Source organism: Paramormyrops kingsleyae, chromosome 18, assembly GCF_048594095.1.
Source record: "Paramormyrops kingsleyae isolate MSU_618 chromosome 18, PKINGS_0.4, whole genome shotgun sequence".
NCBI lineage: Eukaryota > Metazoa > Chordata > Actinopteri > Osteoglossiformes > Mormyridae > Paramormyrops > Paramormyrops kingsleyae.
Window position 1 is genome coordinate 9,421,687 of NC_132814.1, and position 68,469 is coordinate 9,490,155.

Genomic DNA, 68,469 nt, shown 5'->3' on the forward strand with positions numbered 1-68,469 from the left:
CAATACATTTTTATTGCAACAGAACCACTTATAAATATACTAGCAATCCTACACAAAATATTGGAAAAGGAAAGAAGTTCTTGATTTTTCCAGCGGTGACAGTATACATTTTTGTAGTTTCAGTTAACATCAGACTGACACCAACTAAGAAGAAAAGCTGTGAAATACACACTTTTGAATTCTGGTCGGCCATTATTATAGAGGGCAGGGTCATCAAGGCGCTTTTCTTTATGGGCCACGCTCTGGTTATCCCAATCCTCGTGGTATGGGGCCCAGCGTCTCTTTTTCCCCCAGGAAGGCTGATCTAGAAATGCAGAGCAAGATAAAGGCACATTACAATATGACAAGCAAGATACCGTATACTTCATTTTTATTGCAACAGAGCCATTACTGATAGCGCTACACAAAATAGTATAACAGAAAAAAAGAGCTCTATTACTCTGGCAGTGACAGTTATTTACATTTTTGTAGTTTCAGTTAACATCAGACTGACTCCAACTAAGAAGAAAAGCTGTGAAATACACACTTTTGAATTCTGCTTACCCATTGTAATGTTGGGCAGGGTGATCAGTGCGTTATTTTTTGTGGGCCAAGCTCTGGTTATCCCAGTCCTTGTGGTATGGGGCCCAGCGCCTCTTGTTCCCCCAGGAAGGCTGATCTAGAAATGCAGAGTAAGATAAAGGCATATTATAATGTGACGAGCAAGATACCGTATAAAGTGGTACCTCAGTTCTCGAACTCATTGGAACTCGAATTTCTTAAAAGTCGAACCAACCAGTTAAAAAAAAAATTACCTAGAGCTCGATCTGAATCTCAGAAGTCATACCGTGAACGCTGACCTAAGATAACTTGTACGCGCGGGGAAATGAGTCACGCGGCACATCTCTCAGCGGAAACAAAGGGTAAAGCTTCAGTCTCAGCATTCGCTGTGATAGCACTGTGCATGCTTGTTTATACTAACTGAATACATATATTTAGACAGTAAAAATACATTTAGGAAATGATAGACAGTAACAGTAATTATTATTATATAATAAAATACATTTAAAAATAAAGATTTCTTATTCATTATTTGAATATTAATAATAAACCATTAATACGTTTAATTATAATAATATTGTTGTGGCAAGCGGGGACGGAACAGAAACAAAGGCGCAGACGTCAGGGTATCAGGGAATATGGGGTTTAATTACAGGTAAGGCAGGCAAAACGCAGACGGACAATACAATGACTGGACTGGGGGAACAAACTGAAACGGGGACGAAATACAGAGGACTAATGACAACAACTAGAAACAGCTGATCACACGGGGATCCCACATGAGGTTAAAGAGGGGGCGTGGCACACGGAAGGAGCGGACGATCGGGGCAGGACACATTTTTTGGATACATTTATTTTCTTACTTTACAAATTACTGTTTTGATAAATGTGATTAGACGTGTTTAGTACAGTATATGCTCTTCTTGTTTTATTCGGTTCATTTTGTGTTTAAATGCTAAAAAAAACACATTGAGATGTAATTTTTTTGGGGCCGGGAACCAATAAATTGGTTTTCCATTATTTCTTATGGGGAAAATTCGATCACAACTCTAACTTTTTAGGATTCAATCCGGAGTTCTGAACAGATTAAATTCAAGTTCTGAGGTACCACTGTACTTAATTTTTATTGCAACAGAACCATTACTGATAGCTCTACACATAATAGTATAACAGAAAAGAAGAGCTCTATTACTCTTATTTATCGACCGCGACGTCCCATTGGTTGATTTTCTTGAAGGACATTGTAGTGTCGTGTGAGTAGAGGAAAGGACCACGGACTGGTCAGGCGCAAGAGCCAATGCAACAACACACTCTTTTATATCACTGTCCAAAACCAGACAGAGAACGAGACGTACACCGCGTCACAGTCCACACACGTCACGTGTTACGCCGGTCACAGGCAACCAGGAGGAAATACATTATGAATGCATACAGTAGGCATCTACTCATGCTACATCCTCCTTCTTAGAACAGCATGTACTGCATAAACACTCCAGTACCATGGAGCAAGATCACACACAGAAACAAACACCAAGGGTGCCAATCCTAACCTTACTGGAACTCATACCATTAAACATGACAAAATGTCAAACATCTGTTCGGAACCATTACTAGCACTAGGAAAGCACATAGTCCTTCAGATGCCCTGGTAGCTGGACACACCGACCAGCCCGTGTGTGGGAGGCTTGTTGTGCCCTTTCAGATGTCTGCTCCTCTTCCAGGCCCACCACTGGATGAGGCTCCGCACAACTCTCAGCAGTGTCGCCTCCGTCGCCATCGTATAGGCTCGAATCATCCCGATGGTGATCAGGGGTGTGAGTTCTATTGTGGCGAAGATGTTTCCTGTTCCTGCGATAGCAAGCACCCGAGGATGTGATGACATCATAAGCCCGCGGTTCCCCTCTGACCCGCACCACTGTCGCTGGGATCCATTTGTCATTTGTCTTCATGAACACCCTCTACCCCACCTGAAGCGGGGATAGCGGTGTTGCCGATTTATCATACAGAACCTTTTGTTGCAGTTGTCGTCGGCGGAGGGCCGCACGCACACCCACAGGTGTGGATGGCATCAGTGCAGCATTGGTAACAGGCAGGGTGGAACGCAGAACGCGGTCCATGAGAAGCTGAGCCGGAGAATACGGTATACCCGTTAGAGGTGTGTTTCGCAGGTGGAGGAGGGCCAGGTGGGGATCAACACCTGATTTCGTAGCAGACTTCAGCAAGGACTTCACAGTGCGTATCGTGCGCTCTGCCATGCCATTTGACTGGGGAAAATGGGGGCTAGAGTGAACGATTCTGCTGCAAACTGGGCCATCTCACAGCATGCAAAGGGTACATGATCTGCAACCAGTGTGTCAGGAATGCCGTGTCGGGCAAACACAGCCTTGAATTTCTAAATGATAGACGTTGCTGTCATGTGTGTGTAATAGTCAACTATCAGAAGGAATGGTTTCCCCCTGAAATGGAAGACATCAGCAGCAATTTTTTCCCATGGCCGGTCTGGCACGGGGTGAGGGAGCAGAGGTTCTCTGTGGTTGGCCGGCAGCTGTTCTTTAAAGGGTATACAGGACTCAACCATTTTTCGCACAGCTTCTGACAGACCAGGCCAGTACATAATTGACCGTGCATGTGCCAGTGAGCGTTGTATGCCTTGGTGAGCAGTGTGCAGCCGCTTAAGTACTTCTGCTCTGAGTGAGCATGGTCACTCGGTCATCAACCAGGAGTAACCCTTCATTGACAGAAAGGCTGTGTCTCAAAGGCCAATATGGCTGCAGTTGCAGAGGGACAGACTTCTTGTGATCAGGCCACCCTGACCTGTGCATGATCATGAGGTGCTGCATTTCAGCATCACTGGCAGTGACTGTTCTCAGGAGCTGCATCATGTTGCCTTGAAGTGGTTTAACGTCTGTGGCATACTCAACTCTCTCATCACCTAGGTCATTTTCATCAGCTGTCTTTGAGCAGGGATATGCCCTGGATAGAGTGTCCGCGATCAACATGTCTTTTCCAGGTGTGTACACAAGGGAAATGTCGTATTTTTGAATCTGAAGAAGCATCCTCTGTAGCCTTGCTGGGGCCTTGCCTATGGGCTTCGACAGAATTGCCTCCAGTGGCTTGTGGTCTGACTGGATTTTTACTGGAATGCCGTAAACATACTGGTGGATTTTTTTGACAGCAAAGACAACAGCCAGTAATTCTTTTTCTATTTGAGCATAGTTTTGCTCAGCCTGTGACAGTGCTCTTGACGCATTTGCTATTGGTTGCTTGTCCTGCATGTCCTTGGAAGCATCAACCTGAATTTCCACAGGTAGGTTGGGGTAAAAAAAAACGTAGCAACGGTGCTGTTGAGACAGCTGTTTTCAGAGCTTTCAGTGCAGCCTCTTGTTCTGGGTGCCACTGCCATTCAATGTCCTTCCGAAGCAGCAGTCTTAGCGGTGCCGTGAGTGTGGCTTCGTTGGGGATGTACTGAGCCAGATATCTGGTCATGCCCAATAGGCGCTGCAAGCTCTTCCTATCCGAGGGCGGAGGCAGCTGTTGGATAGCTGTGACTTTGGAGTCATCTGGCTTGACCCCTTCTGCACTGATGATGTGGCCCAGATACTTCACTTCCCTAACCATGTACTGTACAGTACTTTGTCTTTGTTGAATTTAACATTCAGCTGTATAGCGATGTCCATCACTTTCTGAAGTATTTTGTCATGTTCGGCTTTGTTTTCTGCAGCAATGATCATATCATCTGCTACTATGGAGACACCCTCAATATCACCAAAACTCTCATAGTTGACTTGCTGAAAAACTTCGCTCGCCGACTTAATCCCAAAAGGCAGGCGATGAAAACGGTATCTACCCCAGGGTGTGTTAAAGGTACAGAGATCTGCTGACTCGTCATCTAATCTGATTTGCCAATACCCATCTCGCTCATCAAGAATGGTGAAAATCTTCTTACCAGCTAGTCTGCGCTGTATATCTTCAGTTGTGGGTATGGAGAAGTGTTGACGTAGTATAGCTCTGTTAAGGTCTCTAGGATCAAGGCAAACCCTGAGTGACCCATTTTTCTTTTCAGTGATACACAGGCTGCTGACCCATGCTGTAGGCTTCAAGACTTTGCTGATGACACCTTTGCTTTCTAGGCTGTCAAGTGTGTGTTTCAACCGGTCATGCACAGCATAAGGGATCTTCCTGCACCCATGGATTACCGGGGGTACTGATGGATCTGTGTAAATGTGGTGGTGGCCCGGGAATTCACCCAGACCTTCAAACACAGAGGCGTATTGGGTGAACAAATCTTCCGTTGATGCTGGGGCCTCCGGGATTAGGGCCTCCACTTTCCTGATCAGATCAAGTTGCACACATGCCTTACGGCCTAGCAGAGGTGTATCTGACGCTGTGGTGACAAAAAAGTCCAGGTATCTCTGTTTGTGCTGAGTCTGAACATAAAGCCTGACTTTCCCACTTGGCCTAATCCTGGCCCCGCCATTGGCTACTAGCACTGTGTCCGTCTGTTGCAGGTTGACAGGCACTGAGAGTGTGGGCAGGACGGACTTGGGCAGAATGTTGGCTTCAGCACCAGTGTCCAGCTTAAATGCCACCACCTGGTCACCTATGTGAAGGTTAGTGTGCCAGCCTGTGTTTGTTTTACGTGGCTTAGTGTGTGATATGGTTCCAATGAACAATGTGTCCACAGCTGCACCAGCTTCATCACTGTCCGAATCTGTGTCAGTGTCAACTGGTGCCACCACTTTGCTGGATTTACACATCGCAGAGAAGTGGTTTTTCTTTCCACATGCATTGCAGTGGGCATTGTATGCTGGACAGTTTCGTGGTTTATGTTGTCTCCCGCACCTGCCACATGACTGGAATTGGTCCCTCAAGCGTGTGCGGTTAGGTATACTTTCTGCTCGCATGGGTTGTTTGGGAGGTTCTCTGCTTCTCACTGCATCAACCTGCTCTGTAACACTGACAGGCGTAATGGCAAGTGCCTGTGCACGCACTACTTCCTTTGCACGACATAGATCTATCGCTTTAGTCAGAGTCAAATCGGGAACGGACAGCAGTTTCTCCCATAAGGAAGTGTCGTTTACACTAAACACTATTTTATCTCTTAGCATGAGATCCTCAGAGTCCCCGAACTCACAACTATGGGCTCTCGCTTTCAATTCGGTCACAAACTTTTCAATTCCCGCTTGTACATTGTATGTATGCACCCAGAACTGGTGCCGTTCATAAACGGTGTTTTTCCGAGGCTCATAGTATGTTCGAAAGGCAGCGAGTAGTTTTTTGTTGTCTGTGTCAGCATGCATAATACACATGGGTAAGTAAATGATTGTAAATTTAAACATTTCTTTAGCTACACTATATAAAATGAATTTCACTACAGTTCTTCATTGCACCAGCAGAGAGCAGCAGAGACCCACACTACCTTCACACTAGACACGGTAGTTAGCATGTAGCATTAGCAAGCTACAGTGGTTTAAGAGGGATGTCTGATCAACTCCGTTTTTGTTCATCACGTTGTGTGGAGAATGGGAGTGAAGCTTACCTGATAACATAAATACATCTTTATTTTACTAAAATAACCACAGCACACTTGTTTTAGTGGGAAATTCCTAATATTTTCCTGAATGCCATGGATAATGGGAAACAGATTAAGGGCCTGTTATCATCAACCACTGGTTCATTCCATAAGGTTAAGCACCACAGGGCTACACATCAGTTACTTGGATGCAATTGTACTTTATTTATATACGTGTATTACATAGTAATCCGATACTGTTTCGGGTTAGCGAATTGCACAATCCTGTCAAAATATACCAAATGCCCCCCCCTGCCCCAAAAAAAAAAAAATAATAATCTGAAGCTCATGATTAATATGGGAGCCCAGGAAATGTACAGGGTATGTACACAGGGCATACCGCAACACAGGACCACGCGGAAAATATCATGGAAGTTTTAGAAAAACCATCCCAAAGAAAAAATCTGCTCTGATGCCGTCTCTTAACCACAGAGCAAAGCAGGACTTTGGAAACTGATCGATGGGATTGTGGGTCATTTTGTATCATTCATCCTGTATTGTAGGACAAAACAGCCACTAGCCCACTGTTTTATTTACATACAATAGCAGATATTTGGCAAAAACATATTTAACGAAATATGACGGACATGTGTAGGAGCAGTGTGATGAATTTGGTGGCCGGAGCCCGGCGCTGGCTGACGGCGAGCCTACAGCCCCCTCCTACTTAACTGAGCAGCGGATCCATCACTGTCACTTCAGCCTGAGAGAATCAGCGCTGCCTGACTGGCGAAAGTCACACTTTTACGGAGGGAGAACTGATGGCGTAATTCACCTTATTCAATATACGCATGGTAGGCAAGAATCCGACCAGATATGAACAAAATCATCATTAACGTGCCAAACTGATACCCAGTCCTGGGTTATTACGGGATATCATCCGGACCCCCGCCACCCTGCAGAAGATCATTAATACAGTTTGCGAAACCCTCATGAAATCAGTTTATCAGGGTAGCGAAACATGTCACAGATACCAGCCTCTAAAATACCTGCGACAGGCGGAAATGGGAAGAAGCTTGTAAGGAGGATCGTCGGTCCAGAGCCTCTCCGGGGAGGTAATACTGAATACGATCATAATTAGGAAGCTCACATCAATATTAATGCACCGATGACGACGGGGTACCTGAAGTCGGCTACTTATTTGCCAGCTTCTTATTCGCAGGATCCGCGCCACATAAATGGGGGATGCTGTTTTCATTTATAATGTACTACAGAATGTGCAGTTAAAACAAAGAAAAAAATATCACTGACAATGCACCAAGACTGACAATGCACCAAGACTGGCAATGCACCAAGACTGGCAATGCACCAAGATGGCAGCATGAGGTCATTGCACAAAACTGTGAGGAAATGCAACCCAGGCTGATCAGAAGGATACTGCGGATGGTAGAAAGAGCCATGGAAAGCATTCAAAACCATTCAAACTGAGCTCCAAGATCAAGGTACGTCACTTACTGATCGCACCATCCGTCGCCTTTTGAACAATAATGGGTTCCATGGAAGAGAATCCAGGAGGACTCCACTATTAACAAAAAAAAAACATGAAAAAAGCTAGAGTGGTTTGCACAGGCAGGGCCGCGGGCAGGACGGGAGAGGCGGCCTCAGGCAGGGCCGCCATTACTTGGCCAACAGGGGGCGCCATGGGGGGCGCCCTCAGTCACTTGGCCAGCAGGGGGCGCCGTGGCGGGCGCCTCTGTCACGAGGTCAGCAGGGGGCGCCTCGGTGGGCGCCGTCATCACGTGACCCCCAGGGCGCCTCGGTGGGTGCCGCAGGCAGAGCGGTGTCCTCAGCTGCAGGCTGAGGTGAAGCCAGGACCTGGGGCAGGGCTGCAGCGTGCGCTACCACTTCCTGGCCAGTAGGGGGCGCCGCAGGGGCGCCGCCATCACACGGCCAGCAGGGGGCGCCACAGCGGGCACCACCACCATCATGCGGCCAGCAGCGGGCGTCGCCATCACACGGCCAGCAGGGGGAGCAACCGCGGCCACCTCGGGCAGTTCAGGCGCCGGCAGGACAGGCAGATCAGGCGCCGGCAGGACAGGTGAGACAGGCAGATCAGGCGCCGGCAGGACAGGCGAGACAGGCAGTTCAAGTGCCGGCAGGACAGGCGAGACAGGCGGTGCTGCTGGCAGCGTGGCAGCAGCAGCAGCAGGCGGTGCCGTGGGTAGAGCGGTGGCAGCAGCAGCAGGCGGTGCCGCGGGCAGAGCGGCGGCAGCAGCAGCAGTCGCTGCTGACAGGTCCGGAACATGCAGGTCCGGAACGGGCGCCAGGATGGGCGCCGGGCGAGAAGGCGCTGCCCCTTTAAGGGCTCTCGGCACCAGGGGAATAGCGTCCCTAATTGCGCATATCCCACCTTGCCCCAGAGCGGCGGCAGCAGCAGCAGGCGGTGCCGCGGGCAGAGTGGCGGCAGCAGCAGCAGGCGTAGGCACTTGTGTGCCCGCTCGAGCGGGTACTGCTGTCCGGGCGGGCGCTCCTCCGTGAGGTGGCCAGCTCCAGGGCGATGGGGTCCTCTAGTACCTCGGGCTGGGAGCGCCAGTACACAGCCTCCTGCAGCAGACCGAGCCGCTGGTGCTCGGTCTGCTCCGCTGTGTTTTCGTAGAGACTTGTCATTCTGTCAGGGTTGCGGGGCAAGCGAGCCGTAAAGCAAGCAAGCGGAGCCGTGAAGACGGACAAAGCAGGGTTTTTTGGCAGACGTAGGGTTAAACGAGCATGGACACCAAGACAATACAATGACAAGTCTGGGGAAGACTGACTCAGACGAGGACTAAATACAAAAGACGGGCTAGACATAACAGGACACAGATGATCACAATCAGGGCTGAACACGAGGTAACGAGGTGGGCGTGGTACACATCAGGAGCGGACGGAGCGGATCTTGACAATACAGTCTTATTTTAACCTATACTATCTTTTGTTTTATTTATTTAAACCTTTATTTTACCAGGCAAAGCATTAAGAACAAATTCTTATTTACAATGCCAGCCTGGCAAGTGCCCAAGAGCACTTGATGAACAACATTGAACAGAAACAACAAACAAGAGTTTATACAATAACACATTACATACATCTTACAATCATATTTTAAACTTATCTTAACCAATCCATCAGATTAGATAGGTAGCCCATCAGATAGGTAGCCCAGCTCCACAGCCATCTCCAGCACCCCGGGGATGGCACTCAGCTGGTCCAGCATATCACTGGGAAAGATCAGCTCATCTTCATCAGTGCTATGTCTTATAGGACCACCCTCATTATCGCCGTAGGAATAGGGAGCCTCTGAGCTTCTATTCCTCCATTGTTTGCAAATGGTAACTGCGCTCACAAATTCGTTCCACCACTGCTGACACCAGTAATAGGCAAAGCAATTGGCCTCATAGGTCATGTGGCAGTAGTTGTTTAGGTAGTCATTATATAACGTATTAAATCATTCCATTTTTTCTATGACGTCAGCAGGGGACATAAATGGGGGTGTCGGACCTGTGACCAGCTGAGATGAGGGGGCTGTAGCCTCCGCTGGAACGGGACGCAGGGGGGTGGGATGAACCGGGGCAGGAGCTGAAGATGGAGCTGGGCTTACAGGTGAGGCTACGAGAGGAGAGGAAGGAGGAGAGTCCATAAAAAGAGATAGAGATAGAGAGGGAGATGGAGATGATACAAAAGAGGATGGAACTGGTGATGGAAATAAAAAGGAAGTGGATGAAAGGGCTGGTGAGCAGGGCTCAGGCTGTGTCACTGACGGGGCTCCATGCAGGATAGCAGCAACCTCGTTGTCACACTGGCTGAGATCGTTGTCACCTACATGGGTGGAATCAAAGGGGTTACCTGACACTGTGCTACTGCAGCATAGCAGCTTCCGCAGGTTTTTCGTAAATGGCCCCTTCTGTCTTCTCCTCCGTCGTCCTGACAGGTCTCTCGACGTGGTCAGGGGCAGGGACGGATTATGGGTTGTGTGGGCCCCTGGGCAAAACGTACGCGAGGGCCCCCCCCCCTCAAAAAAAAAAAAAAAAAAACCGCCAGCATTGTCTGGGATGGCTAGTTGCTACGTCATCATGCCACTTGTGGGTCCAAACTAGTGCGGCGTACCATGTTGTAAAAGCAGAATGATGTTGACAAAACTATCTTTTGCCGCTTTTTACCTCGGAAAAAGTGAAAAGAAGGTGGCTTAAGTTGATACAGTAAGTTGGATCTCAAATTCTAATCAGTACAGCCTAATGCCATTACCTCACGTTAATGTTAGCACCAGGTTACCCATCTCTGTTTATAGAGACAGGTAGCAACGTAGCACAACCAGATCGTACCATAACAAACATTATTTGTTTGAATAATCCAGAATGTGCTAGTTCGAAATAGAAATGGAAATGTCTATGAAAGTGAACCAAAATGCCATGTACCAGTTATAATCTGCAATTGTTGCTTTGCAGCTTTCCCAAAGAAGACAATTACATCCTCGTAGCTAGGGGGCAGTCATATCATGCGCAGGGCCAGGAACCAATAAATTCAAGGACACCAACAGAATGAAATGGTAAAGTAAGCGAAATCACAAATACTACCCACCCGTGTCATATTTAATAAACCAATAACTTAGATAAACAGCAGGTTTACACGTGGGTTGTCAGAATGTTGTGGAGAAGTGTGCTCATGTAGTTGAGAGGTGGCCGGGCGTTAGCTTGCCAGATGCAAGTTGACGTATAAATCTGACGATGGTATAAGGTGCAACAAATAGACCCAACAAGAAATATGATGCGGTCAAAATAATATGTGCTGTGAATTTCTTGCCAACTAGAGCCACGGCGGGCAAATGATAAATGAAACCTATTGTCCTACCTTAAAACTTCGTAGCTACAGTTAATATTGTCGTTAGCTGTGTGATCCTTTTGTCTTCTTGCCGGCTCATGGAAGTCTTTAAAAGTTTAAATTTGCGATTGTAGATCTACTTTTATTACATTACTTTTCGTTCTTTTACTTTATGCCATATAGATTTAGGAGGGCAAGCATACTATAATACAGATTGAAACAAAAAAAAAAAACACGTTGCGCCACGACAAGAAAAACATATCCATGATTTCAACTTGGGAATGCCCACTAGAAACGTATACCGCACGCCCATATAATTCTTTTCTTTTCTTCATTTAAATTGCTTAATTTTCTGTCAAATCCGTGTGCATTTGCTATTACTGACCAATTGGGCTGAAATTAACTATACCCTTGTTTAAAAGCATGGCTTTTCTTCCCATAGCAACCGTTGGCATGGGTAAACAAAATCAACTAAGCAATATGATCTAGCTTATTTTGCTGATAAAATCGGCAATGTATTTGGTACAATAACGTGGATTAAAATAGCATTAAAACAATGTATTGTATGCAGAACTTCCTAGAGTAGAATAACACCCTAGAATCTTTGATCCGAATATTAGCAACATTCCATAACCTGTGCGAAGCAGCCATAGACTGTGTATTGGCAGCAGCCGGTGGGCTGGGCTCTACACTGGCAGCCAGCATGTGTCACGTTCTTAAGGGGGAGGGAGGGAGATTTTGATACATTTGGAAAATAATTCACCATGAACCAGTTGTGAAACTTTGGGGACTTTTTATGCAGCTAAAGGGAGAAATAACATTTAATTATACTGTTCCTACTCCAAGTCACCATTTTGTATAATATGGATAACATTTAGGTCTAATTATAGATATTTTGTGAAAAAGTTAAAAAAAAAAAAATAATGAAAATGTTAAACCACCTGTCAAACACTAACCCTAACCCATCTGTCAATAGCCTACCTTACATAACTTTCTGTCTACTCTTCCTTCTTTCAAAGTCATCCACTAATTCATCAAAGTTAAGCTGTCTAACCAACTCTGATTCGATGGCCAGAAGTGACAGTGAATTCAGGTGGTTTTGGCACATCCTAATCCTGAGTTCATTTTTAATGCGAGTGAGTTTGGAAAATGAGCGCTCCCCTTCACAGTTTGTAATAGGCAGGGTCAAAAAAAGTCGAAGTGCTATGTACACATTTGGAAAGGTTGATTGCAAATCTAAATCCATCATTGTTCTGAGCATTTTACTTGGGCATGTCTCTTTTTCTGACATGAATGACTTGTACTGCATCAGTTCATCTGCCAGGCTCATGTTCAGATCTGAAGGATATGCTGCAACGAGTGAGTTAGCCTTTAAAGTGAGCTCACTGTTGGACATATTTTCAGATAGGTAAAGAGCACCAAATAGCTCAGTTACGTGTGTGGGAAGGGAAGGCGTATTTGTAGAGTAGTTGAGGAATGTTTAAACTAGGGACTGGGGGGGCAGGGAGGTTAGTTAAGTATGTAACTGGGGGGAAACGGAAAGCCCAAAAAAATCATATTATAAGTAGGCACTGTAATAAGCCTACCCTTTGTTGTCTGTATTTAAACGCCAGGAGTATTAGGAATAAAATTCATGATTTAGAGGCTCTTATCTCATCGGACTCTTATGATATTATAGCAATAACTGAAACGTGGTTGAGTGATAAGGATGGACAAGAATATAATATGGATGGTTACACATTGTTCCGTAAAGACCGTATAGGTAAGAAGGGAGGTGGTGTTGCAGTATATGTAAAGGAAATCTTGCAGGCAAGGGAGCTTACTGATATAAGTAAAAGTACGGAAGCTATATGGGTAAAATTAGATGCTACAAACTCAAATAGCCTAATTGTCGGTGTTTGTTACAGAGCACCCAATGTAGCTGCTGAGGAAAGCAGATTGTTATACAGTGATATTAGGATTATGAGCAATAAAAATGATGTGGTAGTTATGGGTGATTTTAATCTACCGGGGATGCAGTGGGACATTGTTGCTGGCTCTTCTGAAAATGAACTTGAGATGGTGGAATTAGTACAGGATTGTTTTTTTACTCAGTTTGTTAACACCCCTACCAGGGGAGATGCCATTCTTGATCTTGTTTTGTCTAATAACCAGGACAGGATTGGTAAATTAGATGTTTTAGAACCACTTGACAGTAGCGATCATAACATGGTTAAATTTGAGGTTAAGTTTAGTGCCCGAAGAGCAAAGTCCAAATCAAAAATATATAATGTTAGGAAGGCTAACTTCAATTGTATGAGATTAAAACTAGAAACCGTGAACTGGATGGAGTCAAATAACAAAACTGTTGAAGAGGCATGGGAATTTTTTAAAAGCACATTATTGCAAGTACAAGAGGACTTCATACCTGTTTCTAGCAAGAATAAATCTAGGAAATTGCAACCTAGGTGGTTAAATAGGGACATAAAGTATAAAGTAAGGAGGAAAAGGGCTTTGTTCCAGAGATGGAAAATAACTGATGATGACATAATAAAGCAAGAGTATCTAAATCTACAGGCTGAATTAAAAAATGACATTAGACGAGCTAAAAGGAATGTCGAAAGGAAGATCGCATTGGAGGCTAAGGATGACGTTAAAAGTTTCTTCCAGTATTTTAACTCTAAAAGAGCTCTAAAAGCTGAAATTACTAATCTGCAGGATAGTAAGGGTCTTATAATTGAAAACGACATTGACATAGTAAATGAGTTCAATGATAGTTTTGCACGGGTATTCACTGTCGAGGACACTAGTAACTTACCAGTTCTTATTACTAATCCAACATCGTCTATAACTAATATATATATAACTGAAGCTGATGTTTTGCAAAGCCTAGCTAAGCTCAAAATAAATAAATCACAGGGCCCTGATGGCATCTTACCTATAGTGTTAAAAGAGATGAGGGATATTATTTGCCGACCCTTAACATTACTGTTTCAAAAATCCTTATCTGAAGGTGTGGTACCTTCTGATTGGAAGCATGCCAACATAACGCCCATTTTCAAAAAAGGGGATAGAAGTAATTTGTCAAACTATAGGCCAATCAGTCTAACTTGTATAACTGGTAAAGTTATGGAGGCTATAATCAAAGAGAAAATGGTAGATTACCTGGACTCAAATAACATTTTGAGGGATAGCCAGCATGGATTTAGGAGAGGTAGATCCTGTTTAACAAATCTGTTGGAGTTTTTTGAGGAAGCTACTCAGGAAGTTGATGATAAGAAGGCCTATGATGTCATCTATTTAGATTTCCAAAAGGCTTTTGATGTTGTTCCCCACAAGAGGCTCTCACTTAAACTCAAAGCGACAGGTATTTTAGGAACTGTAGCGACTTGGATTGATAACTGGTTAACGGATAGGAAGCAGCGAGTAGTTATAAGAGGCTCGATGTCACAGTGGGCCTGCGTTCATAGTGGGGTACCGCAGGGTTCAATTTTAGGACCACTTTTGTTCCTAATTTACATAAATGATATAGACACCAATATATACAGTAAACTGGTGAAATTTGCAGATGACACCAAGGTGGGTGGTGTAGCAGATACTGAACTAGCGGCTCAGCAGCTACAGCGGGATCTTAATTTAATTAGTGACTGGGCTGACACCTGGCAGATGAAATTTAACATAGACAAATGTAAGGTACTCCATGTAGGGAGCAGAAATATAAAGTACAGGTATTTTATGGGACCTACTGAAATAAAGGTAGCTGATTATGAGAAAGACCTTGGTGTGTATGTTGATGCTTCCATGTCTCATTCTCGCCAGTGTGGGGAAGCAATAAAAAAGGCCAATAGGATGTTGGGGTATATCTCCAGGTGTGTGGAGTTTAAGTCAAGGGAGGTAATGCTAAGATTATACAATTCCTTGGTGAGACCTCACCTAGAATATTGTGTACAGGTTTGGTCACCATATCTTAAAAAGGACATAGCGGCCTTAGAAAAGGTGCAGCGTAGGGCCACAAGAATGATTCCTGGTCTTAGAGGAATGTCATACGAGGAAAGGTTATTTGAGCTAAATCTGTTCAGCCTCAAGCAAAGGAGACTGAGGGGGGACATGATCCAGGTCTATAAGATTCTAACAGGTTTGGATGCTGTTCAACCGAATAGTTACTTCAGCATTAGTTCAAATACAAGAACTCGTGGCCATAGGTGGAAATTAGCGGGAGAACATTTCAAACTGGATTTAAGGAAGCACTTCTTTACACAGCGTGTAGTCAGAGTATGGAATAGTCTTCCTGATAACGTAGTGCAAGCTGAATCCTTGGGTTCCTTTAAATCAGAGCTAGATAAGATTTTAACAACTCTGAGCTATTAGTTAAGTTCTCCCCAAGCGAGCTCGATGGGCCGAATGGCCTCCTCTCGTTTGTATAGTTCTTATGTTCTTATGTTCTTATGTGTGTATGCACTCAAACGATGGTTAAGACAAGACACAAGTTTGTCGATAACAACGTTGAATGTTTCAATCCGAAAGTGGTCCCTACCATTAAGTGTAACACCTGGCTCTGCGCTTTCATCAAACATTCGTGGGCGCTTCTTTGTGCGCTGGAGGTCATGCCTATAGTCCTGGGAGACAGTAGTGGTGATATTTAAAGCGGCCGTTTCAAATACCTCAAAATTGTCTCTTTGTGCTGCCACAAAGTCTCGTAAAGATGACAGTAGACATTTAGCTGTACATATGTTAATGTCTGGCTTCTGCAACTGCAGGCTGGTGGCTTGGAACCTCTGTAATATTGTATTCCAGAAGTGTGCCATGAAAGCCATCTCCAGTGTATCCAATTTCCCATAAAGTGCAGAGGCTTCACTGCGAGTTTCTCGCTTCTCCTCCTTATCTTTGGAAATATTATTCAATGCCTCTCTCAGTTGTGCATAATACCTCCACAGAACCTGAGTTGAGTCAGCCCGTGCACTCCACCGAGTACCTGACAGCGATTTCAGTGTGAGTTTGACACCGGTGTTATGGAAGACCTTCCCCCACCTGTGCGTAGATGATGCACAAAAAGTGTACATTGTCTGTAGCAGGTCAAAGAAATGTCCAGCCTCTGAGCTGCTGTCTATGTAGCACCCTCACCACCTGATGAGGGGATGTAAATAGTTAAGAAAACGCAAGACACGGAGCTGCTGCTTCACGATCAGAGTCTCTGTATTTCTGAGCAGCGCCCCCCCCCTCCCCAAACAGGTGACCAGCTCCCAAGGGGAAACCAATCGAGTAATCAGTGTATCACCCCAGGCTGAGCAGGGAATATTAGTCGTCACAGATAAAACACTATACTTTGCTTTTTTTTTTTTAAAGAAAAACACATTTCACTTGTCCCAAGTTCAATGTTTCTCTGATATAATTTACTAACATTTTTTCTTAATTTCCCACATTTATTTATTTATGGAACCACCACATCTACAGCATTGACACCAACTAAATTCAATGAATGTGCTGCACAAGGGACATAACAAATCAGTGGGTTTCATCGTTTAAGATGAGCTTGGACTCCATTGTACTTTCCCGACATGTTACTTGCATTATCATATGACTGCCCCCTACAGTTAGACAAGTCTAGGCCCAGATTCTCCACCATAGCAATGACACACTCAGCCAAACTGTCCCCCCTATGGTTGTCAACAGGCTCAAATGCCAGAAAACGCTCGACTACATGTCCGCCCTGATTAACAAATCTGAAAATAAAAGTGAGTTGGTCCACATGAGCAAGGTCTGGAGTGGAGTCAACTATAACAGAGAAATATTTTGAATCTTTTATTTCATTAACAATTGCATGCTTTGTTCTTTCTCCCTTTAGATGAATAAATTCTTCACAGACGGTTGATGACAAATAGTTGATGACAAAGGGAAAAGAGCCTTTTCCCTTGCCACCAAACCTTTGGAGGTGTTCAGCTAGGAATGGATCAAACTTAGCCAACAGTTCTATGATGGCCAAAAAATTACCATTGTGAGCTGATCCCAGTAGCTCATCGTCTCCCCTGAAAGCGAGTCCCCTCTCCCCCAAAAACTGGATGACGGCAACAACTCGTTTTAAAACATCCCGCCAGTATTGTCTCTCTGCATCAATTTGTTTGATGATATCAGAATCAATTGTTGCTGTGCCTTTGGAGCGATTGTGTAATGCTAGCATGCAAGCTCTATGCTCTGCACTCCTCTCATGCTCACCAATCCTCTCTGAATGTTTCCAGTCAGAAAATCCATGAACAAAAGTATTGTCCTTAATGGAAAACAGTTTGCAAGCAAAACAATACACACAGTCAGTTGAAGGGGAGTAAAGTAGCCACTGCCTAGTCACTGTTTGCCCATTTGGTAGACAACAACTGAGTAAAGCATTTGTAAAGCTTCTACTGATACCCCCAATGTTTCTATCCCTGACTGAGGCAGGATACTTAGCACTTCTGTTTTGAAATGCAGCTACCCCTCTACTAAGAAGAATTGTCTTGGCTGGGTCGGTAATGGTACTGGGCCATAAAGCAGGGTCATTGACAGTTTCACACCAGGAGTTGGGGTCTGTGCCCTCCTCATTTGAAAACTGTACCTCAGGCAATGCAGCTGACTGGTCTAATTGTGGCTCTGACACACCTGCAACTTTCATTTGATTATCTTTCTGTTGCTGGTGGTCTGTGGTAGCCTGGCAGGGCTGGCATCCGTGTCCTGTACCTGACTGGGTCTGCAAGGGTTCATAGACACTGTCAGATAACAATAATCCAGTGGTGAGCTCATCTTCATTGCTAGAACTCTGGTGACTGCTAACATTAGCAATACTCATCTCACTTTTATCCAGCAGCTTATCAAAAAAGTTTGATATTAAAGGAACGTCTTTTAGGAAAACTGCCTGCTTTGCCTCCTTCATTTTTTTTGCTTTTCTTTTTGAAGCACCACTTTTTTGTTTGGGATCCATGTTATTTATGGAAATTGTGTCTTTATAAGGTGATCTAGAATTACTCTTGCAATACTATAGCTAAAATATAAAAGAACAACAACCATTTAAAAAGGCTGTGAGTTGCTAGGTAGCAACTGCTACTTAGACTAGCCTTTAAAAAGGCCTGGATCCTTGGTGTACTGTTATTACAACTATGAAATATAATACAGTATAAAAGGAGATAGAAGTATAGAAGACTGTATAGAGAGTACAAAGCAAGTTCTCAAGCTGAACTGTCTGAATGAGGAGTTTTGATACTGGCAAGGGGTTTAATATCTGCAGTGAATTTTCAGTTGGATTTTGAAAAGTGCTCACAACACCTGATTGGCTGACTGGAGGAAATGTAACAATTTTGCAACACTCTGAGTGAGAGAGTGGGGGAGGGGTAGCAACTGTCTACTACAGCATGCTGTCTGCTGTTCTAGCTTCGAGTGAAATAACCATCAGACAGAAGTCAGAAAATATTAGAACTTGTCCAGTTTTAATCAACAATGCAAACTGATCATGCAGTTTGAATGTCATACAATTCATGCTCTAAATCAAAGCACTTTTGCTAATCATCCCATTTCTATTCAGCAGCCTGGTTATTACCATGGGAAAAGATAGGTCTCTCCCCATGATTTACGCATTGCAAGTTCTCCAATGTGAAAAAAACTGTTATTAACACCAACTTTCTCAAATTAATTCAAATATTTATTATTTGGAGTGTCATTATTGATGTCACGTACATTCACATCAGAAGAGACCAGAACGACGAAAGTCATTATTTCTCTATGGAGAGGCGGCGAATTGGCCGAACAAAGCAAATTCACTGGCAGCGAAGCGAATTGGGCGACCAGAGCGAAAAAGAGAAGTTAAAAGTCAGTTAACCTTATGTAATGAGTTATGACGCGGTTCGGTGAAAACCAATTCTAATATATAGATTTACCAACGCCCCACGGTAACAGGCTAAATCAAACATTCCAATGAGCGAACAAAGTGAATAAAGCAAATTCAACAATGAAGCTTCTTCAACGACCATGGCGACGTGTTCGCTTTGGTCTCTCCTGGTGTGAACGTACAGTGAGAGCCATGTTGGGGCACGGTTAGTGATCACACTACATGTGTACCGTGTCCAGCTGAACCATGCCAGAATCCACTGTGTACCATATCCCCTTACAGAACGGAGGGATCAGGGGTGTAGTGGTAAAATAAGAGGTGGGTGAACTACGAATTCTGTGATCACATTTTTGCATAAACTATACTATGATGTGCATTTAGATCATTTGAGAAGTGGGTAAACTCTAATTCTGAGGTGGGTAAACCGTGTTTACTTGCGTTTAGCCTCCACTACAGCCCTGGGAGTGATTACACTGGTCAAACTCTTACACTGCTACACTGGTCTGGGGGCCACCATGCTACCACTCCCTAGTCAGAGGGCCTTCTGTAAGGCTGTTAACATGCCCCCCTCCCCTCCCCCCAGAAGCCAGGGGCCCCATGGTAGGGGCCCTTGTAATCAGATGGCCCTCTAAAGGTACACTACACCCTCCTCCCTAGGGCCTCCTAGTAAGGCCCTCATAATCAAAGGGCCCTCTAAAAGCCCCCATTCTCCCTAGGACCCCCTGGTAGCCAGAAGCCAGGACCATAATAGGAGGGCCTAAGAGGGCCTTCTAAAAGTAGGCTCCCATGCACCCATTTCCCTTTAAAGTCCCTATAGCAGGGCCGGGGGCCCCCTGAAAGTCAAAGTCAAAAAGGAAAACAGGTAAAAATGTGGTCAGATAAGTTAAACAGGAGCAACAAATGTAAATCGGCAGGCAAAATCTCAGAATTCGAAGACAAAACAGATCAAAAACTATAGAAGAAGACAATTAGACCGCTCGAAAGTGCAAACCAGGGCAAAAATCGCAAAAGGAGTTAGAGCATACAAAGGGTTTAAATAGCAAAGGTAACTAGGCGAAAGTGTAACTGGTTGACTGATTAACAGGTCTGGTGGTACTGTGGAGGCTTCTGGGAAACAGGCAGTCCTGGGAAAGCATCTGCCTAAGATGGTGGGGGAGAGGTTCATTCTGGGATGTGTGGTGTTGTTGAGCTGGTCCATGACATACTCTCCCTATTGAAAAAAGCTGATGGCACAAGAGTCTTTACTCCACACATCGCAAATGGGTCCCCCACAACTCACATTAACTGGAAATGTGTGCGACACCCCACAAAGCAATTGAGAAATGTGTGCAAAATTACGCACAAGTACAGAAAACACAGAATGAAACTACTTGCCCATTAACATTGTGGCGTTGCAATATGACTCCTAGAATCACTCTTTGGAATTTGCCACACTCTCTTTTGGATGTCCTTCATTGACGTTGCTTGAGTCGATGTTTGTCATCCTACAGAAAGGTCAATAGGTGCCTGCACACCTCTGGTGCTTGATGCCTAACAATTACAATATGTGGCTACGCTGCTTAGAGACTTGACACCTATTCATCCATCCATCCATCATCTGCCGCTTGTCCGGGGTTCGGGTCGCGGGGGCAGCAGCTTCAGGAGAGGCACCCAGACCTCCCTCTCCCCAGCTACCTCTACCAGCTCCTCGGGGGGGACACCGAGGCGTTCCCAGGCCAGCCGAGAGATATAATCCCTCCAGCGAGTCCTGGGTCTGCCCCGGGGCCTCCTCCCTGTAGGACATGCACGGAAAACCTCTGCAGGTAGTCGTCCAGGAGGCATCCGCACCAGATGTCCAAACCACCTCAACTGGCTCCTTTCGACGTGAAGAAGCAGCGGTTCTTCTCTGAGGCCCTCCCGTATATCCGAACTTCTCACCCTATCCCTAAGGGAAAGCCCAGACACCCTGCGGAGAAACCTCATTTCGGCCGCCTGTATTCGCTATCTCATTCTTTCGGTCATTACCCATAGCTCATGACCATAGGTGAGGGTAGGGACAAAGATGGACCAATAGATCGAGAGCTTTTTGGCTCAGTTCTTTCTTAGCCACGACGGACCGGTTAAGCGCCTGCAAAACTGTAGACGCCGCTCCGATTCGTCTATCCAGCTCCCGATCTCGCCTACCCTCACTCGTGAACAAGACCCCGAGATACTTAAACTCCTCCACTTGAGGCAGTACGTCTTCCCCGACCCGAAGACACCTCATAATAATAAAAAATATTAGAAATTACAATAGGCGTCTATGCATCTTTGATGCCTGGCTCCTAATAATAATAGTCAACAATACTAACTATTACAATTCATGGCTACTGTAGCCCTATGGGAAATTTGGGTGGTTAATTTCAAATGTTGATGTATTTAAGTTGATGTTTATTCTGTTTATTGTTAAAGTATTAACCTCATATAAAAAAGTGTAATTTCTCTTTATATGTAATAAGAATTTAGTTACTTTAAGAAAATAAAAGAAATTAGGTACCCAATCGAGTCAGCGATGCAGGCCTGAGGCGAGGCTGGTGAGCGGAGAGGCCCAAATAACTGGCCGCTTCACGTCAAAGCGCCAAGAAAAAAAAATAAAATAAACTTGCTCTGTTATGGCTGGTTGTCGGCGTCCTCACATGAGCAGCGCTGTGGTGGCGCAGCGGAGGAAAATGAATGTCCACATCCCAAACAGGGGGTTTCGCCGGGGATCAAAGTTCGTGGTCCTGGGCGTAAAGCAGGAGGGCCGAGTAGGCTACTTGCCTGCACAGTCCCTGCAAACTTCGATTAGCCAGCTAGGTTTGGCTAGCGTTCTCCGGCTTGTCGCGAAAAAAAAAAAAACTCAAACACCACGTTACCCTAAACAATGTGGGGAGAATGTTCTTAAGCGATACAGTTAGTGTATCTTGCTCACATTCCCCCGTCACCAATATAAAGCTGGTGTTTTACCAACTTTTCTTAACTATATCTTTCCGTTACTTCCCCCTCACGTCATCTTCTCTCCAACCTCTCACTGACCCCCCCCCGATTGGATCGTTCCTCCAGGTAGATTTTTTCTTTTTCTTCTTTTTTCTTGGCGCTTTGACGTGAAACGGCCAGTTATTTGGGCCTCTCCGCTCACTAGCCTCGCCTCAGGCCTGCATCGCTGACTCGATTGGGTACCTAATTTCTTTTATTTTCTTAAAGTAACTAAATTCTTATTACATATAAAGAGAAATTACACTTTTTTATATGAGGTTAATACTTTAACAATAAACAGAATAAACATCAACTTAAATACATCAACATTTGAAATTAACCACCCAAATTTCCCATAGGGCTACACTACACACCTCTGGTGCTTGATGCCTAATAATACTGAAAAATGCATGCATGCATGCATGTATCCATCCATCCATCCTCTACTGCTTTTCCAGGTTGGGTCGCAGGGGCAGCAGTCCAAGCAGGGAAACCCAGTCTTCCCTCTCCCCAGCCACTTTGTCCAGCTCCTCTGGGGGAATCCCGAGGCGTACTCAGGCCAGCCGAGAGACACAGTCTCTCCAATGTGTCCTCGGTCTTCCCCGGTGCCTCCTCCCAGTGGGACATGCCCGGAACAACTCACCAGGGATGCGTCCAGGAAGCATCCTTACCAGATGCGCGAGCTACCTCATCTGGCTCCTCTCGATGAAGAAGAGCAGCGACTCTACTCTGAGTCCCTCCCGAATGACCGAGCTTCTTACCCTATCTCTAAGGGAGAGCCCAGCCACTCTGCGGAGGAAACTCATTTCGGTCACTTGTATTTGTGATCTCGTTCTTTCGGTCACTACCCACAGCTCGTGACCATAGGTGAGGGTAGGAACATAGATCAACTGGTAAATCAAGAGCTTTGCCTTTTGACTCAGCTCCTTCTTCACCATAACAGACTGCCTATCGATCTCCTGCTCCATCCTTCCCTCACTTGTGAACAAGACCCCAAGATACTTAAACTCCTCCACTTGGGGAAGGACACCCTCCCTGACCCGGAGAGAGCACTTCACCCTTTTCCGGCTAAGGACCATAGTCTCGGGTTTGGAGGTGCTAATTCTCATCCCAGCTGCTTCACACTCAGCTGCAAACTGCTCCAGTGAGAGCCAAAGGTCTAGTTCGATGAAGCCAACAGAACCACATCATCTGCAAAAAGCAGAGACCTGATCCTGAGGTCACCAAACTGGACATCCTCAACGCCCTGACTCGGCTTAGAAATTCTGTCCATAAAAGTTATGAACAGAATCGATGACAAAGGGCAGCCCTGGTGGAGTCCAACCCTTACTGGAAACGAGTCCAACTTACTGCCGACAATGTGGACCAAGTTCTGATACCGGTCATACAGGGACCTAACAGCCCTTATAAGGGAGCACGCCCCATAGGACTCCCTGAGGGACACGGTCGAATGCCTTCTCCAAGTCCACAAAGCACATGTAGACTGGTTGGGAAAACTCCCATGCACCCTCTAGGACCCTGCCGAGAGTATAGAGCTGGTCCACTGTTCCACGGCCAGGGCAAAAACCACACTGTTCCTCCTGAATCCGAGATTTGATTATCCAACGAACCATGTTCCGCTTGGCCCGCCGGTACCCATCAGCTGCCACTGGAGTCCCGTGAATCTATGTTATTACTCATCACAAGGGGTCTAATGAGCCGCACTGCATCTGGTTCCTCACCCAGGCTCTCTTTGCCTTGGGTGAGCCTACCAGGGGTATAAAGCCCCGGGCAACTTAGCTCCTGGGATCATTGGAACACGCAAAACCCTTCACCATGATATGGTGTCGGCTCCAGGAGGGGGGATTAAATTCATTTACATTATTTCTTATGGGGAAATACGACTTGGACCTCACCCAACACTCGACCAGCCTTCTGGAATGAATTATGTTTGTGTTCCAAGGTACCACTGTATTACTCAACTGGACCATTTAAAAAAAATTGCTATGCTCTTGAAACTATTAAGTTCAGTATCTTAATTACTTTGAGGTAATCAGTTTCCTCAATTTTTTTGGATCCATTTATCTTTTTGGGGTTTACAGTGTAAATTTTTAATAATAGCGTAATTAATAACAACACATCATTTTAAAAACATTTATAAACATATTATATTGGTATAAAAGGCTTGCTACTGTAATACAAAAAATACTGTGATATACCATGAAACCAGGAGAATCTTAAAAAATACAATGCAAATGCAAATTTTTGGTCATACCACCCAGTACTACCTATTGGACAAAACAGGATGTCAAATCCTGAAAATATCGATACACCACAGGCAAGTAATTTTTTTTTATTACTATTACATCAAGTTTCCTTTTGCAATTTTTTTGTAACAATACTTGCACTATCTTTCAGATAGTAGTAAGTTAGCTAACATATCATCATATTATTTGACATCCTATATTGTTCAGAAGATAAAACAACTACTGCGTTTCCTACATTGTCCAGTAGGTAAAATCATCTGTAGGATCACACATGCACATATCACAGGGCCTAAATTCCAGGTGGCCTGAGACAAGGCCGAGCCTGGTACGAGAGGCACCAAAGGGGGGTTACACACATAAACACACACACACAGATAACAAGGGAGGCCAGCACTCCAACTTTTATTGGCCAAAGATTTAGGGACCTACAGACAAGCAGAGTGGACCTAATGGACAGGGGTCCCTCGACTTGGCACACAACCCCCTCCCCATACATTCTGCCTTACATATCACTCACCCAACAGACAAACACCCTAAAGGAAGTTTCATTTAAGTTTGCCTTTTGTATACCCTGTATATTGATTTACTCACGACTACTAGTCTCAATATACAGATAGGTTATGTTTGTATGTGTCCTTAGACAATCTTAGTGTTTTGTGTGCCACCCTTATAACCATGTTCACGGAGTATCACCTATTTCACCCCTTTGCACTTGAACACATATAAATTTAAATAAATAGATAGGTATAGCTACCATTGTATATATGTTCTCATGGTATACCAGAAGAATCTGGAAAGTGAGTGTGTCCTAACTTTTAGAGAGTCTTCTTTGTTAACAACCCCCCCTTCTCTTCCAACATTCCTTTGTGGTCCTTATCTGATCTTGGTGGACCGTTACCAAGTTTCTTTGTTCTACCATGCTATATTAAAAAGAGCTGAATTAAGGTGTACATTATCCATTTTGGAGAAGATCAATTAGAATAAGCCACACCGACCAAGATATGTTGTGTCCAGATGTGCAACTTATATTGATATTACCACAAACTAATGGCCACGCCTATCTATGTATAAGATGTGCTGTTTGTAATATGAATATTTGATGTAATGTCTGCACAAAGTGTAACATCTGTTGAGGTGCAACCCAAAACACCTGTATCCTATACTGATGTGAATCAGTGACATAGATAAAAGAATTAATTGTTTAATCAATTAATACAGATGGTATGAGGTATGTACCTGTGAAGCTGGTATGGCATGTTTGGTGTCAAACTGATTATTAATCACCCCTGATTCCAAATCCACCCCTGATTACCATAAAAGTGGATGTATCAAAAATTATAACTTAATGAAAAGTTTAATGAAAATCATCAGTAAAGGGAGAATCAGTCGGGCCATAAATCCCAAAAGGACTGATACAGACCCCCTTCCGAAAGCCCGCCAAATGGATGGCCAGCCATTGGGCCAGGAGGCGAATTCCTGGTCATCCCTATTCATGAACTTTAGACCATAAAAACCTGGACCTCAGAACAAAGGTGTGCAGAGAATAACCATCAGCCCGAAGGAGAACATCAGCTGGGGTAAACAGACCATCAAGCGCAGAAAAGACCATCAGCCCGGGAGAAGAGAAGCCCACAAGAAGCCCTCCGGTGAAGGCCCAGCTGAACAGAGAACAGCACCCAAGACAAAGCTTCACCGGGAGAGAGAAGCCAAAGTGGCTCCACTCCACTGCTCCAAACACCGCGCCTTCCTGAGTGCCATCAGCTCAACAGCTCTGCCATCAACTGCCATGACCCCCCTCCCCCACTCTTCAACCAAGTAAACCAACTTCCTTTCATTCTAACAACTTAAGCTGTTCTGTTAACCTGCTATAAGACTTTAGGGTCGTGTTCCACAAACTGTGCTTGCTTTGCAGAACAGTATTTCCCATTTAAGGTTACTCATTTAAATCCGGTCATTGCATTTTCATAATTACATCGTATGTTTTATTCTGTTATTTCGTGTTTGTTGTTTGTGTTAGGTGTAATATCTGTCTTATGTTAGTTGTAGTGTTAGCTAGGAATAAATGCATGTCTTTTACACAACTTTAGCCTCCGTCATTGAGTGTCTCATGATAAGTCCCTGCCTCTGTGCGATCTTGCTACACGCTCTGAACCTCAAACTCGCCTGAAACATCGCGAGACTCTCTCTCATTGGCCGTGAGGGGAGCTTCGCTACCAATCGTTTACATTACCTGGTGATGCAGCTCGCTGGACGAGCCTTCTAACCCAGGTTACTAAGCGATACTGGTAATCAGTGAATCCCATTTAAGTCTCACATTAACAGACTCACAGGGATACCGCAATTGAGTTTGGAGGAGCCGACCATTCGGCATAACGATTGGTTAATAATCAGCATTAAATAATAATTAATTAAACTTTAATTAATTTCAAACATATTGGTGGAGATATTAAAAATTACCTGAGCTAATAATTCCTACACATCTCTGTGTCTCCTTGTACAATTTCTTTTCCAATCGCCTTCTGACAAGAAGTGTAATAAGCACGTAAGAATTTTACAAAAGAGAGGTCATTCGGCCCATCAAGCTTGTTTGGGGAGAACTCAACTAACAGCTCAGAGTTGTCAAAATGTTATCTAGTTCTGATTTAAAGGAACCCAAGTATTTAGCTTGCCCTACACTAACAGGAAGACTATTCCATACTCTAACCACACGCTGTATAAAGAAGTGTTTTCTCAAAACCAGTTTAAATTGTTCTCCTGCTAATTTCCACCTTTAGCCACAGGTTCTTGTATTTGAACTAATATTGAAGTAACTATTTGGTTGAGCAGCATCCAGACCTGCTAGAATCTTATATTCCTGAATCATGTCCCCCTGTCTCCCTTGCTGGAGGCTGAACAGATTCAGCTCAGCTAACCTCTCCTCATACGACAATCCTCTAAGACCTGGAATAATTGTTGTAGCCCTACGTTTAACGCTTTCCAAGGCAGCAATGTCCTTTTTAAGGTAAAGTGAGCAAACCTGCACACAATATTCTAGGTGGGGTCTTACTGAGGAATTGTATAATCTCAGCATCACCTGTCTTGACTTAAAGATGTAATCCAACATCGTATTGGCCTTTTTAATTAGTTCCCCACACTGGCAAAAGTGGGACATGGAAGTAATGGCTGGAGAGGGGACTGGCCAATCAGAAATGAGCTACTTCTAGTCTCAGAGTGGACCGTGAAGAGAGCAGAGAGTAAGTAAGTGAGTGAGTAAGAGAGACACTGTGTGTGAGTGAGTACATGAAGGCCAACTTGAGTGCACACAAGGCAGATCGTTCCTCTGCATGAAGGGATGTGGCACAAATGTGGCCATAACTAGCTGGCTAACAGAAATCAGTTGGTCTGTTAGTTGCCCACTCACTCACGCAGTCCTGTCTTTCATCACCGGGGGCAGTTGAGGTGATGAAATACTGGGTTAAAGCATGGAGTGGACAGGGCAAGCATTCAAGACCCCATTGCATCTCACCTCACCATACCCAGCCTTTCTGTCTTTGCTCAACTTCCTGGCATTTCATAAATCAATAATCATTTAAACAAGTATAAAAATTGAAAAGCACAAAGCAACGCATGAATCAAATCTTTTTAATTGAAATCACAAATATAAAACCACATTTTACCTCATCGCACCTGCTTACCCAACAACAGTGTGTCACCTTACTAAAAAAAGGAAAAAAAGCAAAACAGAGGGAAATGGAAGCCATGTGTGCAGAGCCCGCCCCCCACAACACATGAGGCTAACTAGCTGGCTAACAGAAATCAGTTGGTCAGTTAGTTGCCCACTCACTCACTCACTCACTCACTCAATGGTGGTAACACATTCTGATAATGAAAGGTATGGTATGACATCAACATACCATTAGCTGTCAATGGTGGTTACTCATAAAGAAATACGTTATCAGAAAAACATACCCATAGTTGCTAATGGTGGTACCACATTCTGATAAGTAAATGTATGTTTATCAGAACAACACACCTACAGTTCTTAACGGCGGTAACAGATTTTGATAATGAAAAGCATGCTATCAGATCAACATGGCTATAGTTTTTAAAAGTGGTAACATTCTGATAAGGAAATGTATGCTATTGTAAAAGCATGCCTATTATTCTTAAGTGTTGTAAAATATTGTGATCAGGAAATGCATGCTACCAGAAAAACATACATATAGTTGTTAACGATAGTAACAATATTTAAATGCACCCTATTGGAGCAACACACCTTATTGTGTTTAATGGTGGTAACACCTTGTGATAAGGAAATGTACGCTATTAGAAGAAGATTACTATTGTTTTTAATAGTTGTGACATGTTCTGAAAATGAAAGGTATGCTATCAGAATAACATACCTATTTTTGTTAACGGTGCATTTTGAGTCGCCTGTGGTACTCTGAAGTGGAAATATTGATATCTGAATAAGAACAAAGTTTTTCAACTCTATGCATTACCAAAAGGTTCAAAATGCACAAACACATCTTACTGTGAATTTAAAGTCGCCTGTGGTGTTCTGAACTGGAATCATTGAGGTCTCAATAAAAGTTTTTCAGCTTTCTGCATTACCAGGAGGTACAAAATGCAGAAATTCATTTTAAAAGGTGAAACAGAGGGGGGATTTCCCATACAGAGGTTAAGGCTAGTACTATACTTAAATAGCTTTTAAATGCAAACTAACAGAAATTGGCTCTTGGTCATGGTGTAAAAGAGTCTTGAATAAACAAATCTGATTTCTGAAGGAAGATTAGAGCTACTCCAAGATTAAATTACACTTCCCAGGAGGTAGGTTTATGTCAATGAAGATCAACGAATACCACCAGCTAGACAAGTTCTTGCTGACAGAAGTGACCCATTCCAATGTTTTGATGAAATTAGTTTCTTAGATTGTTTTTGAATGCATAAACTCTATGGAGATTATTTCGCTTTTCAAACCCAGGCTTTCATCTGCTTTCCAAAGACAATGGCCTGTACCAGTTTTTCTGCAGGTACTCATAACTTTACAGTTTTTGGCATGTGGCACCTTTCACAGAGAAACTGGGGTTTTATGTGGTGTCAGTAACCCAACAGTATGAAAAGTATGCATGACTATTTGTGAATCGACATTACATAAACTTCCCTGATGCTACAACTCAGACTAACTACAAGGTACAATTCAATTAATATGGGAACTTCCCAGGAATCATAGGCTACATTGATAAAACATGATGGTCCATATGGCCTCCTCTAGTTTGTAAATTTCTTTGTTCTTTGTTCTAAAACCCATAATCCCAAAAAACATCCCTCTGCTCGAGATACTGAGAAATACAGGAACTGCAATGTCCAAGGTGTATGCACTCCCCAGTTACAGTTTTCAAATCTGATTCCCAGATTTTCATCTGCGTATGCTCAGTTGGAAAGAGGAGATCATAATGGAATATTGCATGGTGACATTGAGTATGCTCAGAAGAATTTTTTGTTTACACCTGTAGAAGAAAAAAGTTATCTCCAAATGACCATCCTGTATCTTAACATTAGGCAGAAAAGTAATTAAGTGCATAACTCAGGGTTGGTAAGGTAAAATCTTCTTTATTAGTGTGGTGATGCAAATTAGGGTGACAGAGTGCTCCACATATCCTGGGTACTTGGACACCCAAAAAAAGAGGTGCCCCATTATATGCTTTTTCAACCTCTCTTACAAGAGCTTCATCAACATGATTGGATTTCCTCTCCTCTCCTCCAATTGTGCGTACATAAGGATTATATAATTAACTACCTGCAATTACCTATTGTTACACGTTGTTTGTACTGACAGTGGTTATGCAAGTGTACCTGTGATATCCTATAATGGCCTTAAGTACTTCATATTACTATCTCAAACTATCACAAACAGGATTCCCCCTCCCAGCTTCTCATATGCTGTTTGCTGTTACCATGACAACCTTCCTTCACAGACCACAGCTTCCCTTTAGTCAGCTACCAGATGCATCCCCTTCTTTTCAATTATGACAATTTCGCTAACTTGTGCCAGGTTAGCGTGCTCCACAGTGTGTTCCCTTCCCAGCATGCACACGTCCTCTCAGGAGTCCACAAGAACAAGCAATATCTCCCTGCCTAAGGCCAGGGACAGAACAACAATCCCCATAATCCACCCACCCCACCTTTAAATATTCTTCAACACAACATACTTGCACCCAACAACAACTGAACAGATGCACTACAACCAGGCTCATATGGGCACTAGGAGTCTAGTAGAGCACATATTTGGTGTTTGGAAGCGTCATGTTCAGTGCCTTCACAAAACACCACAAAACATGCTGCACCATCACCATTGGAAGAGCTTTTCTTCACAATTACATGAAATATAAGATATAAGAGGATGACAATGCAGAAGTACCATCATTTACAACAAAACACAGAGGACTTGCATAAAGAGATGCTTTTGCATTGTGCGACTTTATTTATTTTTGACATTACCATTTCATACTGCTAGCATCAGATATACAGTATTTTCACATGTAATAAGCAAATTATTTCTAAAAATGTATATTTTGTCTGGTATATTAAAGAAACACCCAAAATATCCAATATGATTTAATAAAACAATGTTTATTCCAGATTCATGCATTTATGTGACATTTGAGACAGCTGCATATCTCTCTCCATCTTTATTTCCAGTTTTATTTGGAGTATCTTCATTTTTATGTTCCTCCTTCAGATACTTCGACTTGTGTTCATGAAAATCATTAGCCAGCCTTTTATGGATTGGGACTCTTTTGTTCTGGTGACTAGTACTGACAGACACTGCCACCGTAGCTTCTGAGGATGTGGAGGGTACACTACCTTTCAATTCTTCACTTTTGTCCATTTGACTTTTTCCTTTACACAAAACAGTTCATATATGATCAAATAAATGCATATTAAATAAGAAATATTTCAGATCAGATGACAGAAAAAAAATGAAATAGTTTGAAAGGAGAGAAAGAAAAGGCAAAATGAAATGCACTAATATACTGTATAGGTGCATGTGATCCCTCATCTTAACTGCCTAGATCAGGGGTGTCAAACTCCAGTCCTGAAAGACTAGAGCCCCACACGTTTCTGGGTTTCCCCTCCTCTAACACACCTGATTCAACTCCTTGCACCTCCTTGTGCTAATTACCACACAGCTCTTGAGCTGTCATTTGTGGTAGATAAGAACTAAGCTACACAGGACTCTGGCCCTCCAGGACTGGATTTTGACACCCCTGTCCTAAGGTGAAGCTGGAAGTTGTTAATGTGAACACAAGTACAGAACAGGTATTTTTTTAATGCTGCAGCATACTGGATACTTGTTATGCTTTGTATTTTTAAGACAATATTTGTATTGCGCAGTTTTAATATAAAGCTGAAAGTGACTAACATAAACACAGTACAAGTCAGGTACAGTTTATTTTCTAAATGTACACCTTAATGGATATTTATTTTTAATTACTTGAGAGAATATTTATTTTGATTTACTCAAGTAAATCTTTGTTTTTTACTAGGAGGTAGCAGGAGTATTGACAGAAACTTTTAATTTAAGATAGTCATACTCTTTTCAGTAAAACACTGTTTAATAAAGAAAAAAGCAATTTATGTTTTGTTTCTTTTCCCCCCGCTGTGCTGAAAAGACACTAAACCGTGACTTCAAAACTGAGGTACATACTGAATCAAAATTTGTGGTCATCCAGGGGAGATCCTCTGGATGTCCCTTGTTTATGTCCCTAGCATTACTGCTAAAATGTTAAATACTATTTATGAAAAATGCATTTGCATCGGTTTATTGTCCATAATTGTCATTAAAAAGTCCATAATAAGTACTCTGGACGTCCCTTAAAGTCATCGTCAGAATGGAGGAAAAAAAAAACAACCTTTTGGATGTCTTAAGGAAGTCCTTTGATGACATCCAGATGTCCTAAGGCCATATTACTGTATTACTGTTTGCTGAGTACTTATGTATGCTACTGCACAAGAACATTCTACTGCTACCTAAACTACCAACCTCAGTTCACTGCAGTGATTACTTTACTACATAATATGTACAGTCAGGACCATAAATATTTGGACACTGACACAAGTTTTATTATTTTACCTGTTTACTGAAATATATTCCAATTGAAGCCATACAATGGGCATGGACAGAAAGTGCAGACTCTCAGATTTCATTTTAGGGTATCCACATTCAAATGAAGGGTTTAGGAGTTTCAGCTCATTAACACGTGCCACCCTCTCTTTAAAGGGGCCAAAAGTAATTGGACAATTCACTTAAAAGCGATTTCATGAACAGGTGTGGGCAATTCCTTCGTTCTTTCATTATCAATTAAGCAGATAAAAGGCCTGGAGTTGATTTGAGGTGTCTTGTTTGCATTTGGAAGATTGAAGTGTGAACATACAACATGCGGTCAAAGGAACTCAACATGCAGGTGAAACAGGCCATCCCGAGGCTGCAAAAAAGAAAAAAAAAACAATTTGAGAAATTGCCACAACATTAGGAGTGGCAAAATCCACAGTTTGGTACATCCTGAGAAAGCAAGCAAGCATTGGTGAACTCAGCAACGCAAAAAGGCCTGGACCTCCACGGACGACAACAATGGTGGATGATTGCAGAACTTCCATGGTGAAGAGAAACCCCTTTGTAACAGCCAACCAAGTGAACAACAGTAAGTTGTCTGTGAAGGGCAGCCACCCTTAGCATCGCCCAAGGAGCTGGGGGATAAGGGCCTTGCTCAAGGACCCGCAGACGTGCTGAGGCTGGGCTTGAACCGGCAACCTTCTGATTACAGGCACACAGGCTTTGCCCACTGAGCCACCCGCCGTAAAACATGATGGAGGCAGTATGATGGCTTGGGTGTGCATGGCTGCCAGTGGCACTGGGTCTTTAGTGTTTCTTGATGATGTGATACAGGATGGAAGCAGCCGAATGAATGCTGAGGTGTTCAGAGACATAATGTCTGCTCATATTTCATAATACAGATGGACAATAACCCAAAACACACAGCAAAAGCAACCCAGAACTTTATTACAGCAAAGAAGTGGAATATTCTCGAATAGCCAAGTTAGTCACCTGATCCCAACCCCATTGAGCATGCATTTCACTTGCTAAAGACTAAACTACAGACAAAAAGACCCTCAAACAAACAGCAACTTAAAGCTGCTGTAGTAAACACCTGGCAGAGCATTAAAAAGTAGGAAACCCAGTGTCTAGTCATGTTCAAGACTTCAGGCATGCAAATAGTTTTCTACTAAGTATTAGAATTGAACATTTTATTTGCAGTTACACTCACCTAAAGGATCATTAGGAACACCATACTAATACGGTGTTTGACCCCCTTTCGCCTTCAGAACTGCCTTAATTCTACGTGGCATTGATTCAACAAGGTGCTGAAAGCATTCTTTAGAAATGTTGGCCCATATTGATAGGATAGCATCTTGCAGTTGATGGAGATTTGTGGGATGCACATCCAGAGCACGAAGCTCCCGTTCCACCACGTCCCAAAGATGCTCAATTGGGTTGTGATCTGGTGACTGTGGGGGCCATTTTAGTACAGTGAACTCATTGTCATGTTCAAGAAACCAATTTGAAATGATTCGAACTTTGTGACATGGTGCATTATCCTGCTGGAAGTAGCCATCAGAAGATGGGTACATGGTGGTCATAAAGGGATGGACATGGTCAGAAACAATGCTCAGGTAGGCCGTGGCATTTAAACGATGCCCAATTGGCACTAAGGGGCCTAAAGTGTGCCAAGAAAACATCCCCCACACCATTACACCACCACCACCAGCCTGCACAGTGGTAACAAGGCATGATGGATCCATGTTCTCATTCTGTTTACGCCAAATTCTGACTCTACCATTTGAATGTCTCAACAGAAATCGAGACTCATCAGACCAGGCAACATTTTTCCAGTCTTCAATTGTCCAATTTTGGTGAGCTCGTGCAAATTGTAGCCTCTTTTACCTATTTGTAGTGGAGATGAGTGGTACCCGGTGGGGTCTTCTGCTGTTGTAGCCCATCTGCCTCAAGGTTGTGCGTGTTGTGGCTTCACAAATGCTTTGCTGCATACCTCGGTTGTAACGAGTGGTTATTTCAGTCAAAGTTGCTCTTCTATCAGCTTGAATCAGTCGGCCCATTCTCCTCTGACCTCTAGCACCAACAAGGCATTTTCGCCCACAGGACTGCCGCATACTGGATGTTTTTCCCTTTTGCACACCATTCTTTGTAAACCCTAGAAATGGTTGTGCGTGAAAATCCCAGTAACTGAGCAGATTGTGAAATACTAAGACCGGCCCGTCTGGCACCAACAACCATGCCACGCTCAAAATTGCTTAAATCACCTTTCTTTCCCATTCTGACATTCAGTTTGGAGTTCAGGAGTTCAGAGAATAATCCTTTAGGTGAGTGTATATTAATTTGTCCAATTACTTATAAGCCCCTGAAAAGAGGGGATTGTGTAGAAAAATTACTTTAGTTCCCCACATTTTTATGCAATGTTGCTGTTCTACCCACTGAATTAAAGTTTGCACTTCAGATGCATTTGACTTCTTTTAAAAGTTAATGTCATGTACAGAACTTAAAAATTGAAAAACTATCTCTGTCCAAATATTTATGGTCCTGACTGTACTTACCTAATGGCCCTAACTAATGATGCATGCAAGGCTATATATGGGCTGTACTTTTCAGTGGTGCACTACAGGCTACAACATAAAATATACTGATGTATCAGTTTTCATGTCCTATATACTGCAAGGACTGGCATAATCAATTGGGCTGACACCATCAAGTTATGCTAATTTATTATTTTTTTTTACCCCAAGGAAACAACTTGGGCTTTGTGATTTTAATGATTATCCAGTATATTTTAACAAATCATTGTAAAGTTTACTGCCACTGCAGTTGCTTAAACTCTGTGCATTCATAATTTTTATCCTTGCTGGGACTTTTGTCACGTTTGTGACACGTTTGTGAAATATTTAATAAAAATTGAGGAGAAAAGCAAACAGGAATTAGTCACTGAAGGACATTTGTCTTCCTCTGTATGGAAATATTTTGGATTCTATAGAGAAATACAAGTGTTCTGTTGGTACAACTTACAGCAGCACCAACAAGTTATATAACAGACTATTGGTAGATAAATTCTGCTTAGCTACAAAATGCCCTGTCTATCCATTTTGATAAATGTCCACAATTATGAAATAAAAATTTGCAGCAGTAAATTTTGGAAACATGAATTTTTTATTTTGTACAACTTGATCGTATTGGACAAATGGGGGGGGGGGGAAGACAGCATTTTGAGCCCAATTTCAAATCAACTCAGGCTGGACCGGTAGGTCTGATGAAAGCAAATAATTCCGATGTTTTCTTCTCCCTTTTTTTTTTTTTTTTTTTTTAAAAAAAAATAAAATCAGAGAGGCATCCTATTTCCCTCTACACTTATCTTAACTGCATGACCAGTTTTTGTCAGCCGTTTTATGTCAGCAAAACGGCGCATCTGCTTGTCCACACGAGATAGACCCCTCTTCATTGGGCCCTTAGAGACAGAGACAGAATAACAGAAATATTGTTCCACTAAAGTAAACTTAAAACTTTAAATTTAATAAAAAAAAGTTTGTGTTGATAATTAAAGTTCAAGAAAACAAAAATAAAAAAAAATGAACCATTCGTGTCAAACAGTGTGTCTGTCACACATCACACACACTCAAAAAGCTGTTCTCTGGTATTAAACCAGTGGCTCAGCTTAACACACTAAATTTTACACTAGAAATGCAGAAGATCCATGACAAAGGTTAGAAAGTAACAGGAAACGATATGAAACCTTGTATATATCCAGCAATGACCTGTTGCTAGAAGGAACAAATCCTGGGGCTAGCAGAGTGATTTCGCCTTAAGGCCCTTAATCCCCATTGCTCCAGGGGCTGAGTGATCCTACTCTATAAACTACACTTGTACATCACTTTGGATTGTAAATTATTATTTGATACACCTTTACCAAAGTCAACCATAAAATACTGTGCTCAAAGGTTAACTGGCTCTAAAAACTGATTATCTTCCATTTCTCAGCAAAATAGGTTGGTAAGCAGGGCATTACTGCTGCTAAACTAAATCCAAGATGCTGTTAGTCATAGAGAACATAGAACATAGAGAACTATGTTTGACTGAATAATTAGATTAGAGATGAACATGCTTAGGCTGTCAGTGTATCATTTCCAGGCCAAAAGCATGGAGTGGCACATGTAGACACCCTGATGCTACAGGGGCATTCGATTGCCTTCCACACTGATCTTGACAGCACCCTAAAGTTTGCACAGTTTTCTTTGTTCTGCAAAACGACACTCGTGCTTCTCCAATCTGTTTATCCCCTTTCTTAAGCCCATCTATTGGAACCAACCAGACCTCAACTGCACCATCATAATACAAAGAGGTAGCTTAACAGTAGCAGTGACTATCACAGAAACATAATACACCTTCTTAAAACTTAATATGCTCCAAAATTTTTATGTTTAGGAGGAAAAACAGCATGAATACACCTAAATGTGCCTACCATTTAGTGATCTGGAAACTTACCCGATTAGCTTCTACATCCACATTCCACTTCGGGCGAACTACGTAGTCTTTATTTGATGGCATTGGTACCCTAGCACGGGCACAGAACCCTGGATCACCAGGTCGGAGTGCCCTGGGGTGCGAAGAGACCAGCTGTTAACTTTTCAACTTAAGATGCACATCATAAGAACATTTACAATTTACAAATGAGAGGAGGCCGTTCAGCCCATCAAGCTCATTTGGGGAGAACTTAACTAATAGCTCAGAGTTGTTAAAATCTTATCTAGCTCTGATATAAAAGGAACCCATGGTTTTAGCCTGCACTACATGAACATCAATCAAAGGAGACTAAAGCATACTCACTTTTCCTCCCCAGTTAACACTTTCTCAAGGTCTCTGCGTGGTGTCTGTCCCCCCGAACTGTGGAGAAAGGACAAGTGATTAAAGAACCATTAAAAAAGTTGCCATCGCCAGGTATTGAGTGCATATGCATACACACAGGAAACAGCATGCCCACAGGACACTGTATTACACTATAACAGCAACAAACAGTAAAATGTCACCAAGGGCCTGTTTCACAAAGCAGGATCTCTTGCTTAGGAAGATGACTTGTTGGGTTTAAGGTAGTCTGGGCTAAATGGAGTTCATTTTCATTCACTTACATTTAGCCCAGACTACCTTAATCCTGACAAGTTATCCGGCTATGCAAGAAATCCTGCTTTGTGAAACAGGGTCCTACATATCAAATTTTGCACAGTACAACTACTTATAACATAAAGGCATTACAATGATTTTGTACCTAGAAGACATTTTCTTTCTCCTTTACAGCAAAAAAGCAGTAAGACCTGGATTTACAAGTAGTTAAGTCAAGCTATATAGCTAAATCACTGTGAAGGTCAAACATATTGAAGCTAAGCAAATCACAGCTAAAATGCATAATAAAGTAATAAACTTATTATATAGCATATATATAGTTCTGAAATTTTACTATTTCCAATGTACTTGAATTACACAGTTTAAATTACCCTGGCCCTGTTCTGCTCAACTATTAGCTGGTCTTCAAATACTAAAATTTAAAATAATTTATTATACACTTATCTGCCATATCTCAGAATTCCAAAATAATTCAATGTTCAAAACAGGTAAACAATGATGCATTTGCTTGTCAATCAGCAGTACCAGTTTGGTGTTAAGATGTTTTTGGTCATTTGTAATGAATTTGAGGAAGCAAATAAAACAGGATAAACCCTATACAGAATGAAGGTTTATCTCTCTCACACACACACACACACACACAGATAGGCGATCCACATTTTTTCAGTTCCGATCCGATTCCGATACACAACTGCCGATACAGATTCTGATACAAGAGCTCTTTTTACTTTGTTATATTTTATATATTACTTTTTTTAAGCTAGTAAATAGATGGAAAAAAATATTTCATTAGGCTACTACAAACATACATGACGTACTGTTCCACCTCGTTTGTTTTAAGCGTTTTTGAGGCATTTGCAGTTCAATATGAATATCTTCAATGGAAGTACAAACAAGTCTTTTGTTCTTCAGCAGATTATTTAAAATTAACAAATTGTTTGATCTTGGATCAAAACACCACCAGTAAATACACATCTACAAAGTATTGGCCTTATACTCAATAATACAGAAACTGCAATGTAATGCGAGTGAAAATATGTTCAGGATGGTAAATACAATATATAGCAAGCACACTAACATTTTCCCCTCCATGGAAGAAAAATATATCTAACAGCTATTTCCCCCCCATGCAATAGTAAAGGCTGAAATACCTAAAATCTTTAATTCAACATTTTCTCACAACAAAATGCAAGTTGGCCAATTCTGAGATCTACATGCAACCATTCAGAATTTGGAATGAATTACATTAAACACCATGCAATCACACAAAACCTGGGTGGGGAGGAGAACACATCTGCCTCCTGTGCTTTTTCAACCTTCGGCTGCTCATTTTGAAGACTGAAGAGAGGGATAAGTGAGGTACAGCAAAAGCAATGGAAAGAAGGAATTCAAAAAAGGAGCAGGAGTACAACAGGGAAGGCAGAAGCTACAGATAGACTGGTTTTTATTATTCGGTTTAATTTCAGAACAAAATGTAAAATGAAGCAGAAAAAAAAAAACTGGGGAAGGAGCACTTATGCAAGCAATTTACCCAAGATGTCGACGAGTAGGCATCTGCTGGTCTAGATCTCTTTGTTGCCGTTCCTCTCTAGTCATACCTTTGTAGTTGGACGTTAAGCCAAAGATTGGGCGTGACCATTCATCTAAAGACATAACATGTAGATTACACCAGGAGTTCTCATGCACAAAACCTCTTTTTTCTTTACCAAAGGTGGAGTTTCAGCAACTGATATGAATTATGCCTTGGACGTTGTCATCGATTTCAGAAATAGAAATTTAGGTTTATACACTTCCAGTATAAAATAATGCATTGAGAGTACTGATTATGATTTAAATAATTTCATTATTGACCCTTACTGATGAGTTTAAGAGCAAGATCCTTGTTAGGTCTAGATTCCTTGGGATGTTTGTACAGGAACATGACAGCACGACCAATTCCACTGTGCTTCAGAGTCTCTTGACTCACACTAGGTAGCTGAAAAAGAAAGGTTTTCAGATAACAGTGTACATGGTCCAAACTTTGTAAACCCGCAAACAAAGAAGCCCAACACACTACCCCTTGTACTGACTTCCTGTAAAATCTTTAGAAGCTCCTCTCTTATCTTAAGGGCTGGAAGGCTCTTGTCTGGCAAAGGGCTGATCCATTCTTTAATGGCTGTCATCACACCACTGTCTATGAATGTTTCCTTCAAATCTTGCCTGAAAGAAAACACTCACTGCTTCAGATTCAGCCAATAACTGTTGATTAATAATTTTTAATCAATAAGAACCTTACTTCTTCAGGTGCATTACCACAGTAGGTAGCAAGGTAAGCTTCTTTAGGGCTGGCTTCTTCTGACTGTTCAATGTCCTATCTTCCTGTAAACACGAGATACATGAAGTATAGTAAGTGCAGTCATGCAGTGCTTAACAATAGTGATACATCCTGAGAAATGTGTTGTTAGGCGACTTAGTCATTGTGTGAACATCATAAAGTGTACTTACACAAACCAAAAAGTTATAGCCTAATACACACTTAGGCTATAGTAAAAACTTTTAAAAAGTAGAAAAAGTACTCTGAAATAACAATAAGTACAGTATTGTAAATAAACCAGTAACAGTTACTTATCATCAAGTATTATGTATTGCTAAACGTTTACCTCACTGGCAGCACAGTGGGTTTGTTTACACCAGCACCACCAGAAACATAGTGACGTGGTAGTGCAGCGCATTACTCACGAAGTGATCGTAATTTTTCAGCTCTGTTATCTTATGGAACAACTATCGTATATGTGGTCCATCACTGACCAAAACATCGTTATGCAGCATGACTGTATATAAAACAGCTTTCAAAGTGATCTCTAATGAACATTCACATCACATCAAGTTAAATATACCATTTCTTAAACTAATATTTCAACTATATATATAAAAAAAAACACAGAATTCTGCTGTGTATTATCCCAAGATAATAGCAATACCAGCGACTGAAGAACTTAACCTATACTGCTTCAAAGAAAGAATTTCACATTTAATGAATAAGACAAACAACTGTCTGAGAGGTTAGGATTAAAGGCACACACCTCAGCTGCCTCTGTCATCTTGGTGATCATGGCACTGACCACATCATCAGCGTCACTGATGAAAGTTCCCCCATCACGGTTCCGCCTTCGCTTGCCACTTTGTGCTTTCTTCCTAGCCAGCATCATGTCGAAATCTGAAACAAAGCTAGCACTGGAGAAGAAAGAATCAAATGTTTATTTTGAACTACAATGTAGAGAGTTATGTTACAATTATATACAAAGGGATGGAAGTGTAAGGTAACCCCCTAAACAGACAAATTTTTTAGAAAAGGGCCAGAAGTTTTATTTATATAAATATATAAAATATTGTGTGTTCTTGGTGTGACTCGGGCAGTTGTTGTGGCCATCCTGTACCTGTCACGTAGGTGTGATATTCGGATGTGCATGTTAATTAATTGATTATGGTTAATTGAACATGCATGGAAAACATTGTTTAGACCCTTTACAATGAAGATCTGTAAAGTTATTTGGATTTTTACAACATTGTTGAAATACACAGTCCTGAAAAAGGGACGTTTCTTTTTTTTTGCTGTGTGTGTGTGTGTGTGTGTGTGTGTGTGTGTATATATATATATATATATATATATATATATATATATATATAAATAAATAAATAAATAATGATTTGAACATGCCTCAGGCATACTTACTCTTTGTCCCCTCCTCCCATTGCATCATCAGAGTCAGAATCCTCAACTGCTGCTTTTTCTGATGAAACTCCTGATTGACTCTTCTCTTCTTCTAAGTCTTCTTGGTTGAAGCCCTACAAAAAAAGTGCCACCATAAGGTTGGATTTACCACCAGACGGACAAGTTGTGGTTGTGGCTTTGATCCTTGCACGTTAATTACAGTGTCTTGCAGGTTTCAGTAAGTTAAATTTAAAACCTTTTTAAGACCTTTTAAGACCATTATGAGTAAAATTTAAGACCAACACGATGCATTACTAGAAACATTAGAATTATACCAGAAATTCTCATATTTTAATGTCACTCATATCCTTAGCCCAACATCCACATATCATGTGTGTTTACAAAGTGCATTTTAATAAGTTCACATGTGTTTAAAGCATGTGGGAGTAGTATTTTAAGGCTTAAACTATAAAAAGGTTCATCTATATAGTCTTTCTATATCGCGGATTTTCACCTATCGCTGATGGGTCTGGAACGTAACTTCCGCGATAGGCGGGGATCGAGACCCATCAGCGATAGGTGAAAATCCGCGATATAGAAAGACCATATACATAAACTAGAATTGCAATTCTGTGTTATTAATAATCGTATATATCAGAACTGTAATATGTAATACACCTTACATATGCCATGAGGTACCAAACTGTTTAATAAAAGCTGAATGGACACGACATCAGGAATCAAATGTTTATTTTTTTCAGATAAGAGATACCAGCCTAAAAAACCTAAACAAAAGAAACCAATAAAAACATTGTGATATAATTTAAAACCTCTAACTGTCTGATTTTTAGCTGTACGTTAAAGTCAAGCCTTTCGGTGGAGAAGCAGCACAGAGGCCGTGAGATCGGGTGAACGAGGATTAATTAGAAGGAAGACAAAACAGGAACATCGAAGAAGCGCAAGATGGACGTCAATGACCGGACTAGAGAAACATACCTAACGCAGACTTAAATACATTAGACTAATGAAAACAACTACAAACAGCTGATAAACACGGGGATTCCACACGGGGTTAATGAGGGGGCGTGGCATACGGGAGGAGCAGACGAGCGGGGCAGGACATACTGTACTTTTAATCAGATTTTTTTAGATTTTCTAAGCAATTTTTATTCAAATAAGTTTTTTTTCCATCTCTATTTTGCTATTTTGTCTTGGTTTAACTTTTTAAAATCTTGTTTTTATAAGGCACATTAAATAACCCCTGTGTATGATAATAAAAACTTGCCTTGTCTTACCATAAGGAGACCGAGAAACGTTCTCCTCAAGACCACACGGAACTAAAAACTATATGCTGGAAACTAAGACATTCACAAGGTAACTCCATTAAAAGCTCTGTAAAAGTAGAAATGTGTTTATTTTATGATAAGATAACGTGAGCCAACTGGTGAGTAGTTGCCTTTTAACTGAAAAAATTCACTCGTCAGAGAAAAAAAAGTTACTACATCGCACTACATCAGAACATTTAAATTGCAATAATGTATGGCATGAAATAAACTTGTAACTATATCATTCAGTAATACAAATAAAACAACATACCGTTCACATTGGCCTCAAGAACTAAGTTAGCGTTTGATTCAACTGCACTTCCTGTTGTGGCTGAGCGTGTACCTGACGTCAATGGCTGAAAGTGCACGTTCTGCAGCCAGACACTTCTCAAACTGTTGTTTGTTTGCCTAGCTGCAGTGATCACGCAATGGGATTTGTAGTTTTATTACCACGCAGACACCGGTGCAGACCAGAAAACACAACCAACGGATTAGTTTTTACAGCGTTTTACTATTTTTTTTTCTGTGGACAACGCTTTTTGGGAATAAACGGAGGTAAGAATTTTAAGACTTGGGAAAATTAAACTTAAGATCTAGGATGAAAGACATTTTAAGGCCTTAAATTTAACTTTCTTAACTTTAGACTTTTTAAGACCTTGCGGGAACCCTGTAATTAGTATGTACACATTCTCCCTTTTCTTTTGTGTGCTTACTCCACCAACTGACATACAGTCATTTGCTTGCCAAGAGTGTGCACCATGCAATGGACCAGTATTGCATACAGGGTGTACAATGCCCCTAACTACAACCTGTCCTGGATGAGTGGCTCTAAAAGATTGATGGATATAAAACAAATGAGCACAAATACCGTAAACTCTTCTTCCTCCTCATCCCCCGACTCTCCAAAGATATCTGCGATCATCTTCCTGTGAAAATGCAAAATCCAATGTGTGGTTGGACTTGATAGTTAAATGCACTGGATTAAACACAAGTTAACATATATATACATATCTCTCTCTCTCTCTCACACACACTATATATATATATATATATATATATATATATATATATATATATATATATATATATATATATATATATATATATATATATATATATATATATATATATATAGAGAGAGAGAGAGAGAGAGAGAGAGAGAGAGAGAGAGAGAGAGAGTTCCTTTTAAACACTATCCAACTACAAATTATAAATTGTAACTGCTATAAAATTGATCACACAAGACAAACACTGACTTACTCTTCCTCATCAACCGAGTCACTGTCAGAGCCAAACAAGTTTTTCTGGTCCTTTTTTCCAAATTCAGTTCTGTTTCCATCTTCATCTTCCTCACTATCAGATCCCAGCTCCTGCAGTTTGGCTGCCATAGATTTTTCAGAAGACCGCAAACCTCCATCACTGGCTGAGATTTCTCCATCCAACAGTAAGCTTTCCTTCTCCACTAAAACACAAAAAACCCCCAAAGAGCAAGGGTTTAGATCAAATCTTGTGAGGAAAAGAACACTAATCTAAAAAACAAAATGGGCTATTCCTTGCATGCCAACAAACTCACTTGGCTTTATCTCATGCTCTTCATCCTCACTGTCAGAAAGAATGGCTTTCTTTCTTTTCACTAAAAAGAAAATAGGGCATTCAATGTGACCCAGCAGAAAGGACATTTGGATTGTAAGATTTGTGTGTTACATTTAACATATTTATAGACAGTGATTTTTAAAGCACCTCACATGACATTCATATTGAAGATTAGAATGACTATCACATACCAAGGTAAAACTACGGTGTGCTACTGTGTAAAGTGCATAAGTATGGCTGGCAGGAGAACTATTTAACACATCTAGATCAACAAGATTAAGTGTTTTTTACTTTTAATTTGTGGCTGACTAAAATACCTTTAATACCCATTTTGCTTTATAATTTTAAGTCTTGTACAAGCAAAACATTTAACAAAAAAGGGATATACTTACTGCCACGAGTAACTGAAATGCCTAATTTAACACAAAATGCTTAAAATGGATGACTTTATATTAAGTTAACTATAAGCACAGAGACTACAGACAGTCTAACTACCTGGTTTTTCTTTCCTGTCATCACTTTCTTCCAACTGCTCCAGCTCTTTATTCTCCTTTTGGTTCCTTCCTGTAGGCTGCTTCAGAGTTTCCTCTTCCTCACTATCTGACTCTATGATGGCCTTACGTTTACCTTTGCCTCTGCTGACCATCCTGTCATCAGATCCAATCTCAATATTCTGTTTTTTGGCCTCAGTTTCAGAGTCAGCATCCCCAGACTGGCCTCTCTGGACTGACATTTGCTCCTCAGAATCATTGTCATTAATATGCTGCTTTGGTTCATCATGTTCAGAGCTCTCCCTTCTTTTCAGGAGGTCCACCTCATTTGTGTCACTGGCAGTAGGTCTGGAAACACCCTGTTCCAAGTGACTGTCATGTACACCATTCTCAGAGTCGCTGTCGCCTTGCCCGAGATCATATTCATTTTGCATAATGTGCTCATCATTAGATTGGTTATCATGGGCTTCACCTTCTGCCTCACAGTCTTCATCCTGTGTATTGAAGGGGGAAAAGTTTACATTGTTTAAGATAAAAGGCATATACCGACTAAGGCATTTCTAAGCTAATTCAGGATCTTAAAATTGTCAATCGATTCCAATTAATTACAATTTATCGTAACACAAACTGGGAAAGTTCGCATAATGTATATACGTTTATTAATACATTACAATCCATAAGGAGAAAGACACCACCTCGAAACGACGTATGGCACTGTTCACGTCATCTTCGTCGAGGGATTCGGGCGCGAGCTCGTCCTGTACAGGGGTGCCACCGCCATCATCTGCAAACACATGGCGGTGACGAACATACGCTCTGCTAGAATAACATTCTTACCATCACCATTATCACCAAACCTCACTTGCTTAGCACTATACTTTTGATTTCTCTTTGTCAAAGCAACATACATCGTGAACAAATAGCACACTAGTACTAAATAATACTCACCCAACCATCTATCCAACTACCCAATGCAGTTATTTTGCTTTACGTATAACTACGTTATTTTAAAATAATAAAATTGGTCTGAAACACCAATTAAACTACCTGAACGGGCTCCGGAAAAGAATTCCTCTTCTCCATCCATCCGGTCTTTCAGCTTTGTGAAACTGTGAAGTTTAAGGTACCCGCGTTGCTGGAACGTGGCTGAATAATATTACAATACAGGTTGTAATCTCTAACAACCCTGAAAACCACAAAACAACGACAGGCTGATTCACTGGTAACCAAAACAATGCAGCGGTCGGGAGAGCCAGGCCTCTTAAGGCTAGAGAAGAAAAAAGTTGAAACTGTTAAAATTAAAAACTAAAATAAAAAAACGGAGTGTAAAATAAACAAGTACGAATAATTTAAATTATAAACGAATTACACGACAACATCATTATTTCCGATGTAATGTCCGCATTCACAAAATGGCAACTAACTAACTTCCTTCTACGCATGTGTGACTTTTACGCGCTTTCCTATGACGTGAATACTCATCTTGTCGCGCGGCAGCAACGTAACTTTTTTTTCTTAATTTAGGAGAAGGGTCGAGAAGGATCTGGCTGCAGCTGCTGTGGAGCTATAGATAACAAGATGTCGCGTTGAATACAGCCGTCTATGGGAGCGAATGCGTCAACAGAGCCGCCATCTTGAAACGGGGTAGAGCTCCTTTTAAATGAATGAACGTATATCCAAGGTAGCTTAGAGAATCAAAGAACTATAAATTCGCAAATTTGAGAAGCGATTTTTATTTTCTTGGTTCCTTATAAATGTCAGCCGCGAGTAAAATGATAGCGAAGCGGTTTTTGTTAACATAGCCTACTTTTATGTTCAAAATGTAATGCGCATATATGTATTTTTCCCATTCGAAATAAAAAATTACACTCCTACTACATGCAGAACAATGCAAATACAAACACCACAAAAAAGGCCAGCAACGTTAACTAAAAGACCCTGGCAATCTCCATGATAAGCCCCGTACGTAGCGTTACCACTCATACATTTACATTTATGCATTTAGCAGACGCTTTTATCCAAAGCAACGGGCATTTGTATAGATTTGTAGAGATCTATAGACAACGAACTATACACAATACATTTTCCAGACAAGGAAAATACTTTTCTTTTTACATTTAATATGAAAGATGAACATCCATTTACCTGCTTATTTGGAAAAAGAACTATAGACAGGGCAGGTCCATACACACAGACATCTTGTATAGATATGTCAAGAACTATAGACAATGAACTGCAATATATACAGGTTTAAGTACAGAAGCTGTGTCTTTCCTGTGGGGTGGGGGTAGCTGTAACCCACCAACAGCCTGCTTCTATAACTTTGGAAAAAGATCTACAGACAATGAACTAATATATACAGGTGTCAGTCCAGAAGCTGTGTCTTTCCTGTAGGGTGGGGGTGGGAAGACAGATAGAGGCTGTGTCTAGTATGTAGTATCCATTTATCAATACTACTTTACTCAGTTTCTTTCTCAACCTGCTGCTCTGTAGTTGGTAGAGGTGCACCGATCCGATATTCGGATCGGTATCGGCGCCGATCCAGATCTATTTGACGGATCGGATATTGGCCATGCGTGACCGATCCACGTCCTATACTTACTTATTTAGTTTTTGGCAATCTCTAAAAAGACAGCTCCTATTTCGTGTTAAATCTATTTGTACAATCAGTCGCACGACAGCTCTTTCCCATTTTACATGTGCTTTTTGTGGCATTCAAATCGAACGCTAACGCTGCCCCTCAGTCTTTTTTGCTACTCAGTGGGTGTGAGTACAGTGACTTCCGCCTCCTGAGAGGTCATGCGCATACCTTTCGCAGTATGAGGCAATAGGAGCGTAAGATATAATTAAGACAGAAACCAGTAGCACACCGATTTGCAACCTTTGTAAAATAAAGTTTTGAAGGGTGGGAATAGCGTTTAATGGACAATCCCACTTAACAAAAAAAAAAAAACCAATGGATGATTTGGGAGTGATTCGGCACTTGTGCATACTTCTTTTGAAGATATTCATATTGAACTGCAAATGCCTCAAAAACGCTTAAAACAAGACGTACAAACGAGGTGGAACAGTACGTTATGTGTGTTTGTAGTAGCTTAATTAAATATTTTTGTCATATTTTTTCCACCTGTATATACACTCACCTAAAGGATTATTAGGAACACAGTACTAATACGGTGTTTGACCCCCTTTCGCCTTCAGAACTGCCTTAATTCTATGTGGCATTGATTCATCAAGGTGCTGAAAGCATTCTTTAGAAATGTTGGCCCATATTGATAGGATAGCATCTTGCAGTTGATGGAGATTTGTGGGATGCACATCCAGGGCACGAAGCTCCCGTTCCACCACATCCCAAAGATGCTCTATTGGGTTGAGATCTGGTGACTGTGGGGGGCATTTTAGTACAGTGAACTCATTGTCATGTTCAAGAAACCAATTTGAAATGATTCTTCAACTGTCCAATTTTGGTGAGCTCGTGCAAATTGTAGCCTCTTTTTCCTATTTGTAGTGGAGATGAGTGGTACCCGGTGGGGTCTTCTGCTGTTGTAGCCCATCCGCCTCAAGGTTGTGCGTGTTGTGGCTTCACAAATGCTTTGCTGCATACCTCGGTTGTAATGAGTCGGCCCATTCTCCTCTGACCTCTAGCATCAACAAGGCGTTTTCGCCCACAGGACTGCCGCATACTGGATGTTTTTCCCTTTGCACACCATTCTTTGTAAACCCTAGAAATGGTTGTGCGTGAAAATCCCAGTAACTGAGCAGATTGTGAAATACTCAGACCGGCCCGTTTGGCACCAACAACCATGCCACCCTCAAAATTGCTTAATCACCTTTCTTTCCCATTCTGACATTCATTTTGGAGTTCAGGAGATTGTCTTGACCAGGACCACACCCCTAAATGCATTGAAGCAACTGCCATGTGATTGGTTGATTAGATAATTGCATTAATGAGAAATTGAACAGGTGTCTCTAATAATCCTTTAGGTGAGTGTGTGTGTGTGTGTGTGTGTGTGTGTGTATATATATATATATATATATATATATATATAATAGCTTAGAAAAATTAATATATAAAATATAACAAAGTAAAAAGAGATCTTGTATCGGAATCAGATCGGAACTGAATAAATATGGATTGGCCCATCCCTAATAGTTGGAGAGTATGTACTTTTGCCACATATGGTGTTCTCTCAACTTGTGAAAGCAAGACAAAATAAGTGAAATTAAATTGAAGTGATGGTTGTCGATGCCATCTTGAGTTTCAGCAATGTGATCACAAAGATTAAATATATCCTGGTTGAGAACCTGTATCTGCTTTCACAACCCTGTTTAGCAAAAGTCCGGCATCTTCGCTGGTACTGACCGTCAAAGAAACGTGGTTGAATGAGCCTTGGAACCCCGTCCCAATATGGCGGCAGTATTGACGCATGCTGAGAGGCTGAATGCGACATTAGTGTTTATATCTATGCTGTGGAGCGTGGAGTTTTACAGGAAGTGGAGTTTAACCGGAAATGGAGCGTGGAGTTTTACAGGAAGTGGAGTTTTACAGAACGTCCCTCCTTAAAATGATTAGTAGTGGATAGTGATGGGAAGTTTGCACATTCGACGTAAGAAACTGCTTGTAAATTATTGGGTTAATTTGAAGGGACATAGAGACAGTCACCCCACTAAGAGAGTGTTACGAACCAGTTGGGAAAAGGAAGGAGTACGAAAGAATAGTTTTGGGTGGGTAGGAGATGAGGCAGCTAGAGATTTGGGGGTGAGAGAAACAGAGTTCTGTCCTACTGTGATGTGGCCTGACTGTCCAGTGTGGAAAATAGAAACCATGGAAGTTGATTTTCAATTACGGCAAGTCAAATCAATAAGTAATAATATAGACCTAGTAGATGAATTTTATAGATATGTGGAACACAAGTATGGAGACCATATTCAGATTTACACAGACGGATCGAAAGATCCTGAGTCTGGAAGGACTGGATCTGCATTTGTTATAGGTCACCAGGGAAGTGAGGAAAGCAAACGAACATCGAATGAACTGAGTGTGTATACAGTCGAACTATATGCCATCATGATGGCTTTAGAATGGGTTGGAAAGGAAGAAAAAGTAAGTAAAATCTTGATTGGAAGTGATTCGTTGTCTGCACTGTACAGTCTCAGTTCAGGGATGTCCAATAGCCGTCAGGATCTGGTGTATGCAATATTGCTGACATATATGAGAATAAAAGGAAAAGGTAAACAGGTTCAACTTATTTGGGTCCCAGCTCATATAGGTATTTTGGGTAACGAGAGGGTGGATAAGCTAGCCAAGCAAGCCACTAAGAAAGATGAAATTGAAGTATATGTAAAAATGTCAAAAGCTGAAGGGAAAAGTATAGTTTGGAAAGAAGCTGTGAGAGAATGGCAACAGCAGTGGGATAGGGAATCTAAAGGGAGACATCTATATGGCCTTCAAAATAAAGTTGGAATGACAAGGAACTGGGGAGGGCCTAGAAGAGAGGAAACGGTGATGACAAGATTAAGAATTGGACACAGTAACCTGAATAGTTCGTTACATATTATAGGGAAGCATCCTACTGGTTTTTGTGAGGTGTGTAAGACACCTGAAACCATAGAACATGTGCTTATAAATTGCAGAAGATATGAAGCACAAAGGAGGGAAATGATGGGAGAATTAAGAAAAGGAGGATTGGGTGGAGCAGGGATAAAAGATGTATTGAAAAGTGGGATGATTGGGCAAGGCAAGAAAAGCCTTTGGAAGTTCCTAGCTACTACTGGTTTGCTGGGTAGAATATAAGGTGTGGAGGAACTGCTCTGGAAATGGAGGGGAGAAACTACGAAGGAGAATCGTCCAGAAGGTGGCGGTAGTGCAACACTGCCGGATGCAAGCCGCCGTTAAACTCCAAAGAAGAAGAAGAAGTGATGGGAAGTTCGGCTCAATTAACGTTAACTGATTCGATTCTTTCGAACTGTCCGTTGTAATGAATCGATTCTAAAACCGATTCTATGATTATTTTTTTTCCGTCTTTTTTTGCGCCTGATCATATAACTCAACGAATTGTGGGATCGTTTAATAAATCTGTCTCGAGGTTACGTTGTTTGACAAAGACAGCGCTGGTATTCAACAAAAATGTTCAGCTTGACTATTCACAATAAAAATGCAATATATAAAAAGCAGAAAGGGTGTCGATGCTGAATAATATATGTGTATATATAGTTATAGTTCTTATTTTCTTTACTTAAGCCAAATTCATGTGCATGAGTATCAAGGACTACATCACAGTTAACAACAACTGCAATATTACCAATACAATCACACATACCCATACAATGAGCATAAGTAAACTTGCATACGTTGTTGTGTAAACGTCAAAGTTAATAAATATCTTAGTTTGTTCTTTGATGAAAGATATAGTTTTATTATACAGAAATGCAATAATTTACTGTTGTGATGAATGATGAAGAGCTGCTTTTATTTTATTCCTTTTAACAGCGTAACTGCATTTCCGCAGTAAATGCCACGAGGGCTCTTGGGATCGGTTCGCGAACCGTTCGTTCAATTCACATACTGAGTGTCCGAAAACCCGTAAGTTCGATTTGTTCATCGAACAGGTTCTTTTGATTCACCGAGTGTCCGAAAACCCGTAACTTCGATTCGTTCATCGAACGGGCTCTCGGGGAGTTGCTGAGAGCGTATATCAATAGACTAATTCATCAACCGGTGTCAGGGTCAGCCCCTGCTGTGGTCCTTCCGTGTCCCTTCCCCGTTTGACCAGCAGCTGTTGCTAGTCATCCCGTTCTTTATGTTAGTCTTTGTTCTCCCCTGTTACCTGTCTGGTCATGTGGCTCAATGTGTTGAGCATATGGTTGTTTGTGTACCCTTTTGTCCTGTGTTCGAATCCTGCCTCCTGTTTTTGTATGTTGCTCCTTAGTGTTTCTAGTTATTGTATCTGGTGATTTTGTATTTGGTTTTGTTCCTTGTGTAGGAATTATTAGCTCAGGTAAATTTTAATATCTCCACCAATATGTTTGAATTAATTAAAGTTTAATTAATTATTATTTAATGCTGATTATTAATCAATTGTTATGCCGAATGGTCGGCTCCTCCAAACTCGATTGCGGTATCCCCGTGAGTCTGTTAATGTGAGACTTAAATGGGATTCACTAATTTCCAGTATCACTTAGTAACCTGGGTTAGAAGGCTCGTCCACCGAGCTGCGTCACCAGGTAATGTAAACGATTGGTATGCGAAGCTTCCCTCACGGCCGATGAGAGAGAGTCTCGCGATGTTTCAGGCGAGTTTGAGGTTCAGAGCGTGTAGCAAGATCGCACAGAGGCAGGGACTTATTGTGAGCACTCAATGACGGAGGCTGAAGTTGTGTAAAAGACATGCATTTATTCCTAACTAACACTACAACTAACATAAGACAGACATTACACCTAACACAAACAACAAACACGAAATAACGGAATAAAACAAACGATGTAATTATGAAAATGCATGACCAGATTTAAATGAGTAACCTTAAATGGGAAATACTGTTCTGCAAAACAAGCACAGTTTGTGGAAACACGACCCTAAAGTCTTATAGCAGGTTAACAGAACAGCTTAAGTTGTTAGAATGAAAGGAAGTTGGTTTACTTGGTTGAAGAGTGTGTGTGTGGGGGGGGGGGGTCTTGGCAGTTGATGGCTGAGCTGATGGCATTCAGGATGGCGTGGCGTTTGGAGCAGTGGAGTGGAGCCCCTTTGGATTCTCTCTCCTGGTGAAGCTTTGTCTTAGGTGCTGTTCTCTGTTCAGCTGGGCCTTCACCGGAGGACTTCTTGTGGGCTTCTCTTCTCCCGGGCTGATGGTCTTTTCTGCGCTGCTGATGGTCGTTCTGCGCTTCATGATCTGTTTGCCCCGGCTGATGGTTGTTCTCCCGGGCTGATGGTTGTTCTCCTTTTTTTGTTCTGAGGTGCCAGGGTTTTATGCTCTAAAGTTCATGAATAGGGATGACCAGGAATTCGACTCCTGGCCCAATGGCTGGCCATCCATTTGGCGGGCTTTTGGAAGGGGGTCTGTATCAGTCCTTTTGGGATTTATGACTTGACTGATTCTCCCTTTATTGATGATTTCCATTAAACTGTTATAACCTTTGATACATCCACTTTTATGGTAATCACTGACCAGATTTGGAATCAGGGGTGATTATTGTTTGTGATGTTTGATGGTTTTGATAGTTTCAGTGTTTGATGTGTATTCGGTGTTTGTTATTTTAGTCTTATTTCATCCCCTTTAGTTTTTGACCCCTCGTGGTCCTTTGTTTTTGCTAGCCCTTACTTGTGTTTTTTTTTTGTTCAGTTAAATAAACCCTGTTTTTGTTCTTTGAGTCGCAAGTGGGTCGTCCGCCCTTTTTGTGCCTGCCTGATACCTCGCTCCCGTGCCCGAGCCGCCCGCACCCATGACAACCGGAGTCTTTAACCCACATTTCTGCAGAAAAAACGTGTAAATAAATTCGAAGGCATTTGAATTTAAGTGTTTTATTTGTCGGTTTGTGTTATTGTTTAGTATTACTTTATTTTGTTAATACAAAAATTTAGGCCTATACTTTTAATAATCTGCTTTTAAAATATTTGCAAGCATATTGTACACGTATAAGTGACTGAACCACAGGTATAATAACAACAACAGAAATAGTAATAACATTAGCACGAATAAAATATTTATTACAGGACATATGCCTTGTTTAAGTATGATTTGTTTTTACATTGTTGAATGCATTCAGTTTAGTCTTTGTAGCAATTTTGCTGGAGAAATAGGACACATTTGCACTTTTATTTTAATACAGGAAAAGATATGTGCGAGTAATTGGACTCTTGAAATGACATGAAAAGACAAAGTACAGTAATACTGTAAGCAGTCACATACAATAAGCACAAATAAACGTGCACAAACAGTTGTATAAACGCTAAATGCAATAAAGGCGTTATTTTAATATGTTTACATATATATATAAATTTAATAACTATACTTCTTTCATAAATCAGCAATAGATGCATTTATTTTACCCTATTCAGCATAACTGCATTTCCGCAGTAAACGCAGACGGAACATGAAAAATAAATCCAAACTTGTGGGGGATTGTCACGCCCTGCTCCGTCTGATCCTCGTGTGTGCCACGCCCACCTCGTTACCTTGTGTGATTCCCGAATTGTCATCACCCGTTTCCTGTTTCTCTTGCCTTGTCCGGTGTATTTAGTCCGCGTCTGAGTGAGTCTCCCCAGATCTGTCATTGTTATGTCTCGTGCTCATTCCTCTGATGTGCCTCCGGACCTGTCAATAAACCCCGTTTGCCCCATACTGCCGTCTACTCGTCTACCCGCTCGCCGGATCGCCCAACGTGACAGAATGGCAGATCTCGGAGAAAGCACAAAGCGGCAGACCGAGCACCACCGGCTCGGTCTGCTGCAAGACTTTGTGTACTGGCGGTCCCAGCCCGAGGTCCAACAAGACCCCGTAGCCATGGCTCTGGCTACCCGGGGCACGGACCTCCTCGCAGAGGAGCGCCCGCCCGGACAGGACTATCCCCTCCGAAGGACACGGAAATGCCTCCGCCACCTGAGCCAATGCCTGACGAGCAGCCGGGAGAAGCGGAGGAAAAGCAGGGAACAACCGGAAGAAGCTTCCACGCTCTTCCTGAGAGCCTGTTCCTTACTTCCCGCCTGGGAGGAAACCGCTACTGCCCATCTGCTCAGCGCCGGTGAGAAGCCGCCCCCCATGGAGGCTTACAACTACCGGCCAGTGCGCCTGGGCCTAGGAGGGATACGCGCCGTAAGAGACGCAATTCACCGGATCCCTAAAGCCCTTAAAGGGGAAGCTCCAGACCTGCCTGCTCCGGACCTGCCTGCAGTCCCTGCAGCTGCCGCCGCTCTGCCCGTGGCACCGCCTGCTGCGGCGCCTCCTGTTGGCCACGTGTCGGCGGTGCCTGCCGAGGCGCCCCCTGCTGCCCGCACGCCCAAGGCGTCCGCCGAGGCGCCCCCTGCTGGCCACATGTCGGTGGCGCCCGCCGAGGCGCCCCCTGCTGCCCGCACGCCCGAGGCGTCCGCCGAGGCGCCCCCTGCCGGCCACATGGCCAAGGTGCCTGCTGTAGCACCCCCCAGGGTTCCTGAGCCACAGCCCTGCCTGGAGGCTGTAAGCAGGTTTCGCTCCTGCAGGAACTGTACTGGCGGGTGGTTGAGGAACCCGCCGTGAGAGACTCTCTAGAGGCAGCTCCGCTCTGAGCCACCGCTGACCCTGATTCCCCGCTCCAGCAGCTAGCCCAGGTGGAGGAGACCCTGAGGCAACTGCTCCGTTTGCGGCCAGGGGCCCTGCCTGATGCCGCCATCCTGCCCGTCCCGCCCGGCTTGCCCGTCCCTCCGCCTGCACCGCCTGCCGCCATGCCCGCGCCTCCGGCTGCACCGCCTGCCAGCTTGCCCGTCCTGCCTGTTTCTCCGGCTGCCCCGCCTGCGGCCACGCCCGCGGCTCCGGCTGCCCCGCCTGCGGCCATGCCCGTGGCTCCGGCTGCCCCGCCTGCGGCCACGCCTGCTGCCTCTCTGGAGGCCATGACTCCAGTCCCCCCAGCCCAGTACCCAGTCCTCGAGGTGGTTCCGGACGATCGGGACCTAGCTCCTTTCCTCAGTGAGGAGGAGGAGCTGGAATGGGTCCCCTCGGGGACCTCCCTAGGTACTCCCGCTCCCTTGACCTGCCGGGAACAATGCCCTGTAGGACCCTGCCTGTCAGTGTCCCATAAGGGACGGGGCCACAGGCGTCGGGCCCGGGTCCCGCCCACCCTGCCCCCTGGCTCGCCCTGGCTCGCTTTGTCTGAGGCTCGGGGCGCATCTGCGGTTCCTCCGGCTCCAGGCCAGCGGTCGCCTGCGGGTCCCTCTCCGCGGCCCCCGGCCTCGGTCCCGTCTCTGACTCCGTGTCGGTCGCCTGCGGGTCTCCCTGCGCCGGCCCATCCATGGGCGGCGCCTTCGCTGGCTGCGGCTTCCCCCTTCTCCTTCCCTTTGCCATTGGCCCCTCCGACTCCCTCCTTGTCTCCTTCGTCTGTCCGTCGTTCTGTCTCCTTGTTCCCTTCGTGGTCCCCTCCTGCTCCCTCCTTCCAGTCGCCTGCGGCCCCTCCGGCCGCCGCCCGTCTGGGCTCCCTCGGGCTCCCTTTTGTCCCCCGTCCATTCCTGTCTGGTCTCCCCTGTCTGCTCTTCGTCCCGCCTGTGTCTGCTCCTCGTCCCTCTGTTCCTCCTCCGTTCACTCCTGGTCCCTTCGTGTCGCCTGTGGGTGTGGGTGTTTACACTAGAGTGCTGATGTTCAGGGAGTTCCCATGCCTGTGTTCCGGCCTGTCTCTCCCTCTTTCTCATGCTGCTATACCCAGATCTGCCGGAGCCTAGACGAATATTGCACTCGATCATTTTGCTTGCACTGCCTCTGGTTTCCTCAACTCTGGCTAATACACAATTTTTCTTACTTCCTCCCGAACCCCTTCTGTGGTGTGCTCCCTGGAGCACAATGTCGTTGAAGAATTTATGCCTCTGCTGCCTGCAAGACAACTACCTCCACCTCCGGCAACTACCCTCCAACCTGCCTGCCCTTGGCTCAACACGATGCCTCGCCATTCTTCCCTGCGGCTGTGCCTCTATTAATCCTGCCATCGTGCATCAAGCACCACGTGCCTGCACCGGTCGGCCGCTGCATTGAGACATATATTTCAACCCCTGTATTAGCTTAGTCATTTCATCTTGTTTGTTTGACTCATCTGCCGGCCCCTGGAGGATGGGCTTCCCCTTTGGGTCTGGTTCCTCCCAAGGTTTCTTCCTCTTAGGGAGTTTTTCCTTGCCACCGTTGCCTTTGGCTTACTCAATGGTGGGTCCTTACGAGGCAGAAATGTAAAGCGCATTGAGACAATGTAATGTTGTGATAATGCGCTATATAAATAAAATTGAATTGAATTGTTCCCTCAGTGTCTCCCTTCTCCGTCTGCCTGTCTGCGTTTCCTGTCCTGTGTCGGGTTTTGTCGTGGCTTTTGCCCCTGTGCCTGTTTTGTGTCTCTGTCTTGTTCCTGGTCCCCCGTTGATGTTCTGCTTTTGTTTTTCAGCTCCTGCCCCTCGTCTCGTCCATCGCCTCCCCTCGGGCGCGCCCGGTGTGCACCTCGTTACCTTGTGTGATTCCCAGATTGTCATCACCTGTTTCCTGTTTCTCTTGCCTCCACTCGTCTCCTAATCATTTTAAGGAGGGACGTCCTGTAAAACGCTCCATTTCCGGTTAAACTCCACTTCCTGCAAAACTCCATGCTCCACAGCAGCTGCAGCCAGACTCTCTTTGGAATATCTTGTCCGACTTCAATGTCATAAAAGAGGCGTGTTTCCGACAGGAAGTGACGTTTTTTCGTGACGTTTCATGACTTTTTCATCCGAGTTCCGACTTGGAGAGAAATAATCAAACGCACCATAAGTAAAATGAGTATTGTATTTTCTACCAAGAGTTTATGGAATGAATATTCCAAAGGAAAAACAGCAGCCTTCGTCTTGAAAACATGAACAAAAACTTGGAATATGCATCCACTCCACTTCATACTGAAATCTTATAAAAATACACTAGTTGCCAAAATAGTGGAAACACTTCCTGTTTTTAGAGGTTCCAGAACTTTATTCAACTGTTGCTCCAGTAAGTTATTTAATCGTCTGTTTAGTCGTCGGAAATAATGACACTTGTGAATGGAACTATATAAAATTAAATGAATTGAAATTCAAGATAAATAGTAAGGGTGGTTCTGGAAGAGTTCGAGTATTGTTTTGAGTCAAATTGGTGGACTCCTCCCTCGAGAACTGGGTGGATTGTTTCTTTTTTGCTTTCCCTCTAAACACTTTGGATGTTGTGTGATTGGACCTCACACTAGTGAGAGGGTTGTAGCAAAAACGTATGGATTAAAGACTGCCTGGACCAGTGCATTCCTGGATTTTGTGTTGACTTCCACCTGAGTGTACACATGGAAGGGAGTGATTTTTTACTTTCTTAGTGGTGTGTGTGTGTGCACACGGGCACATGCATTTCTGGAGTTTTTGGTTTAAGAATGTTCCTTTGAGTGGAATGGTGGAACAGATGGACAATCTATAGAATAAGATATGTAATTGCCTTAGAATTTGAAATGGTTTGTTATCACATATTACAAATTCTAATTTGGTACATTCAAACTGTGTCTAGGAGTTATTATATTTTGGCACTCCTGGAATGTAGGTGAGGCCCCCAGCTCAACTCCTTGTCCAGATACTTGGCAGCAGTGTTTCCAACTTTGTAATTTTGTTGCTAGATTTAGCAATTTTTCAGACTACCCTGGCAACTTTTCTTTCAAAAATAATTAACTCAAATGCTCAAATGAATGCATTTTGTATGGTGGCTCGTAAGAACAAACGTGCTCCCAAAGCCAGCCGCGCTGAAAATACGCAACGCTCCACAAAAGGGAAGCACGCTGCGAAAGTATGGCCCGCTGTAAGTACAAATCGCGTTGCACATTCTAAAAGGCACACAAATGCGAAAAACACAATGGAAGTGATAGAAAACACAACAGGCGTGGAGACAAGTGGAGGGAAAGGGAACAGAATTCACAACGGATGGACAGGATTCTTTGATTTTGGGATTCTTCGATTTATTATTTATATTTTTTACAGATGTATTGTCCTTTCTGTGGACATGTCCTGCTGGACTGACCTTCATTTTGTAGTTTGTGTGACAGGGATTTCAGATTTTTAACGTTTTATAATAATGCATTTTTTGTAAATGGATTTTACATTGCTTGTGTTGTATCGGGCGGGGCGAGCGAGCCGGGAAGCAGGCAAGGCAAGCCGAGAATGCAGGCAAACGGGGTTTATTCGGGTGGACAGGACCAAGACACCAACAAACATCAATGACGGATCTGGCGTAACGTACTCAGACGCGGACTAAATACAGAAGACAAACCGAAATAACAAGGAACAGTTGGGCACTATCGGGGAAGCACACGTGGATAATGAGGGGGCGTGGCACACATCAGGATCGAACGGAGCAGACCGTGACAGGACCCCCCCCCAAAGGCGCGCACCTCAGGGGAGGCGACAGACGAGACGAGGGAACAGGACCTGAAAGACAAAAAGCAAGACCATCAACCAAAAACAGGGAACAGAACAGAGACACAGAACAGGCCAAGAGACAAGAAGAAAGACAAGACATGACACAGGACAGGAAAAGCAGACAAACAGACCGAAACAGGAGACACAGGGGGACCAGAGAACGGAGGAACCACAGGGCGAGGAGTGAACAGAGGAGACAGAGAGGGACGAGGAACCAAGGCAGGAGGGACAGACGGGAACGGAGGAGGGACAAAGGGACGAGGAGACGGAACAAAGGGAGGAGGACAACGGGGAGCCCAGGGGAACCCAGGCGGGCGAGGGAAGGCAGCCGCAGGGGCCACAGGCGGACGGGAGGCCGGAGCCGGAGGGGACCACACAGGGGACAAGGAGACAGACGGAGGGACCGACAAAGGAAACGAGGAGGGAGCAGGAGGGAACACCGGCATAGGCAGGCAGGAGGGGGAAGCCGCAACAGGCGGAGACACAGCCGGAGCCAGGGGAGGCGCCGTCCGACGCCCAGCCGAAGCGGGTGGGCCCGGAGGCGGCTGACGAGGCGCCGACGGAGGGACCGCAGGTGGGCGACGAGGCACCGGAGGGGGACCAGGAGGCGACGGCCGAACAGGAGCCGCAGGCAGCCACCGAGCCATGGCCAGGGGGCGCACGGGCGAACCAGGGGGCAGGGCGGGCGGGACCCGGGCCCGACGATTATGCCCTCTTCCTTTCTGGGACACAGACAGGCGGGGTTTTTGTCTTTGTGTATACTGGGGCGAGGGACCAGGAGTCACTAGGGAGGTCCCCGAGGGCAGGACAGGCGAGGCGGGCAGGACGGTGCCGCAGGCAGAGTGGCCTCCTCGGGCGTGAGGCCAGCAGGGGGCGCCCCGGCGGGCACCTTGGGCTGAGCGGCGGCCGGAGCTGCAGGTGGTGCCGCAGGCAGAGCGGCCTCCTCGGGCATGCGGCCAGCAGGGGGCGCCTCGAAGGGCGCTTTGGGCATGCAGTCAGCTGCAGGGACCGCAGGCAAGACAGGCGGGACAGGCTGGACAGGCGGGTCAGCGGGCAGTGAGGCAGCAGTAGCAGCAGGCGGTGCCGCGGGCAGAGTGGCATTAGCAGCAGCAGGCGGTGCAGGCAGTGCCATAGGTACCGCCGACTCTTGGTCAACAGGGGGCGCTGCAGGCAGAGCGGTGACGGCAGGCAGCGCGGCCAGAGCCGAGGGCGTGGCTGGCGTGCCGACAGAGGAGCCGGGCTGGACGGGCAGGACAGAAGAGCCGGGCTGGATGGGCAGGACCGAAGAGCCGGGCTGGACGGGCAGGACAGAAGAGCCGGGCTGGACAGAAGCGGCGGCCTCAGGCAGAGCCGCGGGTGTGCGGCCAGCAGGGGGCGCCTCTGCGGGCACCTCAGGCATGCGGCCAGCAGGGGGCGCCTCTGCGGGCACCTCAGGCATGCGGCCAGCAGGGGGCGCCTCTGCGGGCGCCGCCATCACACGGCCAGCAGGGGGCGCCTCGGCGGGCACCGTCGACACGCGGCCAGCAGGGGGCGCCTCAGCAGCTGCAGGGACCACAGGCAGGACGAGCGGGTCAGGCTGGACCAGCGGTGCTGTGGGCAGTGTGGTGGCAGCCGCAGGCATTGCCGGGAGCAGAGCGGCGGCAGCAACAGCAGGCGGTGCCGCGGGCAGCGCGGCGGCAGCCACAGCAGGCGGTGCCGCGGGCAGAGCGGCGGCAGCAACAGCAGGCGGTGCCGCGGGCAGCGCGGCGGCAGCCACAGCAGGCGGTGCCGCGGGCAGAGCGGCGGCAGCAACAGCAGGCGGTGCAGCGGGCAGAGCGGCGGCAGCAGCCGCTGTTGCTGCAGGCGGTGCAGCGGCGGTGTCATCCCAGGCGGGGAGTAATGAGCAGGCCCCCAGGGAGACGGTCGGGGTCTCCTCCAGTCGTCTCCCCTTGCGCCTCTTCTTTCTCCGGCTGGGGCATGTCGATTGCGGCGGGGTTACCTCGGAGAGGGCGAGCGGCTGAAGCCGCTTCTCCGTAACCCTGTCGACGAGCTGCCGGAGGTTCTCGCGCACTTCCGAGAATGCAGGCAAACGGGGTTTATTCGGGTGGACAGGACCAAGTCACCAACAAACATCAATGACGGATCTGGGGTAACGTACTCAGACGCGGACTAAATACAGAAGACAAGCCAAAATAACAAGGAACAGCTGGGCACGATCGGGGAAGCACACGTGGATAATGAGGGGGCGTGGCACACATCGGGATCGAACGGAGCGGACCATGACAGCTTGGTGCAATTAATGATGGTGTACAGAATTTATCAATATTAAGTTTAATAGACCCTTGATATTTTATGGAGATGTTAGGCATTATTTGTATATGAGAGGAAGTGAGATTCCTTGGAAAATTTTGAATTTTAACTTTCAGTATCTGTTCCAATAAAATCAGTTTCATATATAAAATGTATACATAGTGCCAGTCAAAAGTTTGGACATGCCAAGTTATTACATTACAATGACCTGGCCACCTGACCTAAATACAGGAGGAGTTTGACCAGGGAGTGAATGAAAAGTGACCAATGAATGCTCAGCATATATTTGGAACTTCCTTCAGGACAGGTGGAAAGGCATCCCAGGAGGACAAAGTAGTGTCTGTCAGTCCCTGGAGCAATTCAGGTTAAGGGCCTTGCTCAAAGACCTAATGGTGGCATCATTTTGCTGACCATGGGATTTGAACTAGCAACCTTCCCAACAGTTTTTGTTTAATACTTTTTTGATCAGTGAATAATTCTTTATATGTTATAGTTTTGACGTCGTCATCATTATTCTAAAATGTAGAGAACAGTTCAAATAAACCTTTCTGAGGGTACTGTGTGTGTGTGTGTGTGTGTGTGTATATATATATATATATATATATATATATATATATATATATAGACCGTAACAGTAGTTATTATTATATAATAAAATACATTTAAAAATAAAGAATTATTTTAATATCATTAATAGTAAACCATTAATACATTTAATTATAATAATACTGTTGTGCCGATTGGGAACGGAACGGAGACAATGGCGTGTACGGCGGGGAAAACGGGGTTTAATTACAGGGAGGGCAGGCAAAATGCAGAAGGACAATACAATGACCGTGGGGCTCCTGGCTCGTGCTCGCCGGTGGGGGTGCCCGGTACCTCCCCTCTCTGCCTCCTTGGGCGGATGCACAGCCCTCCGGTGGCGGGAGGCCCGGGTACCTAGCCGCTGTGGGGCGACTGGGTCCATGATCGCTCGGGGCTCTCCTGGCCGTCTCGGGGGCTCCGGGGCAGCGTTGTTGTGGCCTTGCACACTCATTGGGAATCATTCCATGTTAACCTGCACACTTATACATACACACATACATACAAACAAGGCTCATTTTTACAAATCATTTAGCACAATTCACAAAACACATCACCCAAAGAGCAAAACACCTCACATATCCTGCAAAATGAAGCTCTGCAGTCAAAACTTTATAAATACTTATCAAAATCAAACTTTTGCCCCAAATAGTAAACATTTCTTCCCCATGCCTAAATTTTACCTCCAACCAACCAAACACCGCTATGTAAAATTCAAAACACTTTTATCTCTTTAGGGACTGTCAGAACTGCAAATGCTGAGAATTGGACACAGACATATGTGCAGAAATAAATTAGGTTCAAACAAATCATTTATTTAGCTACAATTTGCAACAGAAAAACAAACAAAATCCATATTACTGTACAATTCAACAAATTCTAAACCTTTGAAAACAGAATGAGAAACGTGCAAGTGAAAAAACAAATGAACAACGAAACAAGATTATGCAGCGTCATGTCGTCTCAGTGGAGCCCCCCCCCCCACCCGGGAGCGGACCCGCGGCAGACCCCCCCGCCCAGCCCAAACCGAACCCCCCAATCCGCCTCGCAGGGCCCAGACCGTCCCAAGATTCCCTGGACTGCTCGCCAGGGCCCCACCACGGCGCAGCAGAGCCAAGGGCCACCAGGGCCGCCTGCATCCCCCCATAATGGATCTTCCACCTGACGGGCCAACCCACTTGTGCAGGGCCAGAGACAGAGAGTTAGGGGGGGGGCCCTCAGCCCCCATCGCCTCCCCGTCCCATGTTGGTATGAAGTGTGCATGTATATGTGTGAGAGAGTTGTGTGTTTATGTCTACAATGCATTAAAATTAGTGGGTGCAGTTCAGGTATGAGGGCCCCACCACTGGCAGATGGCAGAGTCCCCCATCCCCCTACCTGCACCCCCAAGGCCCTAATGTAACATGGACTGTGTATATGACTAAAGTGCAAAAAGTGGGCGAGCAGTCGAGGCACGGGCACCCCACCGCTGGCCCTACCTGCCTCAACCCATCTCCTCAGCCCTAGTGTCATGTGGTGTCTAATATGCAAGTAAAAATTGAGGGGCAGTGTCTTGGCGCACGTCCCCACTGCCCCTCAAGGCCCTAGTGTTGTGTGAAATGTGGTCTTGGGCCCAGGGGAGCAATAAGGGCGTGCCAGGAGTGCCGCCCCCCCCACACCGGGGCCAGATCCCCGACTGGCCCTGATTAGTCCCCACCCCCAACAGGCCTGGCTAGCAGCCACCCAGAGACACTGACCACGTGACCAAGAGGAACACCAGAGGACCCCAACCACCCAGCCCCCAACACAGGGCGGGGAGGGCATGGCCCCACCACCCCCGACAACATTACATTAAAAAATTAATTATTGGAGTCCAACTATCTTCAAAATCGATCAATTGATTTTTGAACCTGTCAGCCACCTCTGGAGTCCCACAAGCTAAAAAGGCCCGATAGGACTCCTTTTTCAGCTTGACGGCATCCCTCACCACCGGTTTCCACCAGCGGGTTCGGGGATTGCCGACGCGACAAGCACCGACCACCTTACGGCCACAGCTCCGGTCAGCCGTGGAGGCATGGAACATGGCCCATTCGGACTCAATGTCCCCCGCCTCTCCCAGTACAAGGGAGAAGTTCTGCCGGAAGTGGGTGTTGAAACTCCTCCTGACAGGGGATTCCGCAAGACGTTCCCAGCAGACCCTCACTATACGCTTGGGCCTGCCAGGCCTGGCCGGCTTCCTCCCCCACCAGCGGAGTCAACCCACCACCAGGTAGTGATCAGTTGACAGCTCTGCCCCTTTCTTCACCTGAGTGTCCAAGACAAGGGGCCGCAAGTCTGATGACACGACTAAAAAGTCGATCATCGAACTGCGGCCTAAGGTGTCATGGTGCCAAGTGCACATATGGACACCCTTATGCCTGAACATGGTGTTCATTATGGACAATCCGTGACGAGCACAGATGTCCAACAACAAAACACCGTTTGGGTTCAGATTAGGGGGGCTGTTCCTCCCAATCACGCCACTCCAGGTCTCACTGTCATTGCCCACATGAGCATTGAAGTCCCCCATCAGAAAAAGAGAGTCCCCAGGAGGAGTGCTCTCCAGCACCCCTTCCAAGGACTCCAAAAAGGGTGGGTATTCTGAACTGCCGCTTGGCACATAAGCGCAAACAACAGTCAGAACCCGTCCCCCCACCCGAAGGCGAAGGGAGGCTACCCTCTCGTCCACTGCGGTAAACCCCAATGTACAGGTGCCCAGCCAGGGGGCAATAAGTATGCCCACCCCCGCTCTGCGCCTCTCCCCGCGGGCAACTCCAGAGATGAACTTTCTGATTCATTCGAAAGGTATTCAAGCAAATTTGCCTCCAGAAGTTAGTGTCTGGGTTGATGAGTAAATCCCTTTCCAGTTTGTGGGTAGGGAGTGAGAGTGTTGTATCAGATTCTGCTAGATGCAAGTAAATCCTAGACAGTAGTTTTTAGTTGGAGTTATTAAGAAGTTTGCTATTTTAGGTGAAAGCTCCAGATCTAATTGCTTATGGCACCATGTATTATGTATTATTGATTTAAGATATTCTAAGTATTTGTTTTTCTCAATGCCATAAGTTTCTGCTATTTTGTCAAATGATATCATGCAATTGTCTTGGATTATACAGTTGTGTTCAAAATAATAGCAGTCCGACATGACTAACCTGATCAATCACCGTTTTTGGTAGAAATTATATTTCTACATGGCAAATAATTTACTAGTAGGTGTAGTAGAGTAATGGAAAACCAACAGACCCAACAGTCATGCATGCTGCTGATTATGTGTAACAGGATCATTACTTGAAAAGGGCGTGTTCAAAATAATAGCAGTGTGAAGTTCAATTAGTGAGGTCATTCATTCTGTGAAAAAGTAGGTGCCAATTATGGGCCTTATTTAAGGAAGGAAGGCAGCAAATGTTGTACATGCTGGTTAGAGTGCATTTCTCTCTGAAATTCTGAGTAAAATGGGTCATTCTAGACATTGTTCAGAAGAACAGCGTACCTTGATTAAAAAGTTGATTGGAGAGGGGAAAGCATATAAAGAAGTGCAGAAAATGATAGGCTGCTCAGTCCCCATCTTCAAGAAGGGAGACCGGAGGGTGTGTTCCAAGTATAGGGGGATCACACTCCTCAGCTTCCCTGGTAAGGTCTATTCGGGGGTGCTGGAGAGGAGATAGTCGAACTTCGGATTCAGGAGGAACAGTGTGGTTTTCGCCCTGGCCGTGAAACAGTGGACCAGCTCAATACTCTCGGCAGGGTCCTGGAGGGTGCGTGGGAGTTTGCCCAACCAGTCTACATGTGCTTTGTGGATTTGGAGAAGGCATTCGACCGCGTCCCTCAGGGAGTCCTGTGGGGAGTGCTCCGGGAGTACGGAGTGCCGGACTGCCTTATAAGGGCTGTTCGGTCCCTGTACAACCGGTGTCAGAGCTTGGTCCGCATTGCCGGCAGTAAGTCGGACTCGTTCCCGGTGAGGGTTGGACACTGCCAGGGCTGCCCTTTATCACCGATTCTGTTCATAACCTTATGGACAGAATTTCTAGGCGCAGCCAGGGCGTTGAGGGTGTCCGGTTTGGTGACCTCAGGATTAGGTCTCTGCTTTTTGCAGATGATGTGGTTCTGTTGGCCTCATCAGACTGTGACCTTCGGCTCTCACTGGAACAGTTCGCAGCCGAGTGTGAAGCGGCTGGAATGAAAATCAGCACCTCCAAATCCGAGACCATGGTCCTCAGCCAGAAAAGGGTGGAGTGCTCTCTCCAGGTCGGGGAGAAGGTCCTTCCCCAAGTGGAGGAGTTTAAGTATCTCGAGGTCTTGTTCACGAGTGAGGGAAGGATGGAGCAGGAGATCAACAGGCGGATTGGTGCAGCGTCAGCAGTGATGCGGGCGCTGCATCGGTCTGTCGTGGTGAAGAAGGAGCTGAGCCAAAAAGCAAAGCTCTCAATTTACCAGTCGATCTACATTCCTACCCTCACCTATGGTCACGAGCTGTGGGTAGTGACCGAAAGTACAAGATCGCGAGTGCAAGTGGCCGAAATGAGTTTTCTCCACAGGGTGGCTGAGCTCTCCCTTAGAGATAGGGTAAGGAGTTTGGTCATTCGGGAGAGACTCAGAGTAGAGCCGCTGCTCCTCCGCATTGAGAGGAGCCAGATGAGGTGGCTCGGGCATCTGCTTAGGATGCCTCCTGGACGCCTCCCTGGTGAGGTGTTCCGGGCATGTCCCACTCGGAGAAGGCCCCGGGGAAGACCCAGGACACGCTGGAGGGACTATGTCTCTCGGCTGGCCTGGGAACGCCTCGGGATTCCCCCAGAGGAGCTGGAGGAAGTGGCTGGGGAGAGGGAAGTCTGGGTTTCCCTGCTGAGGCTACTGCCCCCACGACCCGACCTCGGATAAGCGGAAGTTAATGGATGGATGGATGGATACCGCAATATTACGTTTATCGTTACATCTCTAATAATGACTTGAACAGCTTTGGTCCAAGCCATCAGTAGACAATGCACACCAAATCTAGTGGGGATTGGATCAACAGCCTAGGATGAGTTTGCAAAAGTAGGTTTTCAGAAAAATTAAAAATGACAGAAAATCCAATATAGCAGACTTAAAGCCAAGGGGGCATTTCAATTGGGATGACCCAAGGATTCAGGGGAAAAAAGATCACAATTGTGCTGTCCTGCCCCAAAACCTTGCCAGGGTCGACAGCTTGTTAACTCCTCTCCAACAAACCACACGGACAACAAGTTTAGTCCACTCTTTATGGTGCTGAAGTCAGGTAAAACTAACAAAACAAATACAAACATTCAGAATAGGATTCAAGAAAGACTACCGAATTAGCTAAAGCGCCGAGTTAGCTTCGCCACGGAAAAAAACTTACAGATATCTTTCTCCTTTCTAAGTCTTAACTAAATTAACATAAATATCACTACAATACATAAACATCTCAAACATAAATAATAATCATATACATACCGACGATGCCTTCAAGAGCCAATTCGTGGCGAAGAGAATTATTACAACTCTGTGTGGACTGTCGCAATGCTTTTAGCTCAGAACTACGAGTCCCGTACATATGACCCATTGAGCAAGGTTCCAATATTACAACTACCACCTCTAACCGGTAGATGGCATCAAATAATTATAAACATTAAATCTTATCTTACTCAAACGCAAAATAATGCACAAGGCAGAACAACAATTCTAGGCCAAAGGATTATAAGCAAAAACATATCTTGAAATCTTTTTTCTGCTGATACAGACAGCCTTGCCATTTTGGCTAAGAAACGCCCCCGGTCAGAATTTTTGCTAATTTGCATAATTTACAAATCCTAATTATCTCTTCAAGTCCTAGCTTGTCCTACCAAATCAGACAAATGAGGTGTCAAACGAATCAGAACTCTGAGATTATCAAGAATTTAAAAAAAAATTCGGACATTTGTGTATCCTACGGCCATTAGCCACGCCCAAACAATGCCCAAATTTGTCCCATTTTGGTCTGACTGCCATAACTTGGCCATGCCTTGGCCTACCTCGACCAAATTGGAAATCCTATCTCCCTACAACATTCTGGGGACACGGTCCAAGGTGGGCCGCATTTCGTGCATAGGGGGCGCTACAACTAAAAACTGCCAATATCTCCTGACTACCTTGGCCAATCCAACTGAAATTTGGCACATATGTACTAGGACCCAGACCAATCTAAACCAAATTTGGATGGTACATTTGTCCTCTGACCCACAGCCCTCGCTGTAAAGGACACCTTACTCAGCCAGATGGGGGCGCAACAGTGCCCCCATCTGCATTTCTGCCTATTTCTCCAGAACTGCCAAGCCTACAGTTGAAATTTATTGCCAGTCCAATTCACTATGTCATGTCAAATCCAACAACATATAGAACTTGGTTCTCCATCTTTGCGTTTTTGCATGCTTTATAGTTGTCTGAAAATAGGTTATTTCGTTAACCTCCTAGGATTTTTGCCCAACCTCAAATCTGGTGTCATTCAAATCAGGAGAAAGTCCTTTTCAAGATTTATTCAAAAAACTTAAACTTTCGGTAAGGTATGGCCGCCAGCCACACCCTGACTGTACTGGTGCCTCGCCCATTTCAATCAGACAGCTATATCTCAGTCATGCTTCAGCCAATCATTACCACATTTCTCGCACTAATGTAGGGCTGTACCCCAGAGAAACCATCCTAATTTCGTGTCGATCGGTCAAACAGGAGTGCTACGGCCACTGTTTATATATGTCTAAGACCCACCTAGGCTAATTCAGCTAAAATGAGTATCAGGTCAGGTAGGAAGGTCTGTACCGATCTCATGCATCTTACATACAGCAGCGGGTGGCTCACTGGACACAGTGTTGGATCTCAAATCTTTTATTTGCCAAAAGCTGCAAATATATAACGAGACATGAGCTGTGTATGTTGAGCATCTCATACACATGGCTCCCCTCCGGCCATGTTAGAACAGGCTTTTTTTTTGTTTTAACAAGACAATACAATAAACCCAATTTGGTTCAATAATATCAAAGGCAGACAAAATACGGAACTGATCCCTCACATAGATCAATTGGAACTCTTACAAAAAATGAAGTCGTGGCTTCTCACGCCGCTCGCAAACCCATAGAATGAACAAGAGCGGTGTTATAATGATGCCCATTCTCGGGCACGGGCGGTAGTAGAGCGCACTGTAGGTCAGCTTAAAGGCTGTTGGCGCTGCCTGGACAAG

The 68,469-nt window shown here is 44.2% G+C and overlaps 1 protein-coding gene and 1 long non-coding RNA gene across 5 annotated transcripts; one reads left to right on the forward strand and one right to left on the reverse strand.

The window, feature by feature from the left end:
- Positions 1–30,535: 30,535 nt before the first annotated feature.
- On the reverse strand, positions 30,536–45,717 carry iws1 (interacts with SUPT6H, CTD assembly factor 1). Of its 4 annotated transcripts, XR_011983435.1 has the most exons (17): positions 45,314–45,717; positions 44,962–45,050; positions 44,271–44,760; positions 43,756–43,815; positions 43,443–43,644; positions 43,051–43,108; positions 40,879–40,991; positions 40,229–40,379; positions 39,442–39,524; positions 39,236–39,365; positions 39,024–39,141; positions 38,698–38,809; positions 38,439–38,504; positions 36,876–36,932; positions 36,534–36,645; positions 33,930–35,499; positions 30,536–32,412 (listed from the first exon to the last, which is right to left on the reverse strand). XR_011983435.1 is itself a non-coding variant. In XM_023804271.2 (16 exons), the coding sequence occupies exons 1-16, from the start codon at positions 45,351–45,353 to the stop codon at positions 35,374–35,376; spliced, it is 2,007 nt and encodes a 668-aa protein (XP_023660039.2). In that variant the 5' UTR covers positions 45,354–45,717; the 3' UTR covers positions 30,536–35,373. The 4 variants fall into 4 exon arrangements, 3 of the variants coding, with proteins under 3 accessions (XP_023660039.2, XP_023660040.2, XP_023660041.2); XM_023804271.2 differs by having other exon boundaries at positions 30,536–35,499; XM_023804272.2 differs by lacking the exon at positions 38,439–38,504 and having other exon boundaries at positions 30,536–35,499; positions 45,314–45,716.
- Positions 45,718–45,779: 62 nt separating this feature from the next.
- Positions 45,780–57,222, forward strand: LOC140579342 (uncharacterized). Its single transcript, XR_011983436.1, has 2 exons — positions 45,780–45,947; positions 56,372–57,222. It is a non-coding gene; the product is annotated as an uncharacterized lncRNA (long non-coding RNA).
- The last annotated feature ends 11,247 nt before the right edge of the window (positions 57,223–68,469 follow it).

Bases quoted from the DNA above. Each gene is read 5' to 3' on its own strand.
- iws1 (XM_023804271.2), bottom strand. From the start codon at position 45,353: ATGGATGGAGAAGAGGAATTCTTTTCCGGAGCCCGTTCAG. The intron at 40,992-43,050 runs GTATTTGTGCTC...CTTTTTTTGTAG, and splicing joins AGGAGGAAGAAGAGTTTACG to GGCTTCAACCAAGAAGACTT. The intron at 40,380-40,878 runs GTAAGTATGCCT...TTTCTTCTCCAG, and splicing joins ATGGGAGGAGGGGACAAAGA to TGCTAGCTTTGTTTCAGATT.